At 41.4% G+C, this 57453-nt stretch overlaps 1 protein-coding gene across 4 annotated transcripts; it reads left to right on the forward strand.

The window, feature by feature from the left end:
* The first annotated feature begins 3434 nt into the window (after nt 1-3434).
* On the forward strand, nt 3435-53462 carry STAMBP (STAM binding protein). 4 transcript variants are annotated; one of them, XR_006960156.1, is made up of 13 exons: nt 3435-3472; nt 5304-5521; nt 15422-15497; nt 15784-15879; nt 16947-17313; nt 19891-20015; nt 20878-21015; nt 25788-25900; nt 26442-26541; nt 27904-28065; nt 33600-33710; nt 46110-46205; nt 52570-53462. XR_006960156.1 is itself a non-coding variant. In XM_047068335.1 (10 exons), exons 2-10 carry the CDS (start codon nt 5319-5321, stop codon nt 27958-27960), a joined length of 1275 nt encoding a protein of 424 aa, XP_046924291.1. In that variant the 5' UTR covers nt 3435-3472; nt 5304-5318; the 3' UTR covers nt 27961-28560. The 4 variants fall into 4 exon arrangements, 1 of the variants encoding a protein (XP_046924291.1); XR_006960154.1 differs by lacking the exon at nt 33600-33710 and having other exon boundaries at nt 52570-53461; XR_006960155.1 differs by lacking the exons at nt 33600-33710; nt 52570-53462 and adding an exon at nt 47824-48579.
* Nucleotides 53463-57453: the final 3991 nt, after the last annotated feature.

A 57453-nucleotide genomic window follows, 5' to 3' on the forward strand; every position in this document is an offset into this window, starting at 1 on the left:
AAAAAAAAAAGCTCCTATCTTTCTGGAGGTTATATTTTAGGGGGGAATTAAAGACAATAATCAATCCAGATCATAAAAGACCAAAGCAGACAGTGATAAGGACTACAAAAAGAATTAAAACAAGAGTGAGTGGTAGAGGGTGACTGGGTGGCTACTTAGAGTGTGTGGTCAGAGAACATGACATGTAAACTGATAAGTGAATGTTAAGATGGAGTCAGCCAAGTGAAAATCAGGGTAAGAGCAGTCCAGGAAGAGGAAACAGCTGTGCAATGGAACGGCAGATGTTCAGACAGTGTGGTGGAGAGCAGTAAGCAAGAGGGAGAGTAGAAGATGAAGTCTGAGAGACAGCAGGGACTAAGTCACTCTATAAACCAGGGTGAGGAGTTTGGATTTTTTTTAAAGTAGGTGCCACCCAGCATGCACCCCAATGTGGGACTCGAACTCACCACCTTGAGATCAAGACCTGACCTGAGATCAAGAGTCAGATGCTTAACTGACTGAGCCACCCGAGTTTGGATTTTTAATTCCAAGTGCCATGGGAAGTGATTGGAGGGTTTTTAACCCAGGAGCAATAGAACCTGATTTTTGTTATAAAAGCGTATTAGCTGCTACTGTAAGATTGCACTGAAGTAGGTAAGAATGGATGGCATTCCTGTATTAGTGAGATTGCCCCTCTAGGTATGTGACTCACCACAGGGGTAACAAGGAGGCAAGTGATACGTGCCTAGAGTCTTCCTTTTTATCTTTCCCAGAAAGCCCATCTGGACATTTTCTCTCTACCCTGAAGCTATATATTGAGGTAAGAATTTTGCCTTTTAGGAGACTTTTGCTGCTACCCAGGAATGAGCAGTTAGGAATAAACAAACAGGAAGGCAGGAGTCTGTGACACCGAACTTTGCACGAGGTCATATGGAGAATGTTATATTCAGGGAAAATGTACTGACTAGGTACATCTGGGCACCAGAAAGAAAGACCACCTCACTTCCTAGTTTGGCCTTGGCCCTCCATGTGAGCTGCCGAAGCCTAATTGCTGACAGAATAGCTTGATGCTTAGCCTCCAATCTTTGGGGCAGGAGTCCTCCTCAGTTTTGCCAAGAACCAACGGAATTCTTGTAGCATTAATTTCCTGGATGCACATACAAAATCGTCCAGTTTGTAGCTTTTCCCGTTAATCAGGAATGTTGTGAAGAATGTCAGATGTTCACCTTGGCCAGGGTTTACTTGCTGTTTCTGATACCTCTAAAGCCAAGAGTGCTGACCAGTTGCCCCAGAGGCCAAAAATTGGTCAATATTTACAGATTCCCTTCCTGAATGAACCAGATCCTGCTTACTACATCCTCTCAGCCATTATCTTAAGAATTGCCATCACCTGGGTATATCTCCTTTCTAATATCAAGGACAACCTGTGTGTGGTGGTTGCTGTGTTTGTGATTATGCGCACCCCTCTCTTACATGCTTCCCATTCATGGCTTCTTAAAGGCTTCTCATCATAGTCTTAACATATAGCATGTTTGTAAACTCTGTTGACTTGTTACATTAAACATTACAAAGAAAAACCACCACTTGGAAACGATGCTTAATGGCAGCAGCTGCCCCTGTTCCCCACCCCACCAGCTCTGCTTCTGCCTGTACTTGCACCATAACAATATCCACCTACTGGATTTGTTCACTGCTGTATCCCTAACAACCAGAACAGAAGCTGACACATAGTAGATACCCAACAAATATTTACTGAGTGAGAGATTGAATGTGTTGGATTTTGTCTTGTGTTCGCTCCTGCCAAGAGTCCAACTGCACTGTATGCCTTCGCTATGACCAGCACCCTCAGTGCCTCAATTTCTTTAGGCTCTACACACTATGTTTACATTCTGAAAGGAAAGAGTCAGTAGAGAAAGAGTTTTGAAGACAGAACAGAGTGCCCTTTACAACTGTCTTCCCAGAGTTATCTTCAGAGGATCCAGGAAAATTGATAGTGGATCCTTGCACTGACATGCCTATTTAATGTTTATTATTTTTGAGAGAGAGACAGAGAGACAGAGAGCAAGCAGGGAAGGGGCAGAGAGAGAGGGAGACACAGAATCAGAAGCAGGCTCCGGGCTCTGTGCTGACAGCACAGATGCGGGGCTTGAACTCACAGACCATGAGATCATGACCTGAGCTGTAGTCAGCCGCCCAAGTGACTGAGCCACCCAGGTGCCCCTGACATGCCTATTTATGCTTTAAAGGAGAAAGAATCTGGCAAGTGCTTTCAGCCCTAAGTCTGGAAACCCAATGACCACATAGAATCACTTTGGGAAAATCCCAGACACAGATACACAACAGAGGGCCAGAGAAATTAGAGATCTGGACACTGACCTGGTAGAAGGGCTAACACCCGTGCAGGGGCTTTAAGCTAGACTTTGAAGGATAGGTCAGGCCATCACATTAACGAACTTACAGACTGGGTCCCCAAATTTGGTGAGTAAAGTATCCTCAGAGAGCACAAAGTTTCAGAGCGGTGATATAAAAAGTCTCCTGAGAGAAAATGAATAGCAGGCTTGAAGAACCTCTTGGGAAAGAGACTGTGCATATAGTCATACATACACACATCTGTATACAGAATATGCCATTGTTTGGTGTAAATAACTATTTGGTGTAAATAACTGCCTGTCCTGGCTGTAGGGGCAGGAACTGTGTCATACAGATCTTTGTGGCTCCATTGCTTTGCACAGTGACCCTTGTAAACTAAACACTTGATTTCAATAAATTGTGTTCTAACATTAAAAAGTTAGTCTTGGGGTGACTGGGTGGCTCAGTTGGTTAAGCAACCGTCTTCCCTTCCAGTCATGGTCTCACCGTTCGTGGGTTCGAGCCCTGTGAGTGGCTGTGTACTGACAGCTCAGAGCCTGGAGCCTGCTTTGGAGTCTGTGTCTCTCTGCCCCCCCCCCCCCCAAAATGAATAAACGTTAAAAAAAAAAAAGTTGATCTTAAGGTTTTTTTCTAGGCAACAGAAGTCTGATACCTCACACTATCAATTTTGTGTAGGTAGTGACAAAAGCAAGCTGAAGTTTTAAGGAGTTTTTCTTTCATGGATTTAGAAACCCTAGTCAGTTTAGCCAGGTACTTGAATCAGTAATTCCCTCCTTGAATGTTGATTTGTGAATTTGTGTGAGTGTGGTATAGGGGCTATCTGGCAGGAAACTCGATCCCAAATCATTTTAATTCTAAAAACATAAGTTATCTTGGCCATTGGTTCCTTTAATTACTTGGCTTTCCCTTTCTTCCTTGTTGCTTTTCCTTTACCAAGATGGCCGACGTGGAGCCCTCTTCTCATTGGTCGTATTTTCGCAGGTGGCGGTTCTAGCCCCGCCCACCAGCTCGCCGCCCTGGATCCGGTGTTCCTGAGAGTATAATGAGTAGATCAGCGGGAGTGGGAGGGGCGGGCGCCGGATGTGACGTTTCCGGAAGCTCCGAGTGTCGTCCGCGGGGACAGGTGGGGAAGGGTCCTGGGAATGGGGTGGGGTTGGGCCACTGAGCTTGTTCGGACTCTGAAAGGGAACGGCCGCCGTGAGTGTGGGGCCTGCAGCCTTCTCCCCCCGCGCCCTCTGCCCGGTCCGCCGCGCGCGAGGCCACTGATGGCTTCTGTCCCAGCCAGGCCCAGTGCATCCCCGCCTGCCGCGCTCAAAAGACCCGAAAACCTTGGATAATTTTGCCCTGGGTTGGCAGCTTGGGTTTGAGGGCCTTCAAGAAGGGGGCCTCAAGCAGGTGTCAGGAGGTCCCTCTTTACTGAATACACCACCTCTGCGCACTCCTGCTACTTCCCTAGACCTCCTCCTCTCTTCCCCCTTGTTTGCGGGTGCCGCATCTCCTCTTTGGAGGGTTGCTCAGCCCTGTAGTACTGCTGGCCTCGGGAGGGGGTTCCATCCGCCTAAAGATCCTCTTCTCAAAGCTACTGAGGCGCAACAAGCATCCTCTGCTTCAGTTAGTTTTAATGGGCTCTGGACTGAGTTTACTAATGAGGCAACCTAGGAAAGTTTTAGCAGCTTTCTGAGCCTCTAAAAAGGCTTTGGGGAGATGGAATGCCTCTGCATCCTTGGTCGTCCGCACAGCTTTTGGACTACTCGTAAGGGTGTCTAGATAGGAAGCTTGGGGGAAGTGTGACCTAGAGATAGAATTGGCCAAGAGAGACCTCTTGGGGGAGGGACTGGAGTGGCAAACAGAAAAACAGTGGCTAGACAAATGAAACAAATGTGTGGATTTCTGGACAGAATCCAGGACAGAATCCTGACTGGAGGAAAAAGATCTCTGTTGGGAAGGAGCAAATTTAAGATTGAAGACAAAATGGGGCCAGTAGACTTAGGGCCTTGAATTCTAGTATATATAGTTTGTATATACCAGAACGTGCTGGCTAGGGTGTGCTGTAATTCAATGTGTAACAAATACCCAGATTCTTTTTGAAAATGATGGTAGAGTGTTATCTGATTGGAAGTTGGAATCTGATTCTAACAGCAGAGTATCTAGAAAGATTGTAGAATTACTGCGGTTTGAAACACAGGAAGGGAAAACTCTTAGGGTTTTTGTTGGTTTGTTTTTTGCATTCCCAGTTACCTTTGTGCCTGTTTGTTGTTTGAAGAATGCTTAGTCTTTGAAGATAGATTTGAGTAAATTGTTTTGTTTTGTTTTGTTTAGATCTAAATTCCTTACCCTGATGTGATGAATGATGTTGTGGATTGACTGGAATAGTGGTTTAGTGAGCAGAACTAGGATTGTGAGTGTTTGTTCCCAGACCAGTTCCCCTCACCTTGTATTCAGATGTGAAAAAGTACACCATAGAAAAATGTCAGTTACTCTCATTAAATACAAATGATCAAAGTTGAAATCAGTTAAAAATCTTTATGAAAGTTCATTGAGCATACAATGTCAGGTACTAGAGTAGATGGAAATGGGTAGCTGGTAGGAGAAATAATGCCAAAAATATAAGATACCATCCTTCCTTTTATGGCAGGGCCACCTAATGGTAGAGAGAATGATTAACTTGAAGAGTAGAACCGAACACCCATTATAGTTTACTCCCTGTACCACGTAATTATGGCACAGAGATTGTAGGCTTTTGAGTCTGCCAATACTTCTGTCATTGTGATGTGGGCTTCCTTGAGGGTCTCAGCTTTCCTGTAGGAAGGAGACTTTCTTTGATACAAGCCACAGCATATGGTATTTTTCTCTTAATTTCTTCATAAGGTAGAAGTTTGTGGGATAACCAGTTACTGTGTACTAGGCTGTGATGGGGACCATGGTGCTGATGCCACCTGTTTTTTCTGTCTCAGAACTTCTTGGTCCTGATGTCTGACCATGGAGACGTGAGCCTTCCGCCCGAAGACCGGGTGAGGGCTCTCTCCCAGATGGGTAGTGCAGTGGAGATAAATGAAGACATTCCACCCCGACGGTACTTCCGCTCTGGAGTCGAGATTATCCGAATGGCATCCATTTACTCTGAGGAAGGCAACATTGAACATGCCTTCATCCTCTATAACAAGTATATCACGTAAGACACCTCCAGGTTCCTTTTTCTTTTCCGGTGACTGATGCCTCACTCATTCTGCTCATGTGCTCATTTATTCTGCCCAGAATTGCTAAAAGTAGAGAACTTTACAACATCATTAGCATTAATCATTTTTGCAGGCAGCTCCTACATACCGACTGTCCTTGACATAAAGAGTCATGAGTACTGAAAGTGTTATTTTCATGACTCAGTGATTTCATGAGTAAGAGACCTAGCTTTTTTGGCCTGTGCCCACATGGCCCAGCTGTTAGACAAGGGAGATGATGGTTAAACTACACATGTTTTGTATTGATGAGTGTTTTTCCTGTCCTCTATTGAGGCAGCTAATCATAGCATTATTGCTGAGGGGTAGCAGAGCCAAAATTCCTCACCTCTACTTATTTTGTCACAAATTGAGTGATTCAGGAAAAAGGTTTTTCTTCTTAACCTTTATTATAGTCACGCAAATCATCAAATAAGTATTGACCGCCTACAGTTCATGTGACTCATCATAAGACCTTTCCCTTGAGGTACTTAGCTTCTTAGGGTAGGCAGCATAAATAGATGTCAGTATAATTAACAGGGACAACTTCTAAATCCCCAGTGATAATGAAATGATGTGTAATTTAGGAAGGGAATACTGTTAAAGGATCTCATTTATAATCTCTGGTCTTGTTCTTTTATAATAATACCAAGGCCTTTAAAAAAATAATAACTATAATGTGTGTGTATGGCTCTTCATAGTTCCTAAGGTATTTCACCTGCATTATTCCATTTGATCTTCATAGCTGTGTGTGCATTGAAAGGATACATTGTTCTTCCATTCTACATGTGAGGAAACATGCTCTGGGCTTAGTGATCTGCTTTGTTCCACACTTTAGAGTGACAAAACTCAGATTTCCTAACTCTTAATTCAGGATTCGGTCTACAACATAGGCTCTGTTTTTGTTTGTTTTCTTTTTGGTAATGTTCTGTGAGTTGAAGCTAGAGTTGAGACCATAGTGTTGAGCCACACTGACTACTTTTGGTTATTTTTAGGTATTTTTTGAAAAGGTAACATGTACATATGGTGGAGAATTCAGAAGGCACAAAAGGATATATATATATTTAAAAATGAAGTCTCCCGATCACTTCTCTTTTCCCCAAAATCTCAGTGCCCCTCCCCAGAGATAGTCACCCTTACTAGTTTCTTATATGTCCTCCCAGAAATAATCAATGTAATTCAATTGTATCATGTTAAGTTTTTGATCCCATACTACTCCGCAGCAGGGTTTGTCAACCTTGGTATTACTGACATCTGGGGTGGAATAGTTCTTTGTTGTGAGTACTGCCCTGTGCATTGTAGAGTGTTTAATAGCATCCTTGGTCTCTATCCACTAGATGCCAGTAGCACCCCTCCCCCTCACTGAATTGCGGCAGCAGAAATGCCTCCAGACATTACCTGATGGTCTCTAAGGGGCAAAATTGCCCTGGTTGAGAACCAGTACTCTAAAGAAAAGTAGCACAGAAGCAGACTTCCTGGGATTCTTACTGTGATTTTAGAGTCCCTTTAGTAGAAAAGGGACTGCTGTTGTCTATTTTAAGTTTAGAAGTAGTGCCTGTGTCCTCAGAGATCGTGCAGTCCATCCATGCCATCGTGCCCTGTTGTGTGACCTCAGTGTTGATAAAGTTTCATAGAGTTATAATTGTATGTAATAATAATATATAATTATAAATTTTGCCTCTCTTTTGCTATTATGAGTTTTTTTATTCCTTGGCACAGTGGGCACAAAATTTATTTTCCTGAGAAATCTCCTTGACTACTGTCCCTTTCTTTTGCTGCTAGTAGAAATAATATTCCTGAATATTTCCAGTAATCTTGTGGAGAGTTCTTCCAGAATGAGGCCCCTGGGCACAATTCTTCAAATCATCATAATTGAGAAAGCTAATTAGAATCACAGAATCACTCTACCAAGTATTTTTTGAAGGACCTTCTGGATTCTGTTGCCCCTTGCCCTCAGGCCATATTCATTCAACAAATATATATTGCATACACCTGCTACCTGCTTGGCACTGCTCTAGGTCTTGGATATATAGGAAGTAAAATGGCCCCTGCCTTTACTGGTGTACCTTTCTAGTTATAGGAGAAGACAGTAAACAGGTAAGCAAATAAACATCTAGTCTCAAAGTAGGGCAAATGCTGTGAAAGGAACAAAGAGAGTGCTGTGACAGAGAATAACCAAGGGTGTCAAATAGAGTAAGGTCTGTCTGAGAAGGTAAGATTTAAACTGAAAGTTGAGGGGCGCCTGGGTGGCGCAGTCGGTTAAGCGTCCGACTTCAGCCAGGTCACGATCTCGCGGTCCAGGAGTTCGAGCCCCGCGTCAGGCTCTGGGCTGATGGCTCGGAGCCTGGAGCCTGTTTCCGATTCTGTGTCTCCCTCTCTCTCTGCCCCTCCCCCGTTCATGCTCTGTCTCTCTCTGTCCCAAAAATAAATAAACGTTGAAAAAAAATTTTTTTTAAATAATAAAAAAATAAACTGAAAGTTGAAGGATGCCATAGAGTTGGTCATTCCAAGAGCATAGACCAGAGTGTTTAAAGCAGGTGTAACTGCATTCAGAAGCTCTTGGGTAGGAATTACCTTAGTGTGTTCTAAGGATTGAAAGAAGATCATCATGTTTGGAGGGTAGAAGTTGAAGGGGGAGAATAAGATGAGGCTGAGGGCAGGTGGAGCAGAATCATGCGGACCACAGTAAGGAGTTTGTATTTTATCTTGACAGCGTTAGAAAGCCATTGCAAAGTTTTAAGTTTTAAGAGAGGTTATGACCTAATCTTACTTATATTCTGAATATATAAATTGGGGCTGCCATGTTGCAAATGGTGAAGGGTGTGTTAAGAGAAGGCAGGGAGATTAGTTAGGATACTCTTAATGGCAATTCAAGAGAGAGGCTGATGGCTTGGTGGAGTGTGGCAGCATGGAAAGAAGCAGGTGGATTTGTATTCTGGAGGTAGAGTCTATGGGACTTACTGACAGTTTGGGAGGGATGATGGTATCAATGTTGATCTCAGGTTTCTGCCATGAGTAACTTAGGATGTGCTGGCCTATTCACTGAGATGGGGAGAACGGTGTAGAAAAGGGGTTGAGTAGAGAGGATATTCAAGAATTCAGGCCTGGTTTTCTTGACATGTTAAGGTGTTAAGTTTAGGAAGTTGGATGTAACAGTCTGAAGTGAGGAGAGGTCTGGGTTGGAGATACAAACCTAGGAGTCCCCTGCATATAGACGGTTCTGAAGCCGTGAGAACCGCTGAGATCTTCTGGCATATAGGTCTTAATCTGGGGTCCTGGAACCCCACAGGGATTCAGAGGTAGAATCTGGACTCCATGAATTCGGTTGGGAAAAACTTTTCTTGTTTCCACTAACCTCTAACTAAAATTCAGCATTTCCTTCAATTTTGCACAGTGATAATATTCACAATGTCACCAATAGAAATCACTATTTTTATATCACATTACAATTGATGCCGATATCTCGAAATAGCATTTAACACTTGCCACTGCTTCTGAATTACAGTACTGTTATTGAAGCCACAGTTAGATCCTTTTTAAAATGTATTAATAATATATTAATAAAGAAGCACATGTTACAATTTTTATATTTTGAAAACTGTATTTCAGTAGAATTGGCTTCTTTTGTAATCCTTTATGTTTTGTATTATATCTTTAAAAAATTATTCTGTGGGGTCCATGAGCTTCATCAGATGCCAGAAGGATTCCTGACACATTCAAAGATCAAGAAAGCTTAATAATAAGACTGTAGAATAGGGGCTCCTGGGTGGCTCAGTCGGTTGAGCATCTGACTTTGGCTTAGGTCATGATCTCACCACTTGTAGGTTCGAGCCCCACGTCGGGCTCTGTGCTGACAGCTCAGAGCCTGGAGCCTGCTTTGGATTCTGTCTCTCTCTCTCTCTCTGCCCCTTCCTAGCTCATGTTCTGTCTTTTTCTCTCTCTATCTCAAAAATAAAAACATTAAAAAATTTTTTAATAAAAATAATTAAAAAAAAAAAAGACTATAGAAGAGACCTGAGGTTGGTTGGGGAGGGAGGGCGGGCCAGCAGAAGAGACTCAAAGGGAGGTTTGAGAGGCAAGAGGAAATCCAGGAGAGAATGGTGCATTTGCAGGAAAGTGGCCAGGCTGTGTGAGAAAGGGTCAGATGGGATGGGTGAAGTTTTGGGTTTGGTGTCATGATGTCATTGGTGATCTTGGTAAACAGTTTCACCAGAAGGACTAAGAAGATGTTAGATTGGAGTGGGCTGAAGAGTCAGTGGACAATGAGAAAGTAGAGACCGTGAGTCCCGTCCAGAGGTGGGCAAATATTTTCGTAAAGGGCCAGATAGTAAATAGTTCTGGATTTGCAGGCCATTTGATCTCTGTCACAACCTCTGTCTTGTAGTGTGAAAACAACCATTAGATAACACATGCACGAATGGGTGTGGCTGTGTTCCAATGAAACTTCATTTACAGACACAGATGGCAAACCAGATTTGACCTTTTAGCTGTATTTTGCCAAGCCCAGGCATAGATAACTCTTTCGAGGAGTTTGGTAGGAGGAGTGAAGTGAAAAAATGAAGAAGTAATTGAAGGGGGACAAGGAGTATGTGAATGTGTGGTGTGTATTTTAAGATGGGAGATTCTAGAGCATACTATTTGCTAATGGAAAGGAACCTGTGAAGAAGGAGAGGCTGATAGTATGGCACAAGAAGAGAGTTTAACTGTCGCAGTAAACTCTTGAATAGGCAAGCGGGGGTAGGATTAAGAGTACTTAAATTGATATTGTTCTGTGACTTGGGGTTGCTTTGTGTGACATGAATATCCATGTTAACGGCAAGATCAATATGGGGAGTCTGTCCCTGTACATGGTGCCCACTTACAGGACCATTTAATATGATGAAGTAGGCCCTGGAGGAGAGCTCAGTGAGAAGATGGTGGCATGAAGCAGCTCATTTACTTAATTTGCTAGATTCGGAGTTTAATTTGGGACTTTGTTGGATTGGCTTGACCTGAAGCGAAACGTGTAGCTACCTTCATTTTTCTTGCAGGTGTCTTCAAGACCCTAATTCTGATTCTGTGAACTGACAAGCTGTAGGAGTTGCAAAAAAGTTCTGGCTTAATATTCTCAGTCTGTTTTTCCACCGCATTTTACTTGGTTAGATTCTTGTCAGTAACAGTGGCTCACTTTGGCAATTATTACTACTGAGGAGGGAGGAGGGAAGGGAGCAGGCATCTACCTCACCACTCCTCTGCCTCCCCCACTATTGCAAGTCATTGTTCTAGACCTTTTGTGGGTACTTCAATTCCGGATTTTAAAAGGCATGTTTGTTCTTTCCCTGGGCAGTTCAGGCATCTTAATGGTCTGAAGCACATTTCCCCCCAGAGTAGGCATGCTTTGCCTTTTGCAGACCCCAGTATAGCAGGATCTTCAGCATATTAAATCAGTACATATTTTCATGATGAGCACAGACAATAATCCAGGCAGTGAATTCTTTCACAGCTTTTTATGGTCATTGACTAGGCTACACAGAAGGGAGTTACAGAGGACTTAGGCACTTCTCGTCTGCTGTGTGAGCCTCCTATAACACAGACCTGCTTTCTGAAAGTCGTCTGTCACCTGCATTGACAATGTTTTCCTTTGGGATTGGGGCTTACAGACTGAAGAGGGTTTTCATCTGTGATCGTGCTCACTTTGCTCAGTAACTTCTAAGATAGGAAGAAATAAGAGGAGAGTCTTTTAGCCATCCACGTTACAGAATTTCTGCTTGGCTTTTTAAATTAGTTTTTTTCTCAAACTATCCAGCGAGGGAAATATTAAAGCAAAAAGAAGAGTCACATCCCCCAGAGGTGACCACTGTCCTTTCTTGTGTGTCCAGGAAAATGTATATGTCTGTGCAAGCACATAGGCTCACACGTTTATCCTTTTTTTCTTAAAGCTTGAATGAGATCATACAATATATTCTGTTCTACAGCTTGCTTTCTTAACAGTCATATCTTTCCATACTAGGACATACTGATCCATCTCATTCTCTTCAGGGCTGTTTCTTCTGCCTGGAACGGTCTTGTCCCAGGTCTCTTTATGGCCTCCTCCCTTCCAGTCCTTAATTAAATGCCATCTTCTTGGCGATGCCTTCCTTAGCTGCCCTATCTAAAATCTTACTCCTTCTCCTGTCACTTCCTATTCCCCTTCCCTATTAATGAGTTTCTCCTGGCACTGATTATATATATATTGTTTTGTTTTATTGTCTGTTCCCCCCACTCTAATGCACACCCTCTGCTGGGAGGGATTTATGACTGTTCATCGCCAAATCCCCAGCCTTTACAGTAATGCTCAGTAAATATCTGTCGAATGAATGAGTGAATGATTATGTTGTTTTTCACATTTGAGTGCAGCATAATTTATTAAATATTCCCCTATTGATGGGCATTTAAGTTTTCATTTAAGTTTTTCTCTACTTTTATGACCAGTGCTATATTGAATAGTCTTATATCTTTGTACTGTTGTGTACGATAAATTCCTAGAGGTGGAATTGTGAGTTTAAAGGATATAAAAATTTTAAAATTTGAATAGTTGTCTCCCCTCCCCACCCCCAAGAAAATTACAGTCCTGTGATAATACAGCGTATTATCAAATTACAGCCCTGTTAAGGGTGTCTAAGGACACCCATTTCCCAACACCCTGTGTATACTGGTTATAATCAACCTTTAAGCCATTGCCAATCTGATATATGGAAATGGTACCTCATCTTAATTTGAATTTCTTTCATTATAAGTAAAGTTGAATACCATTTCATATACTCACCTTTTGTGTTTCCTTTTCGCATATCTCTTTTTATCCCCATTGTCCTAATAGTTTGCTTTGCTTGTGTTTTTGCCAACACATCTTTGCTTTGGTACGTTTCCCTTTCTAGGCTGCAACCAGATCTAACCCAGAGAACAGTATACCTCTGGGCCACAGGTATTCTACACCTAGAACACTTCTAGCCCTGGTGTTCACATCTTCATCTGTTCTTCTTGCTCACAATTTTTGTTTATTTATTAGTGAAAAACAATCATATAGCGTACAGAGCAATCATAGTAGATGTTGGCTGGGTGCAAGGCACTGTGCTCAGCACTTTTTTTTTTTAATCTCTTTAAGTGTCACAGCAACCCTATCAGGTAGTACTAGTTTGTCTCCATATATATAACTCATATATATATATATATACATATGTACATACATATATACATATATACATATACATACACATATATATACATATGTGCATACATATACATATATACATATATACACACACACACACACACACACACACACACATACATACATATAAAGAAGGGTATTGAGACTGAGTAACTTGCTGGAATTCACACAGCTTGTGATGACCAAGCTAGGATTTGAGCCCAGGCAGGCTGCGAACTAAATGCTGAGCGCTATTGACTCCTGTACAGGCAATGGGCAACGTTGCCAGTTCTGTTTTCAAGAGACCCTTCTGCCTGTATGTTCCCCATTCAGAAAATTGACTACAATTGTGGAAACAAGAGAAACGTATTCATGTACAGCTCTAGAAGTTTCATCTTTACTTATAAACTAGATTCCACTGCATGGTTCAAAATCAAAATGATAGAAAAAGGCGTATGGTGAGAGGTTTCACTCCCACTCTTGTCCCATCTGCTCTATTTCCCCTGCCGTCTACTTTCCTTAGTTTCCTGACTTACTGTGTACTTGGAAGTAAATGTATGTGTACATACACATACAGAATTTTCCCCCTTTCATACTTATAAGATAGCATACTATATGTACTTTTTTATACTTTGGGTTTTTTTACTCAGCTCCTTCAAAGGTTTTAAGACCATTTTATTCCTCAGATATTTATTGAGTGCCTCTTCATCCAGGCACTGTCCCAGCTTTAGAGGGACATGCAAAGAAGCACAAGACACAGGAATCTCTGGCCTCAGGGACTTCACAGTTCTTCAGGCTGATAGCACAAGTGAATATAAAGTGTGGTGTTTATACGACATGGTACTGTATTGGCTGATTTGGGCTTTCATACAAAGCACATGTAGCCTGCTAAAGTTATGAACAGGTACCTTGGTCTTTTAGGGCCAAGGGAGAGTCATTGAATTACAGGTCTCTTGAACACAAGAACTAGTCTTACTTATCTCAACATCTTCTTCAAGACTCTATTGGTGAACAAACAAATCTGTATTTATTTTAAATATAGACTTCAAGGAAACTTTTATATCTTTTTCATGAACCCAAAGGGAAGTGTTTTAGAATCATTTTGATTTTAGAATTCATCCTTGGCTGAAGGGTCTTGTCAAATTGGATTGAGATAAAAATTTCATGTGCCTAGTATAGAACCAAGGGAGGAGGGCTCATCTAAAAAGAGTTTGCTTTGGGGTGGCTCAGTCGGTTAAGCGTCCAACTTCGGCTCAGGTCATGATCTCATGGTTCGTGAGTTTGAGCCCCACGTTGGGCTCTGTGCTGACAGCTCAGTGCCTGGATCCTGCTCTGGATTCTGTGTTTCCCTCTCTCTGCCCCTCCCTTGCTCATGCTCTCTCTGTTTCTCAAAAATAAATATTAAAAAAAAATTTAAATAAACAAAAAAAATGAAAAGAGTTTGCTTTGGGCTCCTGGATGGCTCAGTCAGTTAAGCATCTGACTTCAGCTCAGGTCATGATCTCACAGTTCTTGAGTTCGAGTCTTGCATCAGGCTCACTGCTGTCAGCGCAGAGCCCGCTTCGGATCCTCTGTCTCCCTCTCTCTCTGCCCTTCCCCCACTCTTTCTCAAAACTAACTAAATAAAAACATTAAAATTAAAAAAAAAATAAAAGGAGTTTGCTCTCGTGGGGGTCATCTTCTTTCCCCTTACTGAGCTGTCCTCCTCTGTTTACTCTCTGTGGGCAGAAAGTAGAAAAGAGTCAGTCCCAACTCTAGTACAGTATTTTAGAACTGTGGGCAAACTCCCCTCAATTGATTTGTTTTGGGCCTTAGCTTGTATATATTACAACTTACTTCTATGAAAGACGTCTTTGTTCAGTACCCCCCCCCCCACAACAGTTCTGGACATTCCAGGACCATGTGGAGGCAGTGTGATACAGTGGTTAGAAGAGCAGACTCTGGAACTGGTCTTCTGGCTTTGGAATTCTTAATCTGCTACTTTGGGTTGTGACAAGTTGTGACAAATACTTCTTTGTGCTTTCACTGTCCCCACATAGACATCATAAATGTTAGAGATCTGTGAATATTTTTCCCACTGAGCTTTACAGCCAGGGACAAAATGTAAAGAGAAAATCTAGCCCTTATATTTCTCTAAGAACTTTTTATCAGGACCATAATGCAAATTACAACGTAACACGCACATAGTATATACATAACACATGTACCATCTAAGCATCTTAGTGCTTAGTATGATGCAAGGAATATTCTGCTTTGAAGGAGGATGGATCCCAAAGAAAAAGAAGCCAAGGTTAAGGTCACAGGGCTAATCATAGAACATGGGTTTCCTGCCCTTGGCTGCCAAACTGTTATTTGAAGAAGAATTTGTGACAGAGGCCCTTTCCTTTGGAAGCCTGTCACTGTAATAAGAAAAGAATCTCTTTGGAGGTATATTTTTGGGCACAAGGTAGGTTTGCTTTTCTCCCCTCATCGTTTTAGTTGTGGGAGTCTAGTGCTTCCTGCGCACCTAATTTGGGAGAGGAGGGAAACATAGGGTTGGAGGTGGGTGGGGAACATGGTCACTGGGTGTGTATTATCCCTCCCCTGAATGTCTGGAAACCCGTCTTGCAGTGGGTGCAGGACAAGGGAGTCGCCTTGCTTCAGAGTCTGTTGGGCATTTTCTTTGCATGATAATCATTCTGATCCGTTCCTTTAGGCTCTTTATTGAGAAACTACCAAAGCATCGGGATTACAAATTGGCTGTCATTCCTGAAAAGAAAGACACAGTAAAGGTGGGTCTTCACTCTCACTGTTGCCCATCTAAAAGCTTCAAAGCAGCACAGACTAACTTCAAGGTAAAAGTAGTGGTGTCCGCATCTGAGCATCAAATCCGCCAACAGGAAATAAGGCCATTTCACCAGATCAGTTGTGAAGTAGCAGGTATGGGACAGTAGGGGGTATTTTGCATTGTTTTTGGAAACATTGTTGCCATTGCCAAGTTGTCTTAAGTCACTTTACTTCTCTATTTCATTAGCTAGGAATTATCCTAATTCTCAGTTTTTGATTTTTGTGTCTCAGAAGTTAAAGGAGATTGCATTTCCCAAAGCAGAAGAGCTGAAGGCAGAGCTACTGAAACGATATACCAAAGAATATACAGAATATAATGAAGAAAAGGTAAGTATATAATAAAAAGGAAATTATTTTGCTTTCTTAGGCTGTGCCCTAGGATCGCGATACGATATTTTAACAGGTCTTGTGATTTTAGTGTCATAGCTTATTTTTTTCAGCAAAGGCAAGAAACTCAAAAGAGTAGAACACAAGTGTTTAGGCTGAGGATTCTAACATATTTAGCCTGCTTGTCCTGGAGGGTGATTTGAGGGACAGAAAATCTGTTGCTTATGTGCTATATCTAGAGGGAGAACCTAAGAGCAGTGAAACATTTCACTGAAACGTAAGTTTTTAGATCAGTGAATTTTGGGGTATTGATTCACATTTGGTTATACCTGTTTATAATACTTGTTTTTCAAGCTATTTTCAAATGCTTCTTGTTAGGAAGAGTTAGTTAGAGCACGTGGAGAAACTCCCAAGGCACTGCCTGTGGTCTGTGTCAGATGTGAAATTCGCACTGCCGGCAACTCCAGATTATTTTGTAGCGCTCTGCTGAGCCCTGTTCTGGACTCTGATGTTGAAAATCAGCAGAGAGGTAAACAGCTATGAGGCATATATTTCTAAGGTACTGAGTGAGTGAAAACCTTAATGAGGGTGATTGTTACTTGATGTTTCTTGTTAGTTTAAAATGTCACTTCGTACTGAGCTAGTCACCAGCTAAATTTTGGAGGCTTCCTTTTGGGTTAAAATTCTGTAAAGACCCCCTTACTTCGGATACAGAATGTATACATGGTAGAGTTAGAGAATAAAACTGTGTCTGATACAGATTATGCAGCGCGAACAGTAAGTTGCATCAAGATTTCAGTTAAGAAAATGTCTTAGTAAGAGCCATTGGGAAGGGTACTGAGGGGGTCGGGACCGTCACTGTCCTTGAAGAGTAGGTCTGCCATGGCCTGGTAGACACAAGCGGTGACCACTTGGGCAGACGTGAGCTGCCGAGGGAGGCACAGATTCCGTGTTGGGAAATTGGGCCAGAGCAGGGGCACGCTTTAGGAAATCCCTGCCGCAAAGCCTTGTCCCCCCGAGATGTGAAGTCACCCAGGTGTCAGTTGTTACGCCTAACTCCTTTGCAGAAGAGGGAAGCGGAAGAGCTTGCCCGGAATGTGGCCATCCAGCAGGAGCTGGAGAAGGAGAGGCAGAGGGTGGCACAGCAGAAACAGCAGCAGTTGGAGCAGGAGCAGTTCCATGCCTTTGAGGAGATGATCCGGAACCAGGAGCTGGAAAAGGAGCGACTGAAAATTGTGCAGGAGTTTGGGAAGGTGGACCCTGGCCTAGGGGGCCCACTGGTGCCTGACTTGGAGAAGCCCTCCCCAGATGCGTTCCCCGCTGTACCTGCCACGTCCACACAGCCTGCGGACTGTAATACGGCGGGAAGGCCTGCCAAGCCACCCGTGGTGGACAGGTCCTTGAAACCTGGAGCGTTGAGCAACTCAGAAAGTAGTGAGTCCACTTGTTCATGCCCTCTTCCATCTCAGGGGCAGCCAAACAGAGTGTCATTCTGAGGGGGTTGCCTAAGATTACCTCCATTATCCCACTCATCAGGCTCTGGTCACAGAAGCCCCTTTGATCGGTATTGCCATACTGTGTCCTGTCACGCTGGCCATAGTATGAAAGTGGCCTTTGCTTAAGCCGTGTAACTTACCTGGCCCCAGGTCGATATTCGGAAGAGTTCACAATGTCCTTGAAAGTCAGACCCTCAGCTTTTAAGGATTATATAGAGACTCGAAATGTTCAGTGAACCAGAGACCACTGTTGGTTCTCTGGAAGGGAAATTTCATAGCGCCACTTTACAATTCAGCAGTTGGCCTTTAAAAAGTGAAAAAGGGGGGCGCCTGGGTGGCGCAGTCGGTTGAGCGTCCGACTTCAGCCAGGTCGCGATCTCGCGGTCCGTGAGTTTGAGCCCCGCGTCAGGCTCTGGGCTGATGGCTCGGAGCCTGGAGCCTGTTTCGGATTCTGTGTCTCCCTCTCTCTCTGCCCCTCCCCCGTTCATGCTCTGTCTCTCTCTGTCCCAAAAATAAATAAAAACGTTGAAAAAAAAAACTTTAAAACAAAAAAAGTGAAAAAGGGTTACCGAATGCTGTTTGCCCTGGAAGTGTTCCCAATCCTTAAGGAGCTTGGTCATGGTAAATACTATATGTAGTCAGTGATAATTCAGTCTGGTCATAACAGCTATTAGCAGTCTTTCCTCCTGTCACCAAAGCTTGCCTATCTGAGAAAATAACAATAGTGGCAAAATGATGATTATACCTTGATTATTAGAATAGATCTTTTGGGGAAGGAATTTCAAGTATCACATGAGGAAGTCAGCTTTGCAGAAGATCCACTTCAAAGGGCAATGTGAGAGTGGGCAAGGGATGCCAGACCCCGAAGCCTGGCCTTTAGGTTTCTCCCCACATACTTGGCAGGCTAATCTCCCACCACTGCCTGTTCCTTCGCATGTATTCCGTGCTCCAGTCAGATTGGACTCTCATGTTCCCGGAGCAGCCCCTGGACTAGCTTATCCAAAGAGGTGTGTTAATATTTGCCCTGAACCTAAAATCTCCTTTCTCTATTTCTGCCTTCCCTGCTCATCTTAAAGTTTTGCCAGGTCTCCTTCCCTTCAATCAGATTGATTCTGTTCTTGAAACTCTCAGGGCTCTTATTATCTGTAATGCAGTTGACATCATTTACCTGATAGTGTAGTCATTTGTCAGTAACTAGATTTTAACTTTTTACTGGTTGGGGCTTGAGTCTTATTCATATTTGTGTTCCCTGGAGGTTAAGCACAGTGTATGCACTGGAATGCACTCAGGAAGTGATTATGGAATTGAAAGGAAAGGACTGTGCCAAGCCTTAATTCAGAATCCTCAGATATTGTCATCAGACTATCATGTGATTGTGTGGTCCCTGGTTTGTTACCTCTCCAGCAATTCAGAGCTCGCTGTTGAATGTGCAGAAACAGAACATCCTTTTGCACTTAAAAAATTTTTTTTTGTAATCTTTATTTATTTTTGAGAGAGAGATGGAATGCGAATGGAGGAGGAACAGAGAGAGAGGGAGACACAGAATCCGAAGCAGGCTTCAGGCTCTGAGCTGTCAGCACAAAGCCTGACACAGGGCTCAAACCCATGAATGGTGAGATCGTGACCTGAGCCGAAGTCGGACGCTTAACCGACTGAGCCACCCAGGCACCCCATGTACTTTTTGTGTTTTTTTTTTTAAATGAAAAGTGACCATGAAAAACACCCTAATTTGAGCCTGTGGGCTCTCTCTCAGGGCTTTTCCGTGGTGTCCAGGGACTGGGCCTATCCTTGGCATTCTGAACCAGGCTTATAAGCTGCTCTGTGCATTCATGCCTCTTTTGAGGACCAGAAGGTGTTTTTCGTGGTTTTGTTCTGGCACTTTAGCGTTCTTCTAAATGAATAAATTCAGCATTAAGTAGTTATCCAAAGTATTTTCTGTTACCTAGGATATCTCTGGTGTATTTCTTTATAAGTCGTACTCTCCAATATTCTTATCTGAGATAAAAGACTTAAAATAAAAATAAAAGCTCAGTGGAGTGAGGAGGTTATTTTTTTTATCCTCTGTGTTAGACTGTGACAGAGAATTCCTGGATAGCTCAGGAACTTGTTTGTTTTCTTTTGTTTTTCAGTTTTTGTTTTAGTTTTAAGTAGGCTCCACACCCAGCATGGAGCCCAATGTGGGGATAGAACTCATCACCCTGAGATCAAGACCTGAGCTGAGATCAAGTGTCAGATGCTTAACTGACCAAGCCACCTAGGCACCCCAAGAACTTGTTTTAAGTAGTAGGTTACCCTCATCTTGAGTGATTAAAGCCTGTTTTCTTAAAGTAATGTACTTGCAATGGCTGTGCCCACAACACTCTTCCTTCTGTCGTTAGGCTGAGATCCCCACTCACTGCCCATAGTTCGAGGAACCCCAGTGATTTGGCTTTGCCCTCCCAGGACTGCCTACTCTGGGGCCTGCTTGGGAAGCCTCTCCCTGTGGTCTTACACTTTTCTCCTTTCTCCATTACAGCTCCTACAATCGACGGACTGCGCCATGTGGTGGTGCCTGGGAGGCTCTGCCCGCAGTTCCTCCAGTTAGCCAGTGCCAACACTGCCCGGGGAGTAGAGACATGTGGAATTCTCTGTGGAAAACTGGTAAAAAACAAACGCTTTCCTGAGCTGAGCCTGTTTCTTCCCCCTTGGCCTCCTGTGACTCTGAGAGAAGATATCCAGGGTCAGTTACTCTTTGCAACGATCCCTCTGCAGAAGGAACCATGGATAGCATAATGCAATGTTACTTTGGATTTGGTGACCTTGCATTTCATTGATTTTCTCAGTCCCTTGAATCGAACTGATTATTTTAATTCTAGTAGTAAGAAATAGCTAATTCTAAACTTGGGAGACCAAGAGTCAGCGTTACCTATATATCAGTTTCTGAGTACCTGCTTTATGGTAAGCCTGGGAATATAACATATGTAAGGCTATGAGCCCAGCATGCGTCCACAAAACCTACCAAAGCATTTTGGAGCAATGGGAGCTACACCCCCGAAGAGAAATAGCACGCTGAATGGTATACGCAGTAGAGCACTAGGAGTTGGGAGGAAGGAAAGATCACTGAATAGAGGCACTTGAAGAACCCATTACTAACTACTGAATGAATAAATGAGTGAAGGCAATAGACTAACACTGAGCCTTTGAGGATGAGAAGGACTAAGAGAAACAGTAAGAGGGAAGCTACCCTAGACATGAGCAAAAGAAGAGAAATGGTACTATCCTGGAGCTTCTTGGGAATCACAGGCAGACACTTGTGGCTGCAGCCAGAGGCACCTGTGGCTTTGCAGAGTGCCCTTTGCAGTGCATGTGAGCAGCTGAGGTGAGGGACTCAAGGAGCACGAGGACTCTTGCTGGGGTGGGAAGGGCCTTCGCTTGTATAGATGTTTAACTTGCCACAGCTGTGACCACGTGGGGTTGCACAAGTGCCAGGGAGTGGTGACAGGCTGTTTTTCTCCTTTGACAGATGAGGAATGAATTCACCATTACCCATGTTCTCATCCCCAAGCAAAGTGCCGGGTCTGATTATTGCAACACCGAGAACGAAGAAGAACTTTTCCTCATACAGGATCAGCAGGGTCTCATCACACTGGGCTGGATTCATGTAAGCAATTCCGAGCTCTCTGAGGGTTAGTCCTCTCTTCTCTCACCATGTTGTAAACACACTGCTTGTTTCTTTCTTTGAGCAAAGTGAATTGCATGCAGATTATTTAGATGAAGGTTTTTCCCTCTTTCAGATGCAGACTTGACGTTCCTAGCATACTTGACTGCTTCCACTCCAGTATTGATTTCTGGGAACTACTTAGGGCTTTTTCATTTTCTTCATTTTAAAAAAATGGTTTAATGAAAATGAACTTCTTTCCCTAAAGTCCCAGTTTCCTTGTGAGTGTGAATGGTGATAAAATGCTGGCCTAGAGTATATGTGGATATTGACTGTGGAGGTTCTGCCTACTTCATACAAATGGTGTTCCTGAAAATATCCTGAAAATATTTTAATGAACCAAGGAAGTTAATTAATTCAAATGCTTGCATTTAGTCTTTATTAAAGCATAAAGCAGCATACACCTTTATGTAAACCAGTAGGGTCCTTAATATAGTGGATTTTCAAGTGTCTTCTGTAGCCTTCTGGTGATATTTAGGTAAAAGGTAATTCTATCCCTAAAGAGTATTTCTGCATTTTCCTTCCTATTCCTTTTCAGCTGGTCACTCCACAAACCAAGCTACTTTTCGTGTTGTGTGATAGGCTTACATACAAGCAAGTCAGCTCGTTTCTGGATTTGGGGAGATTACACATACCTGTATGTTACAATTTGGGAAATACTGACCTGGGAGGCAGTCCCATGTGCCTGTGTCCTTTCTCCATTCTGTGACATTAGTATTTGCCTTCTATTGTGTATCTTCCATTATAGTGTATGGGAAGTAGAGAACTTTTTTCTTATCTGCTGGGGGATACAAATTTGAGAAGGACACGACTTTAGTCTCATAAAGTAGATTAGACAAAGAGACAAGTAGTAAGTCTTCCTGGGAGGCAGAATGTGCCAAGTGCCTCGAGAAGTACAAACAGCACAATCAAATCGAGGAGGGAAGGACTGCACCTGGCAGGATTTACTAAGATTTTGACAAGATAGGCTAAGGGAGAATTCCATATGCAGGGGGCAGCACTGGAATAAGCAGACTGTGTTCCTAAGACGTTGAGGTCCAGTTTGGGGTTTATGTCAGGAATCGTAGTAGATAAATAGGCTTTAATGTGATACATTGGAGCAGTGTTCTTGGGGGGAGGATCTTGGGTGGATAGGCAGAATAGTTCTGCTTTTTAGTAAGTGGGGAACTTTTAAAGGTTTTTGAGTAGAGCAATGAATGATATGATCAAAGCCATTCTTTAGTATATCTAACATAAAGGCAGTTTTAAAGTAGGTCGAGGCAGGGAGATCATTTAAGAGGTTAGTGTGCTGATAAAATCTAATGATGAGAGCTAGGGTGATGGCATTGAATTTGGGAAGGAGATGAATGTTGAATTTCAGAAGATGTGGGGAATGAGTGAGAGGATGATGAGTAAAAGCCAGTGATGACAGAGAGCAGGCCTGACTCACAGGGCTGGCAATGATTATCCCATAAGCAGAAACAGGGGCTCCAGGAGGATAGCTTACTTTGGAAGCAGGGCTAATTGTGTGTTCAGTTCTGAGCATGTTGAATTTAAAGTGTATGTGAGACATTTTGTCAGTGGAGGTAGTTATCAGGCAGTTGGCAGTGTGGCTGGCGCTGGGGGGCAGGGTCAAGGTGGGAAAGAGATCTGGGAGACCTCTGCATAGAGCCGACCTGAGAAGCCTTGGCACTGGAGAAGAATGGAGAGCAAGCTTGGGGGCAGGCCACCCAGGGGAGCGCAGGGAATAGTTGGTAATGAAGCAAAGAGGCGTGAGAGCAGGGCAAGGACAGTGTAAAGGCACAGAGCCAGAGGAGGAAGAGCACTGCAAACGTTTAAGAAGTAATGGGGATCGAGGATGTGGTCATGGTGAGACGGGCACTAATTTTTTTTTAAGATTTTATTTTTATGTAATCTCTAACGCCCAACATGGGGCTTGAACCCACAACTCTGAGATCAAAAGTCACGTGCTCTGCCAACTGCGCTAGCCAGGCACCCGTACACACCAATTTTTTGAAGAGTTTAGCTCACGGGGAAAGGAAGAAAATGGGATGGTGGCTTAAGGAGTAGCCAGGTTGAGAGAATATTTGCTTGATTTATGGTTTAGCATAAAGTTTTGAACATGTGTTTTGTTTTGATTTTGTTTTTTTGAAACCTTTGTATTTGAAATATATAAGAAAGTACATAAGGGTAAATGGATATTTCAGTGAATCATGAAACAAAACGTCTGTGTACGTGCATGACGTAGGTCAAGAGATAGAACATTGTGAGAGGCATGGTCCCACCCCCATGCTCTTGCCCTGTCCGCTTCCCCTCTGATACAGGCAGTCTCTCTCCTGACTTTTCCAGAAGTCCTTTGCTTTCTTTATAGTTTTACTACCCTAAATGCATATCCCTGAACTCAACAGTTTAGTTTTGCCTGGTTTTGAGCTTTATATAAATAGAATTATATGATACATATTCTTCTGTATCTGGCTTCTTTTGCTCAACATTTTTAAGGTTTACTTACATTCTTGTATGTAGTTGTTTCAATATGTTTGTACAGCCAGTGAGCCAGCAGAGCTTAGTGGAGCCAGGAGAGGAGATGTAAAGGGGCAGAGACAAGGGAATGCGGAGGTAGGAAAGTATTAAATCAAAAGTACAAAAAGGGGGCTCATCTTCATATGGGGGAGAAAACACTCATCCCTCTGAGACAGAATTGAAGGAAGAAAGAAAGATACAGAGATTTTGGAGGTCTGTTTGGAGGGGTTGACGGAATTCCTTTCATTCAACAGTGTTGCAGTCTAGATTCACTGCCTGGCAGGAGGGAGACGGGTGGTTTTAGGAACTGGAGGAGATGGGGGAAAGTTTGGAATAATCACGGTTTAGACTGCAGATAGAATTCAGCCGCAAATGAATAAAAGGATTTCTAAATCAGGGTTCAGCTAGGAACAAAATTTAGAGCTGAAGTTTATAGTATTTCAGCTCTTTTCCCCTATGATAATTTCTGTGCCATTCCTTCCTAACTGGAGATTAAAAACAAACAAGCAGGCTGTAAGGTTTGCTCAGATCTTAAAATTGGCAAGAGAATTATGCAGAAGATCAGTTCTTCCTTCTCCACTTTGCCAGCTGTAAAATCAGGTTCCCGGGTCAAAAAGTTTGTATGGTCACGTATTGATCACCAACTACTGTGTGAGCCTCCAGTCCAGTATTCGGGAGACTCCTTCATCTGGCTTCAGCCCTGCCTTAGCTCGTATCCCTGTCCTATGGCTGCTCTGCTCCCATCCAGGCACCGAGGCTGCCCCCAGCATCTGCTGTTCTTGTTCATTTCTGCTCCCTTGGTTTATTGTTTTCTCTTCATAAAAATGCCTTCCTCTGTCTCCAGCATGATGGACAAAACTATTTTTTTCAAGAAATCCAATTGTTAAGGGAAGGAGAAAGAGAAAGCACAATAGAGGGGAATAGAGACTCAAGACAGGGTTTTTTGATTTAGTTTAACAATTATTTATTGAGCTCCTATGTATCCCTATATTGTCTTTCTACTTTAGATCAGAGGCCTGGATCAGCTTGTTCCATGGCCTCGTTTGTTCCCAGTTAAAATTCTTTGTTCTAACTGTGGGATGAAAGGTGTTGGCACAGGCCTCTTTTGTCCCTAGCAGTCTGTAGGATCATATTATTAGGTAGAAACTATTTTTCCTTTGTAGTCACCAAAGTTCTTACCTGCCCGATGAGGATCTGCGTGTGGATTTGCTGTCAGCACTCAGCTAACACGTTCCTGTCCTGCAGGCCTCTTCCACAGTGAGCTGGTCACAGCATTCTGTGGGGTGGTGCTTCTCAGATGATGCTGCACATAAGAATCATTGAATGGCTTTTTTAAATTTCAGGATGGCTATTTCTAGGGGTGGGGCACAGGAGCCTGTGCTTTTGACAGGCCCCTCAGGAGCTTCATTTTGTACATGGCAGGTTTGAAAATGCTGATCAAGTACACTTATTTATTTTCTGTGCTTTCTGTCAGTGAAGGTTGGTGGTCTTTTTGAGTCATATTGGGTCGTCTTTTTCCATTCTTGTTCTCTACGGTCACACCCTTCTAAGATTAACATAAGGCATTATATGGTTATTCATTTGTAAAAAAGAATGTGTTCAATAAAACATTAAATGATTGAAAACAATAGAAACTGAATGTACATTTCGATGGTGCTTTAACTGATTACCCTCAAATTTCAGTATCTTGGTCCTTTTCCCAAACAAGATAGGGTCCTTTGTGTGATGTAACTACTATTGTCCCCTGCTTCTCCTATCCTTGGATGGTATGCTTTAGCCATAGGACAGCTTTTGTCATTGCCCGTAGAGCTCCACACTCATTCTTGACCTTTTAACACTTCTGTCTGGAAGAGGAATCATTCATCCAACTGTGGTTTGTTAAGTCCTTGACTTTTATCATTTTGAAATATTGGACAGCATATACCATCTATTCCAGAATGGATGACTCTCCACTGCCCTGAGAGAGCTTGTGAGGGGCCAAATAAGTCTTGATCAATTAGAAATTATGAGTTTCCTCTCATACTCATGTTAACCTATATTTATTTACAGTGCTCAAAAGTAATGAACTTCAGGCATACCCTCTTGTGGCTGCCAGTGACTTTGTACTTGTGAGGGGATTGTGGCCAGCTATTGAGAACCATTTGGGTCTGTTTCCTTTATGGTCCAGGCTTGGCTGTTTCACTCAGAGGGTCTCAGACATGTTTTTCTCTTCTCAGACTCATCCCACGCAGACCGCCTTCCTCTCCAGTGTTGACCTACACACTCATTGTTCCTACCAGATGATGTTGCCAGAGTCAATAGCCATTGTTTGCTCCCCCAAGTTCCAGGAGTAAGTACATAGATGTGGTTCTGGGCATTACAAGGAGACAGTGGGGAAAAGCCTCCAAGGAAAAGTTCTCTATTTGGAAGACCTTGTTCTGTGTAAAGTATATAGACTGTGGTATTAACTGGCTGTTCTAAAAGGTTTCCTTTTAAGCACCATATCCGGATACTCCTACTATTCTTGTTTAAAAAGATATCAAAGCAACAATTTCAATGCTTTTCTAAGAAAAGGACATAAGAAATTTGAAGTGTTTGACTTGAAGCAATGGGAATTTCAAAAGACTGATGTCAGATTAGAGAATTTAAAATCAAACAAATTATCTCAGTTAAATTCTTTTTCATTGTAAATCCTGTTATTTACTATGAATTCTCCCAGCAAAACTAGTGTGGTGGCAGTGATGAGTCATTCCCTAACTCTGATTCATTCACCAGAAAAGAGACCTGTGTGCCAGCATAGTTTTGAAGCTGTCTCAAAATGAGTTCTGTGTGTGTGTTTGGGACTGGGTAGACACCTTTGCTTGATTTGGGCCTGCTTTTTCTTATTGCAGAACTGGATTCTTTAAACTAACTGACCATGGACTAGAGGAGATTTCCTCCTGTCGCCAGAAAGGATTTCATCCACACAGCAAGGATCCACCTCTCTTCTGCGTATGTATCTGTGTAGAAGAAAACAGGGCTGTGCTTCAAGCAGGGAGGACGGTCAGAGCTGATGAGGTGCATTGTCTTTTCTGACCCACATAGAAGATCAGCCTCGTCACTTATCTTTGCCAATCTTCCCAATAAGGACATACATGGGAAGCAGTGTGGGATAGCAGTGGATTTGAGTCGTAGCTCTGCCATCGAAGGACTGTCTGACTTTGATCAGACTTCATCTTCCTGGGCCTCAGCCTCTTATCTGTAAAGGGGAATGACAGTGATGGTAATACCTACTTGATAGGGTTATTGAGAGGATTAAATGAAGTAATATGCAGAAAGCACCTGGTGCAGGAGCTGGCTTGTTAAATGTTAGGTTTTTTCCCTTCGTCAACACCAGTTGCTAAGCCTGTACTTCAATAAGGGATTTGAATTCAAAGGAAAAAAGCCATTTAAGATAGGTAAAATATATTTGATTTTGCAATTTTGCTTAAATAATAGGGATTTTTATGACATTTCTAGGAAGCTTGTTTTCCTAAGTTGTATTCTGTGAATAAAAAGTTTCAGTTGCTGTTAGAGCAGTATGTTTCAATTTGCCCCTCAAATCTAATGTGATAGGCTGCTTCACTCCTTGCTGGCTGAGGGGTGTTATTTCTTTTGGGTTCATTAAAAAGTGACCAGTATGGAAAAGGGACTCAGAACCTTGTCACATAAAAGGAACTGGGGATGTTTAGAAGCGAAACCTCAGGGAGGCTCTGAAAACCGGCTTTAAGTTTCAGAAGAATTGTTGTATAGAAAGGTATCGAGTGCATTTCTTAGGACTCCCAGAACTAAAACTAAGACCTCGTGGAATGAGTTTTCAGCTGAGCATGAGAAAGCACTTTCTGACAGATCTGTTGAAAAATAGGTCAGTCTGCCTTAGAATGTAATAAGTGTCTAGGTACCAGGATGATGAAACAGAGGCTGCAAGAAAAGTGTCCAGGTTTTCTGTTATAAAGGCCTCTTTGCATGCCAAAAGTAAGCGTTCCCCATGTGTCAGTGGGTACGCTGTATTAGCTGGTTGACATAGTGACCCCCCAAAAACTAACGAATTCAGCAATTCTTTCAAATAAGTCTGTATTTTGTGAATGCTCTAGAATATACATTCATTTGAAAAGTGAATGAAGATATATGGGCCCACGTTGATTCAGGCTATGTACAGGTAGGGATTAGAAAGTTACTGATTCCCAGACCCCTTACCATAACTGCCATTTAAGTAGCAGCCTGGCTTCCAGACTGGGAACCACTGGTCAGAATAAGCATGTTAAGTAAGTTTTAAACAAATGACTTCTTAGAATTTTTTAGGACTTTCTCTTTCTTTCTTTTTCCCTGTTGTAGAGCTGCAGCCACGTGACCGTTGTGGACAGAGCAGTGACCATCACAGACCTTCGATGAGAACTTGAACACCTCCCAAGAATTATAAAACCATACCAGTGTACTGTAGCCCCTTAATTTAAACTTTCCAGAAAGCTCTGAAAGCTTTTTTAGACAGAATTGAAAGTGAGTATCACCTGGGGGAAAACTGATTTTCTGTTTCTGGTTTGAAAAAAAATAATTGGCTGTATTTCTTAGGCAAGTGTGGAGAATAGCATGACCATGCTAAGACAACTTTTCAGTCTGGCTGCAATTAAAAAATTAAGTTGTTAAAATGGTGTAGTGAACACTTACATACCCTTTGTTCTAGATTCACCAGTTGTTAACATTTTTTTTCTTCTCAGCTAGCCTTCTGGTTTCTCTGCCAACTTGTTTATTGTTTACCTTTGGAATTTTTAAGGGCATCTCTGCAGAAATTTGGAAGCCATTTAGAAAATCTTTGGGTTTTTCTGTGGTTTATGACAATATTAATGAAGCTTATTACATGGATGAGGGACAGCCCACCTTGACCAGATGGTGGGGCTTGAAAACCCTGAAGAATGATTTTTGTCAGGAAGTATTGTTATTTAACAAATATTTCAGGATATTTTTTTCTTCTACAATAAAATAACCATTAACTTATTTTGTGTGTGTGTGTGTGCTCTAGAGTGATCTGTTTGATCAAGTGTTGTCTAAACAGGCTAACTGAAAGGTCTGGTTGTTTGGGGAAAGGTGAGGGGCAAATGGAATTTGAGCTGTGCTGGTATTGAAGGTGTGTCCCAGTTCACAGTGAACTGTTGAGTGGTTTTTGTCTGCCTGTTGCGTCTTCCAGGGCTGTGAAATTCTCTGTTCTTTTGGTGTTGTCTCAAGTGGGTCATCCCATTCACTTCCTCCGTATGCCCTAAAAGCTTTCAGCTAAAGATAATAGAGCCTTTGTTTGGAGTGCCAGGTTATACCAAATGAATGATTACATTCCCTTGCCACCCCACCCTACCGATTTTATGATGTTGTTTATTCTTTTCTGACTCAGGCAACATTTAGGAAGGGGTTTGAGACTGCAGTTGATTCTATATTTTCCTTTCTATGAGCTGAGCCTAACATTGTAAGGTGGCCTAGAAATAATGGTACTGCTTGTGACCCCTCAGGTGACAGCAAGAGGGTAAATACCTTGCATAAGAGAAACATGTTTCTTTTTATATTAAAATTCTATAGGAAAAATTCTGCAAGCGTATGAAGTTTGGCTTCATTTTGAAGTTTTGTGTCCTGAATATATTAAGTTCTTTATCACTTAGGTTAGTGTCCTTGAACTTTTCCCCTGGAAGAACCAAGTCTCTATATTCTTCTTCTCTTGGGTTCTTAACTCCCAGGTATCAGAAATTCTTTTTTCTGTAGTTCCAGTGTAAGTGGGAACATGGGACCAAGTGAGTCTGGGAAGGAGGAAGAGTGCCTGTCCTATCACTGCCTTCCTTTCCCTCCAGCGGCCCCAGAGGCAGCCTGGGCTGTTCCACCTTGCCTTAACAGTCCTGTCATTGCCCCAGTTTGGTACTTTCTCAGAAACTCATCCTTTTCTTTCCATGCTCAGGGCTTTATTGCCCCTTACTTGGACTAGTGCAATAGTAGGTTTTTACCAGGTCTCTCCTCTCTCTCTCTCTCTCTCTCTCTCTTTTTGGTATTTCTTGACTCCAGTCTGTTCTGCCCAGTACAGTCAGGAGAAGCTTCCCATATTACAGCCATCCTCATGTTTCCTCTCTTGCTCCAAAACCTGCAATATCTTTGCATTGCCTAAGACCTAAATTTAGCCTTTACTCAGAACTTTCTGCATATGGCCACATAACGCTCTTGTCCCTGGCTACACATTCAAATACACATTAAAAAACTACTGATGCTTGTGCTCAACCCCACACCAATGAATTCCAAATCTCTGGGGCGGGGTCCCAGACAGCGTTTTTTGTTTTGTTTTTCTTTTGGTCTCTAAAGCTGCTAGGGTGCAGCCAGGGTTGAAAAGCACTGCAGGAGTCATAGTTCAGGGGCCACTATACCTAAGAATTGGGAGCTCTCTTATCCATCTCTACACTTCAAGGACATTCTACAAAAGTTTGTTGAACCGAAGTGAACTGAATATGTCACGTGTCACAACTGCATTGATCATTTACTTTTTACCAAATGGCCACTTTTCTTTTCTTCCTTCCTTCCTTCCTTCCTTCCTTTCTTTCTTTCTTTCTTTCTTTCTTTCTTTCTTTCTTTCTTTCTTTCTTTCTTTCTTTCTTTCTTTTCTTCCCTCTGCACCTGTGTACAAGAAATCTCAGAGGCTGCCCAGGAGCAGAAAACCAGTCAGCAAATGCCCCCTTTGCACCTGCTGCAGTGTAGCCACTCTGCACAGGGTGGTTTCAGTGTCTCTTCCCCTTAGCTCTGGGGGAGAGATGTGGTATCAATCCAGCACCCAAGGAAGCAGGGGGACAGGGCAGGTGCATGAAAGAGAAAAGGAGCCAGAGTTGCAGGGAAAAGGGGAAAGGATTCCATATTGTGAATAAAAGGGAACCAGACCATGAAACCTGAGGAAAGCAGCTTATATTGAAAAAGTAGCAACTGCTCAGTGGAGAGACTGATTCCTGAGCTCCTGAAAGCCTTTTCGCTCTCCCAAGCCATAGGAAGGAGCACCATGCATACTGGTCTGGGCTGAGTAGGGAGGGAGGGCAGTGTCTGGTTGCTTCCCAGTTGGCTTCAGAGGCATAGACCCTCCCAAGTGCCATGGGCTGGGTGCAGACAGACTCTGGGGAAGCTGTCCTCCTGGGATTCGGGGCAGGGCTGTGTTTCTTCAGATGATCATTTTCACGTACTCTGTTAAACATCACCAAAGAGGAAGAAGAAATCACTTAAGCCTTTAAGAAAGAAATCACTTGCTTTGTCAGGCAGCATGGGGAGAAGCATTCCCTAGTGGGGCTAGTGTGGTGGATATTTGTTGCTTGAGAGGCTAGGGTCTCAAATTTCATTTTGGCACCCCCAATTTTAAAATCACGATGCCTACCCCCTTTGACTGTTGATTGCTACTTCAGGGTTTTAGCTGTCCAGGTGGAAGGAAAAAAATTTTGTGTGGGGGTTGGGAGAAATGGCGACCCCTGAGAATGAAGCTTTAATGGCGTGAAATCCCAGTGAATCCTGCAACTTTGGGCTATTTCAAATAGATTTTGAGAACAGTTTTAGGACCAAACCAGTTGTTTCCTAAAAAACATTTGTCAGTTGGTTTTGTGTCTCCTGACTCCTCCCCTCGGTATCTCAGCGTTTTAACCCCATCTGGGTTTGGAGACCAGTTTGTCTAAGGATCTTTCACACTTGTGACCAGGAGTGGAACTTCTGAGTCAAAGCTCATTTCTTTTTGTGAGGAGCTTTGCCTGAGCACTGAGAAGGCCTGTTTGGATCAGGACCACTGAAACATTATTCTCTGGAGAGGAAGTGCCACTCCGAACATTTAAGACCTCACTTTTAGGTCCAGCTCTTTATTCACCCACAAGTCACTTAACTTCCCAGACTTTTTAAAAAATCTATAAAATGGGGTCAGCCTGATACGCCTACCCCAAATGAAGACAAAATGAAATCCATGTGCAAGCCCGAGAGCCGTAAAATGCTATAAAGATTGAAGGTACCTGTTTTTGGTGTCTCCAGAAATGTTGTTTCTACCTACTAGACTTTTATACCACACAACTTCCAGCTAGAAGACTCTTGAGCCAGATCCGCATTCTTTATCACTGGCTGGACCTAGGCTCCAAATAGCTTAACCTCTCACTTGGTTGTTCCAGCTACTTTTTGAGGTGAAAGAAGAGGAAGAGAACGTTGACCCTCTTCGTGAAGTCTGCGTTCCTTAATCCAGGGTTGAGTTTTTGGGTTGACTTTAGCCTACTTGGGGTTAGAAGCAGGGCCGTAGGCTTATAGGCTGTGTCCAGTATCATTCACTGTGCCTGTTGGATCCAGAATCCAGGCCGGTTGCACTGCACAGCCATGGGCTCTTGTGTCCTTCTTTGGCGATCAAACCTACTTCCTGTAGGTCTTTGTTCTAGTTCTGCCTCCTCTAGCTCCTTCTCTCGCTGGTAAATTCACTCCGAGGGTTCCTTCTTTGAACTCCAGTGGCATTTATAGGCTGTTTCCCATAACTTGATTGCAGATTTTTTTGCTGTTTCACAGTGTTTTCTCACTGTCTTCCTATGTAGGTCGTGTCTGAACTCACGTAAATTCTTAAGGGCAGGGATCATGCTTGTTTTCCAGCACTGTGTTGAGTGCCTTTCAGTCAGCGTAGCACTTCCTTACTTTCTTTTGCTCAGCCGTTCCTTGAAATAGAGTCTTTGGTGTTGAATTGTGTGTTAGGAAGCCAGCTGGACCTGTGCCCGCATTGAGAAGATCTGTCTCTACTTTGCAGGAGGCCATCTTAATGCCTTGCCTCAGATGTTGCTTTTGGGGCCTGTGCTGCCACCCCAGTGTCACCTTGTGCCGAAGGTTTGAATATGAGCAAGAGCTCTCAGCAGAGGGAGCCGGCAGTTGAGCTCTCTTCCAACTGCCAGGACAGATGGTTATCCTGCCCAACAGGCTCCATTCTCTGGGTAGTCAAGAGAAGATGCCAGGAAGGCTGAAAGGGGGGAGGTTAGAGAGGCAGGAGGAGACCAGGAGATAGCGGCACCACTATCTTATCACAGAAGCCAAGGAAGGCAACAGTTTAAAACAAGTGGAGTTGCATGGCGCCAAATGGCTCAGGAGGGGTTTTCTGGGCTAACAACCAAGATGAGTTCATGGGATGTGGCAGTTGGCAGTGGTCTCCCCTGACAACCCCATCTAAAGCGCCTCCACCCCATCACTCCACCACACCTTCCTTTAACTCTCTGAGTAGCACTGTCATTAGCTAAAATCATCTTGTTTATTTCTAGCTTATGTATCTAAAGTATACTCCTTGAGAACAGCAACTTTGTCTTGTCCACCCTTGTCCAGCTCCCAGAATAGTGGCTGACACTCAGAAAGATAGGAATACGTACACAGACTTGTCCAAAGTCACCCGGCTACTAAAGTGGGACATCTTTGGAGGTGTTGGGGGGAACAGAGCAGTAAATGTGCATATGTTTTGAATACTGATTTTAAAGATTGTACGATTTAAAAATTCACAAGTTAATCATAGAAGATTACCTCTTAGAAGGTAAAAGAAGGAAAGCACGTGAGAATAAAATCTGCATATATAGCCATTTAGTTATTTAGAGATGAATGATGATGCAATATCATAGGTGAGAACATCTGGAATTTCTACGAAGTGTACAGAGTTGGAAATTTAGAACTTTAAGTGCTTTCACTATTTAATAAGAAAGAATAAAAAAATGAATCAAGCATTTGATTCAAATGAGAAAAAAAGAACAAAATATAGACCAGGAAAGCCAAGAGAAAAGAAACACATACCATAGCAGAAATTATTGAATTTTAAAATAGGAGAATTGGTAGATACATTCATAATGTCATTTTTTGAAAAAACAATGAAATAGTCAAAAAGGAAAAACACAAAATTAGAAATGAACAAGGGTATACAACAAATGTATAAGAAAGTACTATGTGTAACTAGGTTAATGAATTTGCAACTTAGTGAAATAGGTGATTTTCTGGTAAGAAAAAATTATAAGTGTGAATGAAACCAAAATTGTCTTAATTATCTTAAGCTAAGTGGAAGACCTGAAAGATCAATAATCAATGAAGAAATGGAGAAAAGTGTACAAGTGTTATCTCCATATGCTTCTATGAATGAGTTCTTTCAAACTTTCAAGGAACAGGTAATTCTCATGCCATTTTCTTTATCATATCACCATTCTGATTTATTTTAATTAATTAATTATTTAAATTGAGGTATAATTGACATACAACATTATATTAGTTTCAGGTGTACAACATACTTATTTGGCATTTGTATATATATTGCAAAATGATCCCCACAATAAGTCTAGTTAGCATCCATCACTATAGATTGTTAGAATTTTTTCTTGTGATGACAGTATTATTAATTATAGTTGCCACATTGTACATTATATCCCATGACTTATTTATTTTATAGCTGAAAGTCTGTATCTTTTGACTCCCGTCACCCATTTCACTCACCCCCCCTCCTCCTCCTCTGGCAGCCACCAATCTATTCTCTGTACCTATGAGCTTGTTTTGTTTTTTAAGATTCTACATATAAGTGAGATCATATGGTATTTGTCTCTTTCTGACTTATTTCACTTTGCGTAATGCCCTCAAGTTCGATCCATGTTGTTAAATGGCAAGATTTCATTCTTTTAAATAGCTGAATAATATTCCATTGTGTATGTGCATGTGTGTGTGTGTGTGTGTGTGTGTGTATTTCACAATGTGTAAATGATTATGTGTATATTACAATTTAAAAATTCTGTTTTGTGGCTGAATAATATTCCATTACAGATATATATGTATATGTAAAGGATATATGTATATATATATATATATATGTATGTATATATGTATATATGTATATATTGTTTAATCTGTTCATCCATCAGTGAACATTTAGATTGTTTCCATATGATGGCTATCGTAAATAATGCTGCAGTGAACATGGTGGGTGCGTATATCTTTTTGAGCTAGTGTTTTCATTTTCTTCAGATAAATAGTCAGAAATGGCTGCACTGATTTATATTCCCACCAACAGTGCACAAGGTTCCCTTTTCTCCACATCCCTGGAATAAACCCTACTTGATCATGGCCTGTGATTCTTTTAATGTATTGTTGAATTCACTTTGCTAATATTTTGTTTAGGATTTTTGTATCTATGTTCATCAGAAAATTGGCCTTTAATTTTCTTTTCTTAATGTGTCCTTGTCTGGTTTTGGTATCAGGTAATGTTGAACTTTGTAAAATGAGTTTGGAAATGTTCCCTCCTCTTCTGTTATTTTGGAAGAATTTGAAAAGAATAGGTATTAATTCTTTGAATGTTTGGTAGAACTTACCTGTGCAGATGTATGGTCCTGGAATTGTGTTTGTAGGGAGTTTTAAAATTACTGATTCACTCTCCTTACTAGTAATTAGTCTATTCAGATTTTCTCTTTGATTTGGTCTTGGAAGATTGTATGTTTCTTAGAATTTATCCATTTCTTTTACTTTGCCCTATTTGTTGATATGTAATTATAGTAGTCTCGTGATCATTTGTATTTCTGTTATATCAGTTGTAACATCTCCTCTTTCGTTTCTGATTTTATTTATTTGAACCTTTTCTCTTTCCTCTTGGTGAATATAGCTCAAGACTTATCAATTTTGTTTACCTTTTCAAAGAACCAGCTGTTGGTTTCATTGATTTTTTTTTCTATGTCTTTTTAGTCTCTATTTCTGCTCTGATCTTTATTTTCTTTTTCCTACTAACTTTGGACTTCATTTGTTCTTCTTTTTCTAGTTCCTTGAAGTGTAAAGTTAGGTTGTTTGAGATTTTTCTTGTTTCTTGAAGTAGGCATTTTTTGCTGCTAACTTTCCTCTTAGAACTGCTTTTGCTGCATCCCATAAGTTTTGGTATGTTGTATTTCTATTGTCATTTGTCTCAAGGTATATTTTGCTTTTGCTTTTGCTTTTGATTTCTTCACCAACCCATTGGTTGTTTGGTAGCATGTTGTTTATCTCCACATATTTGTGAATTTTCTAGTTGTCTTCTTGTAATTGATTTCTAGTTTCTTACCATTGTGATTGGACAAGATGCTTGGTATGATTTCAGCCTTTTTAAATTTGTGAAGATATGTTTTGTGGCCTAATATATGATCTATCCTGGAGAGTATTCCATATGCACTTGAGAAGAATGTGTATTCCATTGCTTTGGGATGGAATGTTCTGTATATATCTGTTAAGTTAATCTGGCCTAAGTTTTGTTTAAAGCTGATGTTTCCTTATCAGTTTTCTATCTGGATGATCTATTATATGAGTGTGTATTAAAATCCTCTACTATTATTGTATTGCTGTCTATTTCTTCTTGTAGGTCTTTTAAAATATTTGCTTTATATATCTAGATGCTCCCAGGTTGCATGCATAAATATTTACATATGTTAAATTCTCTTGTTGGATTGGCCCCTTTTATCATTATGTAGTGCCCTTTATCTCTTATTACAGTCTTTGTTTTAAAGTCATTTTGTCTGATGTAAGTATAGCTACCCCAACTTTCTTTTGGTTTCCATTTACATGGTACATCTCTTTTCACCCCTTCTCAATCTGTGTATGTCCTTGCATCTGAAGTGAGTCTTTTGTAGGCAGCATATAGAGGAATCTTGGGGTTTTTTAAATCCATTCAGTCACTCTGTCTTTTGATTGGAGAATTCTGCCCATTTATTTAAAGTAATGATTATTGTGGTTAAAAAGTCACATAACATAAAAATTGCCATCTTGACCATTTTTAAGTGTACAGTTGAGGACTGTTAAGTATATTCATATTCTTGTGAAACAGATCTCCAGAACTTTTATCTCTCCTTTCCTCCCTCTCCCTCACTCCCTGGCGACCACCCTTCTATTTTCCATCTTAATGAATTTGACTTCTTTGGATACTTCATATAAATGGAAGCATACAGTATTTGTTTTTTCATGACTGATTTGTTTTACTTACCATAGTGTCCTCGAGATTCATCCGTGTTGTAGCATGTGTCAGAGTTTCCTTTTGAGGCTGAATAATATTTCATCGTGTGTATATATCATTTTTTTATCCACCCATCCATTGATTGACACTTGGGTTGCCTCCACTTCTTGACTATTGTGAATAGTGCTGCTGTGGACTTTGGTGTATAAATATCTCTTGCTCTTTTAACTGTTGTAGAGCATGGGAAAATAAGAAAACCAACATAACTCATTTTTATGAACACAACCTAATCATGTACACACACATATATACACACTTCACACTGCACTCAGTAATATAGATGCATGAATCCTAAATAAAGCACTAATGAATGTATCCTTATAGTAAAGGAACAATAACTACCAGCATTTATTGTCCATCCCGTGATGCATTAGACCTTAGAACACATTAGGGTTCTAACCACTGGGTGGTTCAGCTGGTTAAGCATCTGACTTCAGCTCAGGTCATAATCTCATGGTTTGTGAGTTCGAGTTCCACATCAGGCTCTGTGCTGATGGCTCAGAGCCTGGAGTCTGCTTTGGATTCTGTGTCTCCCCCTCTCTCTCTGCTCCGCCTCCACTCATGTTCTGTCTCTCTCAAAAATAAATAAATATTAAGAAAAAACTTTAAAAAAAAAAAGAACTTAGAACACATTAGGGACACCTGGGTGGCTCAGTAGGTTAAGTGTCCAACTCTTGATTTTGGCTCAGGTCATGATCTCACAGTTGTGAGATTGAGCCCCATGTCATGCTCTGTGCTGGGTGTAGAGCCTGCTTAAGATATTCTCTCTCTCTCTCTCTCTCTCTCTCTCTCTCTCTCTCTCTCTCTCTCTCCCTGCCTCCCTTCCTTCCTTCCTCCCTCCCTCTCCCTTTCCCTCTGCCTCTCCTCTGCTTATGCGTGCTCTCTCACTTGTTCTCTCAAAGAAAAAAAAAAGAACTTAGAACCCAATACCTCACTCAGCTAGTAGGGCAGCCCAGATCTATCCAGCTCCAGAGCCCTGATGCATTTGGTGAGTTTGTTGAGAAGATAACGATGGCCCCATAAAAGAAATCCATTAATATCACATTTCACAGAAGTAGGTCAAAGGAAAAAAAACCAGACTTAAGAGTCTCTCATGGGTAATAAAGTATTTGAAAATGAAAATCAACACTTGTTCTTTATTTTTGAAACTCCCCTAATAAATTAGGAAAAAAAGAAGCTTTATTAACATAAATCTGAAAGAACACCCAGCATCATTCTTTTTTTTTTTTAATTTTAATTCCAGCGTAGTTAACATACAGTCTTACATTAGTTGCAGGTGTACAATATTGTGTATAACAGTGATACAACACGCTCAGGATACCTCATTCTTAATAAAGAAATAATGTTGTCAGGGATATGACAGACCCATTCTAACCCCTATTCTCTCACAGTATCCTGAAAAGATAATGAGCCGATGTAATGAAGCAGGATAAAAAATTTACTATTGGAAAGGAGACACAAGTTTTAGCTGCAAACTAAGTATCTACCTAGAAATCTAGAGAGAATCAATCCTGAAAAATGGTTAGACCTAATAGAGAGCAGCAGTCGTCCCCTGAAAACATCTAACATAGCTTTCCAAGCACAAGAAGCCACCAGTTGTGACTGAGAGAAAGAAATCTCATTCATCCTAGCAACCAAAACTATAAAATACCTTGGCACAAAATTAACAGGAAATGTGCAAGACATACAGGAAGAAGACTACTAAGCTTTGCAGAAGGACATGAAGAAAATAAATGGGAAGGCAGATAGGCCATATTCCATGAGGGGAAGACTTGGTGCTTCAAAGATGTTCATTCTTTTTTCATTGATCCGTAAATTTAAAATGCAAGTCTATAACAACCTCATTTTTTAAGACTTGGAAATACTATTCTAAAACTAATCTGGAATAAGTGAAATAGCCATCTTTAAAAATTGAAAGAAGAATGTTGGGGGAAATTTTATTACTAGATAACTTACTATAAACCTGTAAGTTAAAGTAATATCGTCCTGGTGGTAGACTCATTTAAAAATTAGCAAACTTTAATTTTGAAGGAGTTAAGATTTAAAGAGAGAAGTTGCCAAATACTACAGAACCTTAAATGAGTGGTATCAGACTTTCAAACCCATACTCTTAACTACAATGCAATACTGCCTTCCTAAAACATACATAGATACATGTATTCATAAAACGATGAGAAAGAAGCACACCGAAATATTAATATTAGTTATCTGCAGATGAGGGAATTATAGCGTGATTATTCTTTTTTTCCCTTTCTATCCTTTTCTTGAATTTTCCAAATATTCTGTGGAGAACAATATTGCTTTTATAATTGAACAAAAAGGACAATGCCTGCTATTTTCAGAAACCAAAGCTCCACTGCCCCTTCAATGTGGGAATTTGGCCAAGATCTTATTCTTGGACAGCATCAGTGAAAGGGCCTTGGGAATGCTCTTGGGCGCAGCAGCAGAGGCATGTCATATATGGAAACCTTCCATTAGGATGACCTCACTACTGGAACCCATTCAACATAAACCTTGCCTGCAAGAGCTAGCAGAGATCTTTGGACAAAACCTGGAGGGTGGAGAGCTGAGAAAGAACTGACCTAAAGAAGAGAGAACTGGGCTTTTGGCCTGTAGAAGTCCTCTGTATCCATCCGGGCTCAGCAGGTCTCTGTGATTAGTTCCTAGGGAAGGATTACTTTCCCCATCTCACTCTTCTCCAAAAAACAACTCCTGCAATGGCCAAAGGGTTATTTTGTCTTTTTCCTGGGCCTGAGTGAGAACGTAGGTTGTTACTTGTGTTGGAGAAACAGTAATGGGTTATTAGTGGGTGAAAGAAGTGGAAACATCACCTAGACTAAAGGAAGTAAGACTATTCTTAGATATTCCTCAGCCATTCCCTGTGGTTATTTCCCGATTCCTGGCAGTCTCCTCTCTTTACCTCACCTTGCCTTCAAAACAGCACTGGTGCCTTTGCCACCGTGAACAGCTCTTAACGGCTCTGCTTGCCATGCTTAAACATCTGTGTCTAGAACTTGTCTCACTCAGCCTAATGTTCTATACTTTTCCCATGGCTTTGGAGTTAAAAAAAATTTTTTTTAAGTAGGCTTCATGCACAGCACAGTGCCCGACACAGGGCTTGAACTCACAACCCTGAGATCCCAACCTGAGCTGAGGTTTAGAGTCAGCCACTTGACCAACTGAGCCACCCAGGCACCCCTTATATTATTCTTAATTGAACCATAGTAGACTCAGGATAAGTTTATACAAATATTTTAGTTCCCAGTCTTAGTGTTGTTGTGTAAGCACAAGGCCTCTGATTATGGCCTTTGGAACTTAAGTGTGGCCTGGGAAGAAACCATATAATGAGAATGGAATCCTGTGTTAGTCTGAACTATTTTCATTCCACTGGCAGAAAGCTCAATTCAAACTGGTGTTCAGGCACAGCTGGATCTAGTGCCCACTGTCATCAAGATTCATTTTTTTGTTTTGTTTTAAAGATTTTGTCTTTTTATTTTTTTAAATTTTTTAAGGTTTATTTACTTTTGAGAGAGAGACAGAGACAGAGTGCATGCAGGGAAGGGGCAGAGAGAAAGACGGAGACACAGAATCCGAAGCAGGCTCCAGGCTCTGAGCTGTCAGCACAGTGCCCGACGCAGGGCTCAAACTCATGAGCCATGAGATCATGACCTGAGCCAAAGTTAGACGCTTAACCCGCTGAGCTACCTAGGCACCCCAGATTCTATCTTTTTTTTAATGTTTATTTATTTGAGAGAGAGGCAGACAGAGCACAAGCAGGGGAGAGGCAGAGAGAGAGGGGGAGAGAGAGAATCCCAAGCAGGCTCTGCACTGTCAACACAGCCTGACGTGGGACTTGATCTCAGGAAGAGTGAGATCATGACCTGAGCCGAAATTAGAGTCAGTCGCTTAACTGACTGAGCCACCCAGGTGCCCCTGTTTTAAAGATTTTGTTTTATTTTAAAATCTGTACACCCAACATGGAACTTGAATTCACAACCCAGAGACCAAGAATCACATGCTCCACCAAATGAGCCAGGTTCCACCAAATGCCCCGAGACTCATTTTGAAGGAAGGATATACTCAGTGTTTGTTCGTTTAAGTAAGTTTTCCCAATGTGGTAGCTTTGATGGCTTATATACTCAGTGTTTGTTCATTTAAGTAAGTTTTTCTAATATGGTAGCTTTGATGGCTATAGGTTTATATACTATATAGGTTTATATACTATTGTTTTGGTGAGTCCAACAAGAAAAAGAAAACTTCTGTGTCCAAAAGTTCCCAAAAAAAGTCCTGGAATTGAGTTGTTGGGTCATGGGTTTGGTCATGACTTCATCCTAGGACTAATCACCAGGGCCAGGGGGTTAGAATATTCTGATTGGCCAGTCCTGGGTCATGTGCCTATACACCATGTGAACCACATGCACTGAGAGTAGGGGAGAATTCATCCTCCAAAGAAAAATCACGATGACATCAAGAGTAGAAGGAAGAGTGGATGCTGGGCGAGCAAAGACAACAGATGTCTGCAGCAGGTGCCTAGGAGGAAAAGCTAGGGCCTACCTTCACCACTGTGGGCAGTATGACCTAAGGTGAGCAAACTAAGACAGAACTGGAAACACCAAGTGCTACAAGCTTTAGATAATAGCACCAAAATTATGAGGTAGTGACCCCTTCACTCCCAAAAAGGCGTGTCACACATCCAGGCCATGAATCTTTCATTCATTTAATTTGCATTTAGTGAGCGCCTACTTTGTGCAGAGCACTGTTCAAAGTACACAGAAGTAAATGCTGTGCTCTCTGTCTTTAAGGAGTGAATAATGGGGTAAGACAAAGGAGCCATACTCCCATAAAATAGCACGAGAGCAATATCTTCCTAACTGATGAAGCATACACAGGATGGGCAGCAACTTCATGTATGGGTGTTGAGGGGACCCAAGCAAGGAAGAGATGAATGTTTTCACTTTATTTACCCTCTACTTTTATAATTTAACTCATACTCTTTATAATTTATTTGTACTCCACCTTTAACTGTTTCAATAAATATTTACTGTATGCCTACTAAGTGCCAAGTCCCCAGACTCTAGATACCAATAGAAAGGTTTTCCAGGATATGTAAAATATTAGAAAGAGAAAATAAATCGATTGAACATGGGGGCAAGTGAATATAGAATACAAGGATGCAACGACATGGACCCGGTAATAGAGCAAAAAATGTAATCTGTGATCACTTACATTCCCAGTATAGATGAGCCACATGATGTGTGATGTCACAAATAATATAAAAATTTGTTCAATGAACCCAAGCAACACAATAGAGTGTTCTGTTTTGCCATGTAAAAGATGGCACAAGATATAGTAAAATATGTGCATATTATATATATAACATAGTAAGGTACAATATGTAGTAAAGCACAATATATAGTAGAAAGTAATTCTGCTGGAACTCAGGTGGGTGCAGGCATTGGGGCAGTATAGAGTTCAGCCCAAACAACTAGCTGTCTGCTAACCTAGCTTAACCTAGATGGTGGACTGCATGAATTTTAAACAACTCCAAGTTCCTTTTCAGTGACATTTTAATATTTAATGACAGTGAACTTGGAATTGTAATCTTTGGCAAGTGCTTGGGGGTGCAGCTGCCAATCTTTATTGGTGGCCGAGTAAGATCTGAGGCTCTCAACTTTCAAACTGTTTTTGTTTTGTTTTAACACAGCTCACCAAAGTTTTAGTAAGACAGCCTGTGGGTCACTTACTACATCGATTCCCCTTTCGCAGCAGAAAAGGAACTGGCAGTAACCACAAAGGGTGTCTGTACAAGCCAATATGGGGAGTCAAAATTTGGCCTATGTGGTTGTCTCCTTATTTATGAACTTGGGAAAAACATGGGAATACCTACATGGGGAATACCTACCCAAAACCAATCTTCAAGGTTTTGATCTTGTAGCCTTTCTTTCTTGCCATAATTGGCTAGCAGGGTCTGTTGTATATACAAACCATTCTTTGTCTAGGAAAATAAAGCCCTGTCATCAGAGTAAAAAAGAATATCTTCCTTCCTTTTTTTTTTTTTAATAGCAAGGGGCTATGCAACCGGCCCATCCAAAGATAGTATCAATTTTTTTTTTTTTTTAATGAGTGGAAAAGTACTGGTGTCAGAATTCATCCTGGATCAGCCCTCAGGAAAACTGTCCTCCCCCCACCGCTCTGGCCCATGAAGTAGAATAGCAGTGCTGAATCAATTTGTCCATGGCCCAGACTGAGGAAAGGTCAATAAAAGTTGCAGATAATTTGATATTATTCTTGCCACTGTAGGGCAAAAATTATAGCAGTGACCTGTGGTGGAATTGCTTTTTAAAGCCTATCTGTTCCTTATATCCAATGCTCATCTGAGAATCCTGGATTTTCACCATTTGTTACAGAGCTTTATAGAATTAATAAACAAATCGACGTTTTAAAAAAATTTTTAACATTTATTCATTTTTGAGAGGCAGAGAGAAACAGAATGTGAGTGGGGGAGGGGCAGAGAGAGAGGGAGACAAAGAATCTGAAGCCGGCTCCAGGCTCTGAGCTGCCAGCACAGAGCCCGAGGTGGGGCTTAAATCCACGAACAGGGAGATCAGAACTGAACTGAACTGAAGTCAGACACTTAACTGACTGAGCCACCCAGGCACCCCACGAATCAACTTTTAATTTGAGTTAGAGGATGCCCAGGTTGTTCTCACTCAAGAAAGATAAACTGGATTCTGGGTTTAGCTCAACACAGCTAAGTCCAAAGAGTAAAAAAAATAAATAATAAACACAATCAATAAAACTGGGGATGGGAGCCCATTGTCCAAAGGAAGTATTAACAACTCCAGAAGCAAAAAGTTGCTCATGGGTGCTTTATTTAGATCGAGTTTTTAAATTGTCTGGGCAGTGAATTGGGCTCTAGTCAGAGATCGGCCTCATATTTATAAAAATTGGGACAGTTGACTTTGTTTCGTGAAAGCCAGAGGAAGTGAACTTCCCAGGTGTTTGGTCCCACACAAACTCAGTTTCCAGAATAACAGCTCAAAACCTTCCCGAGTCTGCTGTTGTTGCCAGAGTCCATTCTCACCACAAGGTGTTATTGAAGTAAAGTATTTTTAAGACAGTGAAAAAATGTATTCTAAACTTTAACTTTTATGAGGTCCTGAGTGGCCTTTTTCTATTTTGGGTTCTCACAGCTTCTTCATTTGATGTGTTAAAGGTTATTTCAGCTAGCCAAGAATTCTTAAACCAAATGTAGGATAAGCAGGACCTGCATTTGCTATAACATTTTGAAATTAAGACTGATTCTAAATTATCTGCACAGTGTTGTGATGAGAGAACCTCATCTTCGGACACTTCTAGTAGTTCTCAGCTAATCCCAGGTTGCAAGTATATTTTTCCCCTCAGCACTAGGGGAGGGTGTAATGCTGAGGTTACGAGCGGGCTCCAGAGCCAGACTGACCTGGGATGGATTCCTGGCTTCCTCACTTACTGGCTATGTCATTTCAATAAGTGTCTTATCCTCTCCAGCTTCAAAGTCCTCAACTTTATGAAATGTGAATAATACCAGGAGCAAATGAGAGAATGCATACACACAGAGGCTTAGGACAATTTGGGGCACATAGACACAACTCAATAAGGGGCAGTATCGATAATAACAATCATAGTAATAACGATGAGGCCTAAGCCAATAGTTTGCTGTGAATCACACTTTGGGGACAGGGGAAACATCTTTCTCTTGCCTAGAGAGATGGGCAGAGGATCCTAATACCCCAGGGAAACCATAGCCCCTGATCACAAAATGAAAGGGGACAGTTCCTGCTTTCATTTAAAAGCCACCCTTCTGGGTGGGCAGGTCCCAGTGTCAGGGAGATCTTGACTTTTAAAAGAACCATCTAGCAGGAAGGCTATCAATCCCTCTAGTCCCATCCATCCCCCCGTCCCTGCCCCACTATAACTCTCCTCCAGCTCTTCCTATCTGAGGATGAAGGTAGGGACTTGGGACACCACGCTCCAAGGGTTGATGGGAAGGACAGGATGACTGTAGGAGTCAAAGGAAGGCACTGCCTGATAATAAATAAAGGAAATAACGGGGATCATGGGGGACTTCCCAGGCCAGCCCAAGGTTGAGACACTTAGAAAGTCTAAAGGGGTATAGTCTGTTTCTAATTCCTCCAGGGTCAGGGTCATCCCAGAGGGAAAAGGAAGGACATGTGTCTTTTACTTAGATGTATGGTAGATTTCAACATTCTCTCCTTTGGCTGTTACTTCTCCATTTAGCACCGACTGTCAAATGCTGGCTTTCTCGTAACGATCACATGTGGAGTTTCCCGTGGGTCCCGTGCAAACCGCACCATTCCACCCAAGTTCACACTTCCTTGATATGGGAAGTCTGGCCTAGTTGAAATGCTCTTGTCCTCCCTTATCCCCACCTTCTCCAGTGATACACCCACATTCTTTCTCTTGGGTGGGGCATTGGCAAGAACACTCCAGTCCAACCACCTTCCCTGTGCCCATTGGTCCTATGAGGACACCCCAAAACTGAGGGTGTCCAGTCTGCTCCACACTTCCCCACTGTCTGCCCTATTATTGCCATCCCACTAGCATCTTCAGGTGGGTTCAAGGCAGATCAGTACAGCCACTGCCCCAGTAGACACCCAAATGGAAAATGCAAACTGTTATGGGCACCTGTACCCTCCAAACTGTCCTCTTGGAATCCCCCCTTACTTGCGGGGATACAGCCCTCCTTCTCCACAGAATAATCGAAGAAGCCATTATGTCACTGCTCTTCCCCAAGGCTGGGACTCAGCTGGGAAGACTCAGTCTACTTCTTTCTCTGCCTTTCACACATAGACACCTGGGGGTAAGGACACCAGAAAGTAAGTTGGCTGAGCTGCCTCTCAGTCAGCCCTGGGGGAGGTGTTGGGTTCCATTTCTGGCCATCTCCTAGAGCCTATTGTTTGCATTTGGGGCCATAGCAACAATTTCAGGGAAACAAAAATGTTCGCTCAGCAGTCTGTACCAGATAAGATTTAATCCTGTTATTCAAATACTGTATATCTTTCTTGATTTTTTTTATCTCCTTGTTCTATCAGTTACTGAGAAGTTGTGTTACTTCCAGCATGATTGCAAATGTATCCATTTCTCCTTTTTGTTTAGTTAATTTTTGCTCTCTCTCTGTCCGTGTGTGTGTGTGTGTGTGTGTGTGTGTGTGTGTACATACAAGTGCTACTAGGTGCATACAAATGTGGAATTGTTACATTCTCTGGTAGACTGCTGTCTCTTTCCTTCAGGACTACACCTTGCCTTAAAACATACTTTGTCTCATATTGGTATAACTTTCTTTTGACTAGTACTTCTTACTTTCAACTTTACTGAATCTTTGTATTTAAGATGCATCTCTTGTAAGTAGTGAATTACCAGTTTGATATCATCAAATATCCAAACTATCTTTAAGTAGGAATATTTACTCAATTTAAGTTTAGTGTAATTGCTGATGTATTTGGGTATAAGCTCATCACTTACAATTTGTTTTCTTTTTTCTCTCTTCTTCCAGGAAGATGTCTTCTCTGTTAAGGTCATTGCTGCCTGGATGAGACCCATCCCTTTTGTGGTAGATAATCTGCATAACTCAAAGACTACTGATTTAAATGTTAGTATCATCTTTTCTTTTTTTTTTTTTACAAGATGCATACTAAATGTTTTTAATATTCATTTTATTTTTGAGAGAGAGAGAGACAGAGTGCGAGTGGAGGAGGGGCAGGGAGAGAGGGAGACACAGACTCTGAAGCAGGTTCCAGGCTCTGAGCTGTCAGCACAGAGCCTGATGCAGTGCTTGAACTCACACACCACGAGATCAGGACCTGAGCTGAAGTCAGAGACTCGTTTAACTGACTTAACTCGCTTAACTGACCAAGCCACCCAGGCAGCCCACTGTTAGTTTCATCTTTAAAATACTTCCAGAGAAGGTCACCTGGGTGGCTCAGTCAGCTAAGTGTCCAACTCTTGATCTCATCTCAGGTCATGATCTCATGATTTGTGAGTTCAAGCTCTGCTGACCATGCAGAGCCTGCTTGGGCTTCTCTTTCTCTCCCTCTCTCAAAATAAATAAATAAACCTAAAGTAATAATAATAATAATAATAATAATAATAATAACAATAAACCTCCAGAAAAACACCTACATCAATGTTTGGCCACATATCTGGGTACTGTGGCCTAGCCAAGATGACACATAAGGTGACCATCAGGTCCCAGTGGAAAGAAAGCCCAGAGTGTTTGACAGGCCCCTCCCTACGGTGGCTCTGAACTCCCTAGCCCCATAAGTCTGCCAGAAACATTGATAAGTTTCTTTTATTTTTTTTTTTTTAATTTTTTTTTCAACGTTTATTTATTTTTGGGACAGAGAGAGACAGAGCATGAACGGGGGAGGGGCAGAGAGAGAGGGAGACACAGAATCGGAAACAGGCTCCAGGCTCTGAGCCATCAGCCCAGAGCCCGACGCGGGGCTCGAACTCACGGACCGCGAGATCGTGACCTGGCTGAAGTCGGACGCTTAACCGACTGCGCCACCCAGGCGCCCCAACATTGATAAGTTTCTTAGTCTCTTAGTTACTGCTTCTTGCTCAACTTCTTTTTTTTTTTTTAAGATTTTATTTTATTATTTTTTTTTTCAACGTTTATTTATTTTTGGGACAGAGAGAGACAGAGCATGAACGGGGGAGGGGCAGAGAGAGAGGGAGACACAGAATCGGAAACAGGCTCCAGGCTCTGAGCCGTCAGCCCAGAGCCTGACGCGGGGCTCGAACTCACGGACCGCGAGATCGTGACCTGGCTGAAGTCGGACGCTTAACCGACTGCGCCACCCAGGCGCCCCTAAGATTTTATTTTTAAGTAATCTCTTCACCCAACATGGGGCTTGAACTCACAACCCTGAGATCGAGAGTCGCATGTTCTTCCAACTGAGCCAGCTAGGCACATTGCTTTTTGATCAACTTCTTCTTCTTCTTCTTCTTCTTCTTCTTCTTCTTCTTCTTCTTCTTTTTTAATTTGAGAGAGAGAGAGAAAGAGAGATAGAGCACGCTTGCGAGCCAAGGAAATGGTCAGAGAGAAAGAGAGAGAATCTTAAGCAGGCTCCATGCTCAGCACAGAACCTGATGCAGGGCTTGATCCCACGATCCTGGGATCATGACCTGAGCCAAAATCAAGAGTCGAACACTCAACCAACTGAGCCACTTCTTGGTCTCTTCCCTGTGCTGCTCTAACATGGAAGGATGTCTCCAGAGGAAGATGGCACAGAATATCAGATTTGCCCAAATGAGATTCCTCTCTCTAGAAGACTGGCCTTTTGTGTCCTACCTGCTTTGGTAGTTCTGGGTGACTACAAACAGGTATGTTTTCATAGTTTATTTTAGTGGGAGGATCATTGAGATGCTGAAAAGGGCATTTTATGAAATCCAACTCCCAATGAATAGCTCTTAAACCTAGAATGGAGCAATATGTCCTTAAGATGAAAAATAATGCAAATTATATTGAATAATACTAGAGTAGGGTCCTCAGTGTTGTATTGGGAAAGAAGATGCTTCAATATTACCTGTGTAGCTAACAAAGCACAGTCACCTGGATCCCCCCTCAGACGTAATGAACCAAAACCTGTGAAGGTTGGAGGGGATGGGTTAAGAACACTGAAGTAGACACATTTTCATTAAAGACAAGAATGCCATTTGTAAAGGCAAAACATTAAACATTGTTCTGAAAGTTCTAAATAGTGTAATAAAAATAAGAAAATAAATCAAAGGTAGAGATATTGGTTGAAATATTTTCAGACGATAGATTATCTACCTAGGAAAGAAAAACTTCAAACTAATGAGTTTAAGATGACTAGATAATGTGTGTATAATATATATGTGTACATAATAAAATGTTTATATTTCCTATACGTCAGTAATGAGTTGGAAAATATAACAAAAATGTATGGGGCACCAGGATGGCTCAGTCAGTTAAGCGTCTGACTTTGGCTCAGGTCATGATCTCAAGGTGTGTGAGTTCGAGGCCCGATAGGGCTTTGTGCTGACAGCTCAGAGCCTGGAGCCTGCTTGGGATTCTGTGTCTCCCTCTCTCTCTGCCTCTCTCTCTCTCTCTCTCTCTCTCTCTCTCAAAAATAAATAAGCATTAAAAAGGAAATATGACAAAAATGTTAATGTAGTAGCAAATAGGGGTGCCTGGGTGACTGAGTCAGTCAAGCATTCGACTTCACCTTAGGTTGTGGTCTCTCAGTTTGTGGGTTCAAGCCCCTCGTAGGGCTCGCTGCTGTCAGCGTGGGGCCCGCTTGAGATCCTGTGTCCCCCGTCTTTGCCCCTCCCCTGCTTGTTCTCTCTTCCTCTCAAAAATAAAATAAACATTAAAAAAATACATATACAGATAGTAGCAAATAAAAATACAAAAACCTAGTTAAAAAAAACAGAACTGTGCAGGACCTATATGATGAAATCTTGGTGATGTTATTGAGGAAGATAAAGAAAGTTTTGAATAGGTGGAAAGACATAAGTGGAAAGTCCAACAGTATAAAGATATAAACAGTATATAAATTAGTATAAAATTCAGTGTAATTCCAGTTAGGATCTCAAATTTTTTAGGGGGGATTTGGTGAAAGAATTTCACAAAATGGTTTTAAAGTTTTTCTGGAAGAACAAATAAACAGTAATAACCAAGAAATATTTGAAAGAGAGTAACAATGCAATATTTATTTCTGCATATATTAAAACCTAGAGCTGAATGAAATAAGTCATACAGAGAAAGACAGATACCATATGTTTTCAGTCTTATGTGGATCCTGAGAAACTTAACAGAAGACCATGGGGAGGGGAAGGAAAAAAAAAGTTAAAGAGGGAGAGAGCCAAACCATAAGAGACTCTTAAAAACTGAGAATAAACTGAGGGTTGATGGGGGGTGGGAGGGAGGGGAGGGTGGGTGATGGGCATTGAGGAGGGCACCTGTTGGGAGGAGCACTGGGTGTTGTATGGAAACCAATTTGACAATAAATTTCATATTAAAAAAAAACAAAAAACCCCCCACTGGTTTAAATTAAAAAAACAAAAACAAAAAAAACCCCTAGAGCTGTATTTGAAATGGTGAGATACAGGGATGCCTGGGTGGCTCAGTTGGTTGTGCATCTGGCTCTTGATTTTAACTCAGGTCATAATCCTGTAGTCATGGATTGAGCCCCGCATCAGGAGTGTGGGCCCTGCTCAAGATTCTGTCCCTCTGCCTCTCTCCCACACTTGCACGCTCTCTCTCTTTCTCGAAAAAGAACAAACAAACAAACAAATAAAGTGGTGAGGTGCTAACGCAGAAATAAGTAGGCAGATAAAGGAAGAAAGCAGAGTGCAGAAAGAGAACATTTCAAATCACGGAGATGGTGTTGACTGGTTTGTAAGTGATACTGACTAGTTAACAAATAGTGTTGGGTAGTAGCTGTTGGGGGAACAGAGAAGACAGGAAAGTCTGAACCTATCTCATAGTTTATATTAGAATAGATTTCAGTGGGATTCAGTAGAAGTTTCAGTATAAGATACGAAATAACAAAAGCGTCAGAATAAAATGTAGCTGAATATTTACATAATTATGAGTTGAGGAATGATTTCTTTAAACATGGCCCAAAGGTACATACCATGAAGGGTAAGGCAGATATTTTTATGTCGGAAGTTAAAACTTTATTGGAGTAGTGTTTATCTTGGGAGGATTATTGACTGTGAGAAGTTACATGAAAATCTGATTTGGGTATGGTTACGTGGGTGTAAAGACTCACTGCACACTTAAAATTCACTTGTCTGTATGTGTGTTATTCTTCAATTAAAAAAAATTTAAGTAAAACTTCTGGTTGGAAAATACCAAGAAAATAATTTTTGAAAAAATGATAAACTAAGAATAAATATTTGCAACATTCACAATATACAAAAGGTTAATTAATATCTCTAATATGTAGTTATTGTAAATCAATAAGAAAAGATTAAACACCCTAATAACAATTAAAAATGCACAAAACCTAATACATATTGACAATAAACAAGAAAAGATGTGTAGCTCATTGATAACCAAATAAATGTAAATTTAAACCCAAGATAGCATTATTTTTTACCTATTAGATTGCAAAGATTAAAAGGTTTGATGCTCTTTAGCTAGGTTGTAAGGAAATGAGCACTCTTGGGGCACCTGGGTGGCTCAGTTGGTTAAGCATCTGACTTTGGCTCAGGTCATGATCTTACAGTCTGTGAGTTCAAGCCCTGCGTCGGGCTCTGTGCTGACAGCTCAGAGCCTGGAGCCTGCTTTGGATTCTGTGTCCCCCTCTCCCTCTGCCCTTCCTCTGCTCACACTCTGTCTCTCTCTCAAAAGTGAATAAACATTAAAAAAATTAAAAAAAAAAAGGAAATGAGCACTCTTGTACTTGAGTGGGAGAATAAATTGCAATTACTTTCTGGAGGTCTGGCTTAGCAAAATGATTTATTTTTCATTTTTTATTTTATTTATTTGTTTAATTTACATTCAAGTTAGTATATAGTGCAACAATGATTTCAGGAGTAGATTCCTTAGTGCCCCTCACCCATTTAGCCCATCTCCCTTCCCACAACCTTCCAGCAACCCTCTGTTTGTTCTAAATATTTATGAGTCTCTTGTGTTTTGTCCCCCTCCCTGTTTTTATATTATTTTTGTTTCCCTTCCCTTCTGTTCATCTGTTTTGTATCTTAAAGTCCTCATATGAGTGAAGTCATATGATATTTGTCTTTCTCCGACTAATTTCGCTTAGCATAATACTCTCTAGTTCCATCCACGTGGTTGCAAATGGCAAGATTTCATTCTTTTTGATTGCCGAATAATACTCCATTGTATATATGTACCACATCTTCTTTATCCATTCATCCATCGATGGACATTTGGGCTCTTTCCATACTTTGGCTATTGTTGATAGTGCTGCTATAAACATTGAGGTGCGTGTGTCCCTTTGAAACAACATACCTGTATCCCTTGGATAAATACCTAGTAGTGCAATTGCTGGGTCGTAGGGTAGTTCTATTTTTAGTTTTTTGAGGAACCCGCATACTGTTTTCCAGAGTGGCTGCACCAGCTTGCGTTGCCACCAACAATGCAAAAGAGATGCTCTCTCTCTGGATCCTTGCCAACATCTGTTGTTGCCCGAGTTGTTAATGTTAGCCATTCTGACAGGTGTGAGGTGATATCTCATTGTGGTTTTGATTTGTATTTCCATGATGATGAGTGATGTTGAGCAGCAAAATGATTTATAATTAAAATGTGCATTCTACTTGACCAAGAAATTTCTCCTTTTGGAATGATCCAAGGAGATAACCCCACAGGTACACAAGCATAAGTAAAAACATACTTATTGCAGTATTGTTTATAATAATGACAGATTGGAAACTAGTTAGATAGCCAGTCAGAAAAGGACTGGTTCAAGAAATACATTGAAATATATACAGCCAGTAAAATAGATGTTGCTGAAAATATATATACCTATGGACACAGATAAAAGAAATTCCAAGACATCGTGTTAGGTAATAAAAGTGGGATTTGCTTATTTCTTCATGTAACAGATATTTATTGAGTGCCCACATATGTCAGGCCTTCTTCTAGTCACAAGGGATACAGCAGTGAGAGAAAAAAAGTAAAAGCAATTACTGCCTTCCTGGATCTAATATTCTAGTGGCAAATGAAAAATAATAAAAACTGAAATAAATTATGTAGTTATAAAGCAGCATGTACAGTACAATAGCATTTTTCTAAATGTGTATTTGTATTGAAAATGTCTGCAAAGAGTTTAATTCATAGTGGCTTTCTGCATGGTGGGGATTTTCATTTTCCACTTCATACTTTTTTTTCCCCTGAAATGTTTTGAGTGAGTATTCCTTTTTAATCAGAAGAAAAGAAATGAATTTCTAGTTTGACAAAAAGAAAATGGCAAAAGAGTGTCTGAATAAATTATATTTGCTATTTCCTTCCCCACAAGAAATGAAAAGATCAACAACTCCCAAGTGGAAGAAACTTTTTGACATTAGAAAGAAGTGCTCAGTTACATATCAAAGCCACAGTGATATGGACCAACATTGCTGCTGGGAATGCAAAATGGGTACAGCCATTGTGGAAGGTTGTTTGGAAGTTTCTTACAAAACTAAACACACCCTCACTGTATCATCCTGCAGTCACACCACTTGGTATACAAATGGGTTGAAAATTCATGTCTATACAAATACCTGCTCAAGGATGTTTGGAACAACTTTAAACAGCATCTAAGATGTCCTCCAGTGGGTGATTGGATAAATAAACTTGTGTGTCCATCCAGACAGTGGGGCTGTTATTCCTTACTAAAGATAAATGGGCTATCAAACCATAAAAAGACATGAAGCAACCTTGAATGCATATGATTAAGTGAAAAAAGCCAATCTAAAAAAGATTCACAAAAATAAAATAAAAAATCAAAAGGCTACATAGTGTGTGATGCCAACTATATGACATTCTGGAAAATCAAAACTATGGAGACAATGAAACAATCAGTGACTGCCAGGAGTTGGAGTGGGTGAATAGGGATGAATAGCTGGAACACAGAGGATTTTTAGGACAGCAAAACTATTCTGTATGACACTGTAATGATGGATACATGTCATCAGACATTTGTCAAAACCTATGAAAGGCACAGCATCAAAAGTGAACTCTAATATAAACTATGGTCTTTGGGCAATAATAACATGTCAGTGTATGGTCATCGATTGTAACAAATGTACCAATCTGGTTGGGGATGTTGACAGTGGGGGAGGCTATGTGTGTGGAGGGGTAGGGCATATATGGTAAATCAATGTATTGTCTGCTCAATTTTTCTGTAAACCTAAAACTACTCCCCAAAATAAATAAATATTTGTTATTATTATTATTATTATTATTTGGAAGACACAAGAGATATCACCTCACACCCATTAGGATGGCTGCTATCAAAAAATGTGGAGAAATCGGAACACTTGTACACTGTTGGTGGGAATGTAAAGTGGTGTAGCTGCTGTGGTACACACTGTGGTTGTTCCTAAAACAAACAAAATAGAATTACCATGTGATCCAACAATGCCACTTCTGGATATATGCCCCAAAGAATTGAAAGCAGTGTCTTGAGGAGGTATTTGTACATTCATGTTCATAGCAGCATTACTCACAGTAGACAAGAGGTAGAGATAAACCAAGTGTCCTTCAATGGATGAATGAATGAATAAATGTGATATGTACATGCAATGGAATATTACTCGGCCTTAAAAAGGAAGGAAATTCTGACCCATGCTACAACATGGATGAACCTTGAGGACATTATGCTAAGTAAAATGAGCCAGTCACAAAACGACAAATACTGTATGATACCACTTACATCAGATACCCAGGGTCGTCAAAGTCACATGAACAGAAAATAGAAGGGTGGTTGCCAGAGACTAGAGAAAGTTGTTGTTTCATGGGTACAGAGCTTTATTTTTGTAAGATGAAAACGTCGTGGACATCATTTGCACAGTAAAGTGAATATACTTAACATTACTAAACTATACACTTAAAAATGGTTAAGATGGTACACTTTATGTTATGTATAGTTTACCACAACTAAAAATAAAATAATGAATTAAAAAAAAAAGAAGCACCCAGCTTTCCTGAGAATGTTATGAAATACAGACAACAAAAAGAAAAGATCTCTGATTAAAGAAACACCAATAAGGTGGATGCTGCCAGACAAAATCAAAAGGCAAATGTTAAACTGGAAGGAAGATACATGTTTGCAACCGATGGGATAGGCTAAAGGCTAATCGTAATCACTGATGAAATGTACCAAGAACTCTTATAACTCAAGAAGATTAAAGTGAACCATCCAATGGAAAAATAGACAGACATGAACCAGCCATTCTCAGAAAGACCAAAAAAGAAAAAAGTTAATAAATGCCACATGAGTTCATTGTCATTAGTTATTAAAAAATTTTACATTTTAATTTTAGAACAAAAAGGTGCCAGGGCACCTGGCTGGCTCAGTCGGTAGAGCATGCCACTCTTGATCTCAGGGTTGGGAGTTCAAAACCCCACATTGGGCATAGAACCTACTTAAAAAAATAAAAAATAAAACAAGAAGGTGCTAAGTTTCTCCTTTTGGATTGGGAAAAATTTGAAAGATGGTTCTTTAGGGCACAAGGAGGTCCAGAGAGGCTCAGCTGGACAATTACCCACTAACGCAAACAAGATGCAAACATCTATTTCCAATTTTTCTTTAAAAAAGAAAAAAACATTGTATTACTTTTATAAGCAGGCGGGAAAACAATTCTAAGCTGAAGAGTCATAGGAAGATTAGCATGTTTCCAAATGTAATAAACAAATATAATGGACCAAAAAAATAATTGAAAAACATCATTGATACTCAGTGTCTGGTGTGTGAAGAAGAAAGTGGTCTCAGACACTCTTGGCAGGAGTGTAAACTTGTCCAACCTTTTCAGAAAACAGTTTTGCAGTTTCCACCAATATTTCAAATGTTCTTGTCTAATCAAATAATTCTGCTTTAAGAAAATCATCACATAGATACACACACACATGAAAGCACATAAAGTTTTATTAATTTCGGCGATGTTTATGTAAGTAAGAAATTGGAAATGACCCAAGAGCCCATCAATAGGATATGTTTAAATAATTTATAATATATCCCTACTGCAGAAAACTATGCTAACATTTAAAAAATTACCTGAACTGATTTGGAAAGACATCCAAGAATATTAAGAGAACATGGCAAGTTTCAGAACAATTGTAAAGGGGCACCTGGGTGGCTCAGTCGGTTGAACCTCTGACCTTGGCTGGGGTCATGGTCTCCCAGTTTGTGAGTTCAAGCCCCCCATCAGGATCACTGCTTCAGAGTAGAGCCCGCTTCTGATCTTCTGTCCTCCTCTCTCTCTGCCCCCACCCTCAAAAAAATAAAAAATAAAAACAAAAATTAAAAAATTTTCTTAAAGAATAGTTGTAAAAACATGTTATAATTCTATTTTTATGAAGTAATATAAAAATATAGAAAAACCTAAAAAAATTAGCAGGAATACACATCATACTGTTAACTGTGGTCATCTCTGATTCAGGTCTGAGATTGCAGGAGATGTTTACTTTCTAAAATACACATTTTTGTACTCTTGAGGTTTTTTGCATTGATTTTTGAAACGAGGGGTAAAAAACAAATCTTCAGGGTGGGTTTCCTCATACTACAAAAAATTGAGTACCTCCAGTACCTGGTCTAGCCTCCTGCCTCCCATACCCCTCCTTCTCTCAATCAAAGTCAAGGCAGACTGCACCTCCCTAAGAATTTTCTAAGAGCTTCAATTTATTCAGATAGCATTCCTTTGTGATCTCTGGGCTCTTTGGACCCTGAATCACAACAAACCCCTTTGGATCATAGACTCTTTATTGTTTATCAGCTGACTGTGCCAACAAGGTGTGAATGTCTGGCCTCAGTGCTAAATGCTTAGAAGGAAACAGAGCCAACCCTGACACTGCAAAGGGAAACGATGCCCCCTTTAGATTCCTGATAAGGGTGAGAGAGACTACTGCCCTGTCCCCACCCAAGGAGGGAAACTCGGAAGAGGAGCTCACGACCTGGGCATTAGCTCTCAGCTGCCTCGGCCAGTGAGGACTGACAGCACTCTGTCCCTGCTGGACAGCTCCCACTTTATCCGCTGCCTTGCATGCCCCATCCTCTAGTGAGGGCTTTTCCAGGAACCTGAAAGGCTCGGGAAAACTTCCCATGGGGCCTGGAGTTTAGACTTCACACTAAGCACTCAGTTTAATTGTCAAAAGGTAAGTATACCTCATGATGGCTACAGTGTCCCTTCTCCACAGGGGACAATCACAAGCCCTCAAGTCAAGCCTTCCTTAACCTATCCTCTGGGTTTTTTTTTTTCCCCCTCCGTATCTACACTTCTGTTAATCCTCAGTTAATGAGGAAGACAGACCTGCATCAGGCCATTGCACCAGGTCACCCAAAACCATGTAGAACTCCCATACGATGTCCCCAGAGTGGGTGCAGTTGTGCCCGTCTGTATAGCTAAAAGCTGAAGGAAAATGCCATTCATACCTGGAAGAGAAATCCTGTGTGCCCTGCTCACCTGCTGCCCACCCCCCACAAGCTCCTTAGTCTTGGGCTGAGTCACCAGGTGGGGGTGGGGGAATGTTCCCGGGGACGCCTTAAGCAGGTATTTGATGCACGCTTCTTCTGATGAAGGGTAGGTATCCTGGGCACCCCAGAGTTTCTGATTCCATCCATTTGGGTGAAGCATGAGAATGTGCATTTGTAACGGATTACCCAGTCATGCTGGCACTGCCCTCCAGTCAGGCTGGGGCACTTGGGAATCACTGGGTTTGAAGATGGGGCAGAATCAGGAAGCTGTGTCAGGACCAGAGCCTGAAGCAGAGGGGGGCCAGCAAGGGTGGGAGGGAGCCAGCAGAGCTGAGGGACATCTCCGAGGGGAGGGCCACCAGGAAGGGAGCCCAGTTGGCTGCAGAGCATGAGGTGGGGTGTCTAGACTGACTTGGGGTTTCTTGCCTGAAGGACCAAAGGGGAAGATTGTGAGGTAGGGAACCCAGGAGGCAGAGTAGTGTGAAGGGAGGGGATGGGGGTTCAGGTTTGGAGGGTCATCTGGGTGGAGATGTCCAATAGGCACTTGGTCATTTCAGTCTGGATTAGACATCAGGTGTGAGGACTGTGGGAATATGGGAGCAGAGGGTACTTGGGACAGAGCTGATGGCTGGTAATGTAGGCAATGAAACAGCTATCCAGGGAGAGTACATGAGTTATGAAAAGAAGAGCAAGAACCGCAGGACTGTGGAAACTTCTACAAGCCTGTGA

Source organism: Lynx rufus, unplaced genomic scaffold, assembly GCF_022079265.1.
Source record: "Lynx rufus isolate CCGP_SWC_20201006 ecotype Redwood Valley unplaced genomic scaffold, mLynRuf1.p SCAF_8, whole genome shotgun sequence".
NCBI classification, from domain to species: Eukaryota; Metazoa; Chordata; class Mammalia; order Carnivora; family Felidae; genus Lynx; species Lynx rufus.

What these genes read in the sequence shown, in the direction of transcription:
- STAMBP (XM_047068335.1), top strand. Translation starts at nt 5,319, where the DNA reads ATGTCTGACCATGGAGACGTGAGCCTTCCGCCCGAAGACCGGGTGAGG. An exon ending in CTCTATAACAAGTATATCAC is followed by an intron (nt 5,522 to 15,421) that starts GTAAGACACCTC and finishes CCGTTCCTTTAG; the next exon opens with GCTCTTTATTGAGAAACTAC. An exon ending in TGCTCCCCCAAGTTCCAGGA is followed by an intron (nt 25,901 to 26,441) that starts GTAAGTACATAG and finishes TTCTTATTGCAG; the next exon opens with AACTGGATTCTTTAAACTAA.